The 70,600-nt window shown below is 34.5% G+C and overlaps 8 protein-coding genes and 1 pseudogene across 10 annotated transcripts in view; 4 read left to right on the top strand and 5 right to left on the bottom strand.

Annotated features, from left to right (window-relative positions):
* Window positions 1–2,052, top strand: part of LOC130796907 (G-type lectin S-receptor-like serine/threonine-protein kinase SD3-1) — a 3,151-nt gene extending 1,099 nt beyond the window's left edge. Inside the window, exon 1 of the mRNA XM_057659337.1 lies at window positions 1–2,052. This exon is cut by the window's left edge and continues 1,099 nt beyond it. Within this exon, the coding sequence (XP_057515320.1) occupies window positions 1–1,639 (1,639 nt within the window). The 3' untranslated portion in view covers window positions 1,640–2,052.
* A 1,791-nt stretch (window positions 2,053–3,843) lies between these two features.
* LOC130796744 (UMP-CMP kinase 3-like) lies at window positions 3,844–10,534 on the bottom strand. The gene is made up of 8 exons (XM_057659118.1): window positions 10,252–10,534; window positions 9,700–9,768; window positions 9,445–9,493; window positions 8,363–8,480; window positions 7,572–7,728; window positions 7,270–7,350; window positions 7,085–7,192; window positions 3,844–7,002 (listed from the first exon to the last, which is right to left on the bottom strand). Exons 1-8 carry the CDS (start codon window positions 10,279–10,281, stop codon window positions 6,892–6,894), a joined length of 723 nt encoding a protein of 240 aa, XP_057515101.1. The 5' UTR covers window positions 10,282–10,534; the 3' UTR covers window positions 3,844–6,891.
* LOC130796743 (protochlorophyllide-dependent translocon component 52, chloroplastic-like) lies at window positions 3,957–6,538 on the top strand. Its single transcript, XM_057659117.1, has 7 exons — window positions 3,957–4,484; window positions 4,560–4,747; window positions 4,998–5,087; window positions 5,178–5,364; window positions 5,449–5,649; window positions 5,727–5,917; window positions 6,017–6,538. Exons 1-7 carry the CDS (start codon window positions 3,957–3,959, stop codon window positions 6,270–6,272), a joined length of 1,641 nt encoding a protein of 546 aa, XP_057515100.1. The 3' UTR covers window positions 6,273–6,538.
* A 4,551-nt stretch (window positions 10,535–15,085) lies between the features above and the next one.
* LOC130796846 (uncharacterized) lies at window positions 15,086–19,305 on the bottom strand. The gene is made up of 7 exons (XM_057659249.1): window positions 18,870–19,305; window positions 18,399–18,485; window positions 18,001–18,264; window positions 17,638–17,802; window positions 17,160–17,213; window positions 16,868–17,014; window positions 15,086–15,990 (listed from the first exon to the last, which is right to left on the bottom strand). The coding sequence occupies exons 1-7, from the start codon at window positions 19,011–19,013 to the stop codon at window positions 15,613–15,615; spliced, it is 1,239 nt and encodes a 412-aa protein (XP_057515232.1). The 5' UTR covers window positions 19,014–19,305; the 3' UTR covers window positions 15,086–15,612.
* Window positions 19,306–37,688: 18,383 nt separating this feature from the next.
* Window positions 37,689–39,783, top strand: LOC130828443 (uncharacterized). Its single transcript, XM_057694435.1, has 2 exons — window positions 37,689–38,499; window positions 39,646–39,783. Exons 1-2 carry the CDS (start codon window positions 38,069–38,071, stop codon window positions 39,707–39,709), a joined length of 495 nt encoding a protein of 164 aa, XP_057550418.1. The 5' UTR covers window positions 37,689–38,068; the 3' UTR covers window positions 39,710–39,783.
* Window positions 39,784–39,916: 133 nt separating this feature from the next.
* LOC130828442 (protein MET1, chloroplastic) lies at window positions 39,917–44,395 on the bottom strand. Of its 2 annotated transcripts, none has more exons than XM_057694432.1 (7): window positions 44,114–44,395; window positions 43,884–43,980; window positions 41,756–42,340; window positions 40,760–40,836; window positions 40,527–40,647; window positions 40,298–40,357; window positions 39,917–40,212 (listed from the first exon to the last, which is right to left on the bottom strand). In XM_057694432.1, exons 2-7 carry the CDS (start codon window positions 43,923–43,925, stop codon window positions 40,069–40,071), a joined length of 1,029 nt encoding a protein of 342 aa, XP_057550415.1. In that variant the 5' UTR covers window positions 43,926–43,980; window positions 44,114–44,395; the 3' UTR covers window positions 39,917–40,068. The 2 variants fall into 2 exon arrangements, with proteins under 2 accessions (XP_057550415.1, XP_057550417.1); XM_057694434.1 differs by having other exon boundaries at window positions 43,884–44,024; window positions 44,114–44,281.
* A 1,396-nt stretch (window positions 44,396–45,791) lies between these two features.
* On the bottom strand, window positions 45,792–60,070 carry LOC130828441 (probable serine/threonine-protein kinase PBL16). Of its 2 annotated transcripts, none has more exons than XM_057694431.1 (6): window positions 59,634–60,070; window positions 48,526–48,818; window positions 47,432–47,567; window positions 47,093–47,229; window positions 46,898–47,021; window positions 45,792–46,616 (listed from the first exon to the last, which is right to left on the bottom strand). In XM_057694431.1, exons 1-6 carry the CDS (start codon window positions 59,698–59,700, stop codon window positions 46,246–46,248), a joined length of 1,128 nt encoding a protein of 375 aa, XP_057550414.1. In that variant the 5' UTR covers window positions 59,701–60,070; the 3' UTR covers window positions 45,792–46,245. The 2 variants fall into 2 exon arrangements, with proteins under 2 accessions (XP_057550414.1, XP_057550413.1); XM_057694430.1 differs by lacking the exon at window positions 59,634–60,070 and adding an exon at window positions 50,465–55,105.
* On the top strand, window positions 51,638–57,930 carry LOC130796695 (subtilisin-like protease SBT3.18; annotated as a pseudogene).
* A 1,017-nt stretch (window positions 60,071–61,087) lies between the features above and the next one.
* Window positions 61,088–68,420, bottom strand: LOC130828440 (probable receptor-like protein kinase At5g18500). Its single transcript, XM_057694429.1, has 8 exons — window positions 67,747–68,420; window positions 66,277–66,966; window positions 66,070–66,174; window positions 65,811–65,933; window positions 63,434–63,604; window positions 63,216–63,345; window positions 62,442–62,654; window positions 61,088–61,563 (listed from the first exon to the last, which is right to left on the bottom strand). Exons 2-8 carry the CDS (start codon window positions 66,945–66,947, stop codon window positions 61,429–61,431), a joined length of 1,548 nt encoding a protein of 515 aa, XP_057550412.1. The 5' UTR covers window positions 66,948–66,966; window positions 67,747–68,420; the 3' UTR covers window positions 61,088–61,428.
* Between the last annotated feature and the right edge of the window lie 2,180 nt (window positions 68,421–70,600).

The following is a 70,600-nucleotide window of genomic DNA, read 5'->3' as shown; positions in this document are numbered from 1 at the left end:
TTTCAATGACTCTTCAGTGGGTCTAAGGCATCTAAGGATTGATACTGATGGTAACTTGCGGATATACTCGTGGTATAATGAGCTTAAGATGTGGACGGTAGGGTGGCAAGCAGTCGAAAATCAATGCAACGTGTTTGGATCTTGTGGGTTATATAGCTTATGTGGTTTCAATTCTAGTGGACCTGTTTGTAGTTGTCTAAATGAGGGTACCATTGATGGGGGTTCTGGTTCTATTGGGAGTGATTTAGGTCTTTCTGGGTGCAAAAAGTTGGTAGATTTAGATAACTGTAAAACGCGCACGAGCATGATGGATCTGAAGCAAACTGTGCTTTATGGTCTTTATCCTCCTCATGACTTTGATCTCATGTTGAATATGGATGATTGCAAGGCTTATTGCTCTAATGATACTTCTTGCATCGCTGCGACCTCGAAAAACGATGGTTCGGGCCTCTGCACTATTAAAAGAACCGGGTTTATTAGTGGGTACAGTGATCCCTCTCTACCTGCAATCTCATACTTAAAGATCTGTTTGGTTCCTCAAGCAGTTTCAGCTCGAAAGACCGTACCTCAAGGCGGAGCGACAGAAACATCTCTTCCATCTCGAAGCTTTATTTTCGATGGAAATTCAAGTAAAGTTGTGACAGCTCTCGTCATGATCGGGTTGGTGACTGCTTTGGTGACCCTCACAGTAGAGATTCTTGTTATTTGGAGTGTGTACCGGAGACGGAAAAGTACTATGAGAGTGAGGATTCCTTTTGACAAGGATGCTCTGAAGGACCCTCATTACAGTGCTCTGGTACGGTTATCCTTCGAGGAGATAAAGGAACTGACCTCGGATTTTGCAACTCAACTAGGCCCATCTATTTTCAAAGGCATACTACCGAACCAAACTCCCATCATCGTTAAGGTTCTGAATAATGTTGTATCGGAGAAGGATTTTCGTGTAGCAGTTACCATCTTGGGTGGTACTCATCACCGGAATCTTGTTGCTGTGAAGGGTTTTTGTTGTGAACAGAAGTACAAATTTCTTATCTATGAATTTGTACCAGGCAGGTCTGCGGATAAGTGGCTATTTGATTCGGGGCGTAGATCGAATGAGCCACATTGGCAGGATAGGATCGACATTGCTCTTGGTGTGGCACGAGCTCTTGCCTATCTCCATTTGGAGTGTCAAAGTTGTGTTGCTCATGGAAATTTAAAGCTCGAGAACGTTATGCTTGACCAAAACTTGGTTCCAAAGCTGATGGACTTTGGACTCGAGGGCCTTCTTCAGGGTGATTCCGCCTCTTCTTCAGAGTCGGCTTCTGAGAGGGATATATACAACTTCGGACAAATGCTACTTCAGATTGCAAGGCTCAAAAGGGATCCTCCGCAAGACGAAGACGTTAACCATTTGATCAATGAAATACTGGAAGCACAGAGATTGGATGGTCACGAGGAGTACGAGAGAGTATCGAGAGTAGTAAGAATAGCTCTTTGGTGTGTGCAAAATCAACCGTTTCTGAGGCCTTCGATTGGTGAAGTTGTGAAGGTACTAGAAGGTACACTTTCCGTGGATAGACCTCCCTCTAGTTTTGCCTTCACTTCAGGGCGACAAGTAGATGTCGAGGAGCAAACCGAAATTCAAGAACATCCATAGTTATGTAAGAAATTGAATGTTGTTTAGGAGTTCTCAATTTAGATGGGATTTCATTCGGTCAAGGAAGTGTGGTGTCTTCGGAGTTTGACAAGGTTTTTGATTTAGCATGATTGAACTTCAATTACACCTATGTATGATCTACCAATACCATTGATTTAGCACGATTGAACATCCATTATTTTTTATCTAACACCTCCACGAGTCGCTAACAGGTCTAACATGATGTGAGCACCAAGCACGGTACAATACTGTATGGTAAAAGATTTTGAGAATCGAACTTTTGTTGCAAGGGTAAATGGAAAAATCTTTGACCACTTGATTAACCTATGATTTTCAACTTTGCTCATTTTTAAGCATTTTTGGACATAATACTTACAAGTAGTTAACAAAGGCCCAAATCATACCAGAAATGTGAAATGTGAATTTTTGAAAAAGAGCTAAAAAAAAATAAAAAATGAATTCAATAACCGAAAAACCAAACTATTTCAAAAACTGAGCGTGAAACTTCCAGACCTAAGGTTTGGGGCTGTTCGCAGTTAGTAACTGCGAACAGGTCAAAAAAGACAAAATAGCTGTTCGCAGTTAGTAACTGCGAATAGCTATTTGACCTAAAAAAAAAAATTTTTTTTTTTTTTTTTGCTGTTCGCAGTTAGTAACTGCGAACAGCCCCAAACCTTAGGTCTGGGAGTTTCACGCTCAGTTTTTGAAATAGTTTGGTTTTTCGGTTATTGAATTCATTCGTTAAATGTCAGCCCACTCTTCTGTGCATTTGATCAAATACATGAGGAAGAAACTTGAGGATTATATTCGTATACAATGATAAACATAACTGACAAATGGTGAAATATCTAATAAAAAGGTGTTAAAAATATGATGGATAAAAAGCATTATACATCATTTATTTCAATAAGATAAAAATCAAATGTTATGATAGAGCTAGAAAAACTTGATAGTAAAAGTCACTACATATATATATAAGTTACTATGTCATATATCTAAAAAATGTTTTTGGTTCGGAACATAGTATTCTTTTTGTATATATAGTGACTTTTGCAATTAATTTTTTCTAGCTATATTGTGACCTTAGATTTTCACAAATTTTTGTGAGAGACGGTCTATTTGAGAGACTATTTCTAATTGGGCCAGCTCATTATATATTTTTTAAAATATTATAAGTAGGCATTAAGAATGATGTAAGTAGACATTTAAGATATTAAAAATAGACATTAAAAATACGGTAAATAAGTATTAAGGATAATGTAAGTAGACATTAATCTTTAGTGGGTTGAACTTGAGTAGGCATTAGATTTTTTATCTTATTAAACTCAATGGTGTATAATGCTTTTTATTTTTTTTTTAAACACCCTTTTTATTTTAGCAAAATGAGGAAAGCAAATAAAGACACAAGATTTAAAGTGGTTCACCAAATAGAGGCTACATCCATATCTAGCTAAGATAGTATTAATATTGTATTTAAAGAACAAACTACAATCTTGAAGAAATTACAATGGAGGTTCGATGGGAAAGAGAAGAGCTAATGAGGGTAATAAACTTAAGCAATATGAGAGCTTTTTACAGATGAAACTTTGGCTTGCGAAAAAAAGACCTAGACTAGTGTATCTATAAAGAAACATAGGGCATAAAAATAACAAGTAGTTAAGGCATTAGCACAAGGTAAAAGATGAGGCAGTAGGCTGCTGGAGCACTGTGCTCGTTCGAGCACAGTTGTGCTGGCAGCTTCTAAACGCTTTTGCTCTTTTTGTTCAACGTGTCTCAAGATCTCCAATGTTCCTTTCATTACTTCTGCATTTGTCCTATGATATGCATGCCTTGCTCTCTAAGACTTTAAACCAACCAATACGTATAAGGGACAATTGTACTAGGTTGATTCTCCGTCAACCAATCCCAAGTTAGTACATGGTCATTTTCTTACCACACCTGCACACTTAATTAATTTTCTTAATTAATCCCTAATACTTGATGAACCAAGTCACCAGTAATCCTAACAAGAATTTTATCGATCTAATATTCAAGTTTCCAATTTAAAGAAAACAGATATTTTTATCAATTATTAGGTCTTTACTATGAGTTGTATAATGTATCTGTCAATAAAAGTCTTTATCTAAGAACAGTGTGCAGTATCTATCAACCACATATATTTCTAAGAACAGTGAAATTCTCACTCATAAACACATGTGCAATTGTCTTAAGATATTCTGTGGTGTAAATTTTCAGCCACTAACCCATGAATAAATAATGTTACAATAAGTTGCGCTTGAGAAATTAAAAGTCCATAAGCTATTCTTGAAGATTAATCATGGCTAGCATTACAGTGTTCTCAGCTAGAATACCAAATTTCAGTACACCAATCTATGAAAAACTTACATTTTCAAGTAGTAGAAGTACCTGTCAGATTTCTATGATATCGGGTGCTATTAACTTGAACATGAATGTGATCGCGGAAACTGCTTCTGCTTTTTCTACTGTATCCACTGACGAGAACACAGGTTCATTCAGTCGACATGAGTTAGAGCTCGAAAATGAAGCTGCATCAGGCGAGAAGTTTAGCTGGTACGATCAATGGTGTCCGGTGATGCCAGTGTGTGATTTGGATAACAGGAAGCCTCATGCTAAACGGGTTTTGGGTCTTGATGTTGTCGTTTGGTGGGATAGGACTGAATCTCAATGGAAAGTTTTTAACGATCAATGTCCTCATCGTTTAGCTCCTCTTTCTGAGGGTCGAATTGATCAATGGGGAAGGCTTCAATGTGTGTATCATGGATGGTGTTTCAATGGCTCCGGTCAATGTAAACTTATCCCACAAGCTCCTCTAGATGGCCCCCCGGTAACTTATACTAGTTTCATTCTTAATACGTCAATCTTTGTTGCTACGATTTCTTCATTGAAGTGATATATGCAGGTGCATACGTCTAAGAAAGCCTGCGTAACTGTATATCCAAGCACGGTGCAGAATGGTATTGTTTGGTTTTGGCCAAACCCTGATCCCGAATTCAAGGACATTCTACAGAAGAAAAAACCCCCCTTCTTCCCGGAGCTTGATGATCCCTTGTATTCCCATTTAATCTCGAATAGAGATATCAATTACGGGTATGGAACCTTGTTTACCAACTTACTCCCTCCGTTCCAATTTGATTGCTATATAACTTATAATTGATCTTTGGCTGCATCCTCCTTTATGGGTATGGTTTGCCGCCTTTCTTCCCTTTCCAGATCTGATCATAATTTTCTATAGACAGGATACACCGGGTACGAACAACGATGATGATGATAACTTATAATTAATAGAGTATGTAACATATAGCTTTGCGCAAACTCCAATCGATTTTCTTCCTTGCAGGTACGAGTTTCTCATCGAAAACCTTATGGACCCGGCTCATCTTCCTTACGCTCACTACAGTATACTAAAAGCAAAGCCTCCTGAGAACAGATAAGTATCAGAAATCTGCCTTTTACCTTAGAGTAATGTTCTTGTATATTCTTACTAAAATCGGTTTGTTATGTAAATTTTGGTGAACAATGTCGATAGAGAAGGTGGGAAACCTCTTAACATGGGTGTAAAACATTTGGATATCAATGGTTTCTTTACAAGGCTAGACTGGGGGGGTACCAGCACGTTCTATGCGCCTTACGTTTACTATGTTTATCCGAATCCCTCTCCTTTCAGCGGCAAAGGACCATTATCATCCGTAGTAGTGCCAAATGAGGTAGCATTTGTACTGTCGAAAGATTCACATGTCGGCCTTGCTTATTGTTGGACATTAAAACACATGAAAATGTTGGTTTTTCAGGACTCCTCGAAGCCATGGCCAACTTCACAGAGATATATACTTATATTTCTTTGCGTTCCTATCAGCCCTGGCAAAAGTCGACTGATATGGTCATTCCCGAGAAACTTTGATGCGTGGAAGGACCGAATCATCCCAAGATGGTTCTTCCATCTGCAGGAAAACTTGGTTCTTGATTCTGATCTCTATCTTCTTCACTTGGAGGTATGAATTGATGCACTTTCTTTACCGTTCTATAAAGATTTTCTGTTGGTTCTTTGAAATTAGCTTTTCTCATCTAGGAGCGAAAAATAAAGGAGCTTGGCCCAATCAACTGGCAAAAATTTTGTTATCTTCCAGCGAAATCAGATGCTCTTGTTGTCGCTTTCAGAAGGTGGTTTAATGACTATTCAGACGGTAAAGTCGACTGGGGTTCCACGTTCACTGAAGACGCCCTTCCCCCAACTCCTAAACGCGAAGAACTGCTGGACAGGTTTGTTCATATTTGTGCTCAACACACAAATGCTAGCCTTTTCCATCATCGAATATTGTATGTTTAGTGTACGCTAAACAAGTGAATGTAATGTTTCAGGTACTGGACTCATGTCGTCAACTGTTCCAGCTGCAACGCTGCATATAAGGGACTCAATATAGGTGTCACGGTGCTTCAGGTGATGGCTTTTGGCTTAGTCGGGGTGGTTGGACTGATCAAACAGGGAACAATGACCACAGTTCAACGGACTGCAGTCTTCTTCATGGCCATCCTTTGCTTTGCTGCCTCGAAGTGGTTGTCTCGTTTCATTCACAAAAATTTTCATTTGCACGACTATAGCCATGCATTTGAATGAAAGCCTAAAACTCGATACTGATCGAGTATTTAACCAACTCAACCAACATCTTATTCTGGTGGTTGAAGCCCTATGATATGTTATATACTCGATTAAATACCTTGTAGAGTATCCAGTTATCACTATTTTTGTGACATACTATCTTCAGCGAATGTACTAGTATCGGTCAACATAACTTATGATGCAATCGGGAAACAAGTAGGAATGTACTATACATGGTATGAATAGAAGTGTTTGAATGTCTCAAAATAGAAAGAAAACAAAAAGACTAGACCTCGGTAATTCGAGTCCTTTAGTATGAGATGAGCAGGTACCCATATGCAGTATATAAATTCAATTATTCTTGCAGAAACTGATTCTTAAATCAGGATGCTATCAGAGAGTACATATTGTCAGCTACTAAACTCAACCTTATTACCGGGAAGTATATTAAGTAGCTCAAATCCACACTAATGACAAAAGACCTACTCTTGTGAGAGGCCGTTCTCGGCGAGACGACTTCAAACAAAGACTCTATATTCTCATAACATGTATGGGAATTGGGATGGGCTATTTAATCCATGTACGAGGCGCGTCTCTCAAATGAGACTGTCTCATGCAACAATTTGTAATGACAAAATTACCCTGTTTGCACATATGAACTTCCAACCGGGATTTTCACCAATCCAAGCTCAGAAAAGATAGCGTCAACTGACTTAAACACCTCATCCGGGGATCTCTCAGCATTAACCTGTTAAACAAGACGGAGTCAGTCGAATGTCAATACAATTACATAACTACATTGCTTTCAATGTTAGCACTCAGCAGTTTACCTTTCGGACTTTCCCCTTCTTAGTGTAATAATCAATCACAGGCAATGTTGATTCTTTGTAGACTTTAAGCCGCTTCCTTACCGTGTCAATGTTATCATCAGCACGTCCCTATAGACGCAATCAAAAACAAGTAGTGTTTATACATGAAAACTCAATAACTACGAAAAAGACCGGAAATATCAGACCTCACTCCTGTGCAGAACACGCCTGATCATCTCATCTTCTGAACAATCGAACACTAATACTATAGTCGGTTGAATTCCCAACTGCATCATTTTTTAGGTTCGAAACTTAGCACAATCAATCAATCAATCAACAGTCACCACCGATATACTAAAATCGAACTTTTACAAGTCATTGTACTTAGAATTAGAAAGATTAGCATAATATTCTTCAAAGTTTAACCGAATAAGTAAATCAATAAACATATGAACACATATGTAAAAGAATTACTATCCGTGCTTAGCATGGGATTCAAATTACTTACCATTTTTTCAGCAGCTAAACGATTTTCTTCGTTGCGTGGGAAGCCATCGATAAGAAATTTTCGGTTTTGACTTCTCTGCATTGCCTGTTTTAGAAGCTCAATCACAACCTCAGATGGTACTAGTTTTCCTTCCTTTTTGAATTCCTTGATCATTTTACTGTTAGTGTTAGAGCAAATAAGCAATTATGAAGATGACAAACACAAAGTGCGTAAAGAAATTGAAATTAAAATGAGAAATTACACCACAGGGTTTTTGATTACAATTAGAAGTCAACATTGTTGATGTATAGAGGTTTGATTACAAATTTACAATACAATTGATGGTGAAACACTTAATTAGATTTCTAAGAATAAAATGGAAAACACCTCGAATCCTCTCGCTAAACCCTAACTTTATTGAGGTTCACGTAGAATATCCCTTGAAGAATAGATGATTGTCCCGTCGCGGAGCAAAATTTGACAAATTTTTTTTCGGTGCAATTTTAAAAATTATGATATTTTCTAACAAATTTGTATCTTTAAACACATAATATATACCATAAAATTTAGTAAATGATTTTCAAATTAACTTTAACACCTAAAAGATAAAGTAATAAGTTTTTCATTGTTTTCTAATTTTTTACTCAATTTTCCTCCAATTAACAATTATAACGATCAGTAAATAATTTTTATCAAACATTTTCATAAAAACAGACATATATAATTGGCTCAACAATTAGCAAATCGATTAATATTTTTATCTAGTCAAACAAATCAACTGATTTAGCCAACCATATAACCAAGATACTAACCCAGTTCTAGATCCACTATTGACTTCTGTTTCTAGAAGTTCTCCGGCGCTGAGATGGGTAAAGCCAAAATGTTCAACAATTTTTGAGCATTGAGTTCCCTTGCCACATCCAGGACCACCTACAAAGATCATTACAGAACCATGGACACAGCTACAGTATTTGATAAGCAATGATCAAGCCGTTATTAAGAACCGATAGAGTATATAACATATCTTAAGGCATCAAGCATGTTAGAATTTTTAAAAAATAGCACGGGCAATCTGAATAAAGAGGAGAAAAATTAACTTACTTATAAGCCCAAAGGAGGTTCAATATTAAAATCAATAATAGTAGTATGAGTACTCTAGTTCATAAAATGATGTATGTTTTTTTCAATGCGGGGCGACTTATATGTGAATAACAAATGAACACTTTAATACTCTCCAGTCTTATTGAAAATGAACATCCAATCAAAGGCCCTTTAACTAGTGGTTTTTGGTGAGTTGTCTAGTAAAAAGGGAGCATGGTCGTCTTAAATATTTCGGAGACCCTGTGTCAATTTTAAAATCAGACCCCCTTATAACCAAAAACTTATATTATGAGTTGTTAGAATAATTTTGGGCTCATGAAGATATCTTCAACTTTGATTTTTAATGTATTATTTGGGTTGTTGAACTAATTTTGTACTTTTTTTTTTCAAAGTGTATGGGTTGTTGGAATAATTTTGGGGCCCCATTATGTAAGGCCCTATGCTGTAGCACATAATACACAACTTGTGCATCGGGCCCGTAAAAAAGCAACAACAACTAAGCTTTGATATCATGTTAAAATTTTAAAAATGAGTCTAAACAACTCAAAGTGGAGATATGATAACCCACTTATAATCCAAATGAAGTTCACTCTAAAGTTAGAAATGGGGATAGTAGAAGTTACTCTACAAGTTATAGTAATATATACCTTTTTTTTTTCTAATGTGAATAATAAATAGATACTTTAACAAATCAAAAATTTATTAAATTGATGTTTGAAACTCTAAATTATTTTATGTGCTCTATTGAATATAGATAACAAAATGGTCTTGAGTATTGATTAAAAAAACTCACCTAGAACATATATAATTATGTCATGATCTGAAAACTTCTCAATATAATCCTGCAAATCAATGGGTGAAAAATGAATTAAATGAGACAAACAGAATGAAGTAGAGAAAACAAAAACAAAATATTATTAGGCACGGTTTAGTTTCTGTTTTGTTTTTATTAAAAAATTTGACACTAATTATGGGTCACCATCAGACACCTTACACATGTTTAAAACAACCGCTCAAAATAACTTATGATGTTGTCAACTAAAACTACCTGCTTTTTCTTCTTGTGCAAAGGGAACCAGTGAACACAACTGGGGCATTTCTTAGGACGATGAGAAACCTGCATATATGATTTTGCGATTAATTAATCATCAAGTCTTGAATGATACCGTCTCATTATAAGATGAGTCCATATGATCAAATAATTAACTAATTTCGTTATATGATCACTTTAAAATTGTAAATAATCAGTTATAACTAAATGCTCTAAACATTAAAAAATATGAAAAATTAGTATTAATAATCTAACTTTTCACCCGTCCGCTATGAATAATCTCACTTTTAAATTATTTTTTAATAATTTAACCTTGTCCCTTAGTTTGCAGCATACTAATAGGGTATGCTGATAATAAACTAAGGACAAAGGTTGAATTATTATAAAATAAAAAATTATGTTGCTAGCGGTTGGATTATTAAAAAATAATCAAAAAATGAGATTATTCATAGCGAATGGGTGAAAGGTTGAATTATTAATTAGCCTCTAAAGAGAGTAATTAGCAAAAAGAAAGAAAAGAAAACATAGTTGATGCAGAAATGTACCAACCTGATTATGATTTGTAGCAGTAGAATTCATATTAATGATAATCAATTAAACCGTAATTGAATTCGTAAAGTGAACCAAACGATCAAAGTATGAACGAACCTACTGATGGGAGAGTAGGATTTTGGCAATTGATTGGGCTGAGTGTTATTCCAGAAATACTGCCAATAAATAAAAACACAAACAAAGGAATTATTCTCTTTCTTCTATTTGTTTAACGTACCAACTTCTGGAAGCTGTACAAACTGGAATTCAGTAGAAAAATTAATCTTCTTTCCGTGTTAGGAGTTCTACTACATCTGTTTTATGTTGATATCTCGCTATATTTTTTTTTTTGTCATATTTTGCAATTTTTAAAATTTTTATTTACATATTTAATTTATTTTTTAATCTTATCTATATATTATTTTTTCTATTTAAACTAAAATATCAATTATTTCTTTTTTTTTTTGAAATACTATAAAATACTTTCTTCGTTTTAATTTGTACTATATGGCTTAAAAATCTCTTATATATTGAAATCATACTTCCTTCATTTCTTATAATAGTTACTACACTTTCTTTTTAACCAATTTAAATTACTTACTATATTAATATTTTATTAAATAAAATTAGCCCTTAATTTTTCTTTACCCTTGATTCTCTTTTGCTTATTTATCCAAATTCCAAACCTATCTTATAACTGGGGTTATCTTAGTTTTTTTTCAATAAGATGTTTTTCAAAATGTTTCTTGGCCACAGGTGAAATGTAACAAGAAATACAAAATTAAGGTAGAGATGTTCATTCCGGTTATCGGGTTGATTTCGGATTATATGTTTCGGAACAATTTGAAATCGAATTTTACATAATTTTAAATCAACTTTGAAATGGGATAAAATTAAATTTAATTATAAGGTCAAATAACTTTTGAATTATGGCGTATGTTTCAAATGAATAAAATTTTGATTGGCTACCAATGTGTTGTCTATTTTACACCTGTACTTATTCTTTTATTCTCTTCAATTTTAAGAATATTAGTGTCACCCTCTCTTTTTATTTTGTCCAATGATATTTATGGTGATTGCCTAGTGCAAATATTTGATTCATTTTTTTTTTCCTATGAATTTTCATGTACTATTAAACTATCTTGATACACGTGGCACATGTGGATCACTCAAATAAATGTATGAGTATGTATTTTTGAATTTTGTTTTTTAATCTCAAGATATTGTACCCATTTTCTCATGAAATTTTTATTTTTTTCCTTTTGAATTATTGATTTAACGCAATGGTTTTCATCAATGCAAAAGTTGATTAATTGAATCTCAAAATTATCAATTATAATCTTAAAGTAATCACCTTTTGTAGTTTTTAACCGCCTGTTTGGTATGTGGTAATAAACGGTGGTAATAGGAATGAAAAACTAGTGTAATTTTAGTTGAAAAATCTCTTTTTTAGTTTGATGGTCATACTTGTTCAACTTTAATCATCTCACTTTCTTCATGAAATTCATTCGAATGCATTACCTATGGAAACAGTGGTATTAGGTGGTAATGGAAATTTGTAAACAAAAAAAACTTTTTTGTGATCAAAGTTTCATTACCATGGGAATAGAACTTTTGATAAAATTTTACACTATAAATATTTCCCATTACCTTCATTTAATACCATTAACCAAACGGGCCATTAGTTTTAGTAATAATTACTTATACGTTTAAAGTGATTATTTACAATTTTAAAGTGATCAATTAGATTAATGAGCTAATTATATGAGCTCGTCTTATAATGAGACAATCTCATTTAAAACGAGCGGAGAAAATTAACACTATTAAGTTCAAATTTTAGGGTAAATTTGTTTCTGAAATGGTCCGTCTACTACCAATTGAAAGTGCAAACAACTAGTCTTTTGAGAGACCGTCTCTTTGAGAGACGTCTCTCAGACTCAGCCCATTAAAACTTAATGCCTACTTGCATTATTCTTAATGCCTACTTACCGTATCCTTAATACCTATTCACAATATCTTAAATTCCTACTTACGTCATTTCTAATGCCTGCTTACAATATTTCAAAATATATATATTGAAACGGCCCAATTAAAAATGGTGTATCAATGAGACCGTCTCCCACAAGAATTTGTGAAATTTAAACTTAAACAAATATAAAAGCCAAGTAAAATTAGCGTTTAATTTGTCGCCTTCGTCTACGTAGGGCTAATACTTTGGGGCCTAGAAACCCAGTTAAAATTCATTGGACTACTGCAAAGAGTAGCCCAAAATCAAATCCCCAAAATTTTAATGAAAATTTGAAATACATAAGTGAAAAAATAAAAAAAATTAACAAAATAAATTAACTTTTAAAAATATTCCAAAAGTAAGTGTGAAAATCTCAAATTTGTGCTTTGGAGCTGTTCGCAGTTACTAACTGTGAACAACTAATTAGTCCTGTTTGGCTTAACTGCGAACAGACCTGCTGCACAAATACGCAGATCAGTTTCTGTTTTTCGCAATTTTTTCCTATTTCTCAAAACCCTACCTTCACACTCGATATTTTCCCTCTAAAACCATTGATTCAATCCATCAATTCTTGCATTCCTCTTTCAATTTGCACTTCAAAATTAGTGTAGGATACTTTAGCTTGCTCAAACGTAAACTTGTTTGTGTTTTTTTGGTGTATATGTAGTTTTTTTAGGGTTATAATCAAATTTGCTTATTTTTTCAAATGTAGGTTACTAGTTGTTAAACCAAGACTATTCTTAATCATCCATAAGTATTGAAGGTAATTTTTAATTGTTTTTATAGCTTGATGTTGTTTTTTGAAGTAATGTTGTTGAATTAGTTGAATTCAATATTGATAATATTATTAGAAATGTTGATGTTGGTATTAGAAATATTATTTATGAACTCATGACTTGATTTATTATTTCGATTTTATATGTATGAACTTAGTTACATTATAGATTTTAATAATTTTTAGACCAAAAAAGATTATAATCAAATGAATATAATGTACTTGTATGGGCATGAAGTTGATGATGATGTTGATTTTCTTTGTATTAATGTAGAAAATGGCATCATTTCGCGTGACTATAGTATGTTTTTGGAATTGTTGTATTCGAAAAAGTAGTGGCAAAGTTCATTATGTTGGGGGAAAACGTAAGTTGTATGCTTGCAATTCGAACATGGATTTGAGGGTCGTGAGCGTAGGAGGCGTAGGAGACCAACTCAGTTGGATAGGGTAGATGAGGTTCGTGAGCGTTAACGTTTAACTTTTGTGTATTTGGATCGACTATGTATATATATATATATATATATATATATATATATATATATATATATATATATATATATATATATATATATATATATATATATATATATATATATATGTTTATTTAGTTGTATATTTCAAACATTTGTATATATTTTGTTGTATATATATGTTTAATTACTTTATCATAGCCTCCAAGCTTTCACTTACGAATGATCGGAGTTTTGGCGATGAATCATACCGCCTGAAACATACATTGACTTGTAATTACTTATTCTAATGTCTCTAATGCAAATACAACAAATAACAACTCAAATATTAAGAAAAAAAAATATTACATAGCTGTTCGCAGTTACTAACTTCGAACAGCCAAACAGGACAACTTAGCTGTTTGCAGTTAGTAACTGCAAACAACTATTTTGTCCTATTTGGCTGTTCGCAGTTAGTAAATGCGAACAGCTCCAAACCACAGATTTGGGATTTTCACGCTTACTTTTGGAATATTTTTAAAAGTTAGTTTATTTTGTTAATTTTTTTTTAATTTTTCACTTATACTTTTCAAATTTTCCAAAGTGTAATTTCCTATTCATACATTAGCCAAGTCCACTATAGGAAAAACCCAACTTAGCAAATTGGGCCAATTAACACCGAGTTATATTTGTGAGAGTCTGTCTCTTAGTGAGACTGTCTCATAATAAGGAGTCCAAATAACAATAATTTATATCAGTTGGACTATTTAACCTATATATAAGGTGTGTCAACCTGTGAGACATTCTCATACGATTTGCAAAATGAGAGAAGAGATCTAACTTTACTTTATGGAAGAAATTAGGATGAAGAATGAGGGGTGCTGGACAAAATAAAGATATATAGTAGATTATGAATTGTCAAAGAAATAAAAATTGTAACAAGATAAATAACATAAAAGAATAGTTCCATTTTGGAAATAATACTCCTTTGCCCCCGATTTACTACAATTTTTAAATTGTTATCGGTCATTCAACTCCATTTGCTATATTTCCTTTTACAAAAATAGTACCCATTGCGTTTTTTAATTCTCTAATTTATTGATTTTTCTTTTAATATTACTCGTACAATACAAATTTCTTCTCTTATAAACTCAAAGATTAACCCTAGCAACTTTTTGTCTTTCACATTTTATAAGAGAAAAGAGAGAAGGGAGTACAAATATAAAAAGACCTTGGAGGTTTGGATTCTTGAGTAAAAGGCGGTAGGCCCAAAGTGACGAGAAAGCGGGGTTATCCAAGCACATGCGCTCCTTTAATTTGCTTACTCATAATGTTAAACAAATAAAAATATTAAATAAGTTTGTATAAGACTGTTTTACAATTAAACAAATTCATATTTTTTCTAATTAATTATTTTAAAATTATATATAGTCAATTTAAAACAATAAGTAAGTTAGCCTAATAAATTAATCTCATTGTAAGACGGTTTCATGTAAGAGTTTGTAAAAATATTATTTAAACCATGTACAAGTAAAGCAAACTTTATAGACAAATGGGCAGCATTATCTTCAAACTCCCAAAAGTGAAATAGTGGAAAACAGAACCCCAAAAAGAATCAGATTCCATAAACAAAGACCAAATGCATTTAACACCTTAAACAAATTGTTATATGAGATGATCTCATTAATTACAAATGATATACTAGCATTGAAAGCAGACCCGTTCCTCTCTTAACCCGCTATCCGATTCTGTTTTGGAACCAAGGCTAATGCGAGAAACTCAGGCCGCATCCTTATACCTTCCCTGCATACACACACTTCGACTTGCATAGAGAAGGAGTTTCAAAACCCAATACTAGTGAGCAATAAAAATCGATATAGAACAAAGGGACATTGGAGCGAGAAATAAGGTGTTAAAACACCGAGATACAACATATTATACAAGAGCAAGTCTTTTCTTATGCGGGATACTGGGTTAATGACTCAGACTCTATACAAGAGCAAGGCGAGATTGAAGTCATTCCCATTGCCCATTGGGGTACCTCTGCTCTGCTTCTGCTCCATTTCTAAAAATTGATACTTCTATTTTAAGGGTAATAATTTAATAACATTCTACTTTTGAGTATTACTTCAAGTTACATTTGAAAACTAAGGGCAGTTGGGGTTTCTTCCAGGGCCTCCATAATAAAAGAAATGACCCCAATCACCGTTACTGCCCGTTTGAACATTGTAACAGTTAGGCTGCTCGGTGAAGGTACCAATATCTTTTGGGGCCTTGAGATTGTTCGACTCGTCAACAACCTGTATGTTTTTGAAGTAACTTGATTTGCCAAAGCCTTCCTCTGGAAAACGGCCACTCCCCATTTGAGTCGACGTATGATGTCCATCTGGTTCTGAGTTAACTACCTCTCCTCCCCATTCTATCATTGAAGCACTATCCGCCAAGTACGAGAACAAGAATGATGGCCAGTAGCCCAGTACATAGTCATTCCCAAACTGCATCCACCAGTTCCCTTCCTTTGGATCCTACATCACATCATCAAATAAGTTCCAAAACCCATTTAACCAACTTTTTTTCTTGTTGTAGATATCGTATAATGCTACAGTTTGAACTAATACCTCACAACTTAAAATCAAATCAGATTTAAGCATTTAGTACAAATCAATGCTAGTTCTCCTTAACATCCAACCCAACCACCCACCCATTAGCCCCATCAGAAATGAGACAAAATAATTCCAAATTCTTTTAGAAAATTGGATTTGTTTTTGCATTGCCCATTATTGACAGTAAAACTACATGTGAGCATTTTTTGTCTGTATTTCTAGATCAAAAGTCTAATATGAATAGCTTTCCATTGTCCTCACTCTTAATTGACAAGAAGAAGAAAGGACAATTAGGAGTGGTGTGGACAGGGATGGGCCTACAGAGTGGAAAAATGACAAATAATAATGATATCACAATCAATTTTTAATACACAAGGACATTACTATTTGGAAACCAGAACCATTATGAAAGATTCTTATTACTCTATATACTACTTCCTAGCATCTGATCCACAGGCCACAGCTTTGTCTGTCTCCCTCTCCCTCTCCCTTTCCCTTTCCTTTCCCTTTCCTTTCCCTTTTCTCTCCTTGTTTATTTACTTTTTAAACACAAGAGATTAAGATGATATACAACTATACAAGACTACAAGAGGCTCTGCTGTTCTTGATAATTCAGAAAAATAAACAATCTTTTTTCCCTTCTGTTTTTTAAATCTAAAGAGACATGCAAGGGAATATCAAAAGCATTTGAAACATGTCTTTCTGACAACAAAAGTTGTTAGTATCATTGAATTTTACACTACAACTACATGTTAAAATATTGAGGTCATGTAAAAGCAGGTAAAAAACAAAAAATTACCTTCCAGATAAGAATATTGATATCGTATTGGGAATTTCGAAACCCAGAGACAGGGGAGATACTTGCTCCCATTGCTATCTCGCTGTTGATTTGTATGAATCCTGAGCATAACAGGTTGTAGCAACCTGTGGCCTGATATGCATCACTCTGTAAATTGTTCAGATGTACTCTTATTAAGGATCAAATAACAAATTGCTGTCATAATTAGGCTGTTAGTTTCACCTAACAATTACACGAGTGGAGCTCAAGGTGTGTAACTAAAATGAAAGGAAATCAATATGGAAAAGCTTACTGTCCAGTATGTGAAGAGCCTTGTGTTGTTATCCCCATAAAGATCAGGACTGACCTGTATCCACGCCATTCACATGACCAGTAGTTAGGAAGGAAAACCGATTTCTACATAATGATTTTAACTTGAAAAGATTTAATGATACATTTATATGGAAATGGGGTCATAAACTATTGCCTATTGGGGATGGGAAGTTACTCATAACAAAACATACAATGCAAATAATGTGCTATCTATATTTTCTACATTGCAAAATAGTCCCATCACTCATAACATTACATTCCATTACCCCAATGCCGTTACTTGATCTTTGTTAGTGATAACAAAGAGATTATTTCCAATTGACCATGTAGTAAATATCATCACATGAATAAGTCATCTTAATATAATCCATTACAATTCAAACCCAAAGAAATATAAAACTCTATTGAAATAAGGGGAACTTTAGTCCCATCATCATAGACAAAGACATTACATTTACCTGCCAACCAGCTTCAATGCTATTTAGATCTTCACCAAAGGAACCTCCCAAAATCCAGATTTGTGACAAACTGAACTCATTAGGCTGCTGAATTTTTGGTTCCCAAACGTTTATGGTTGCCTTTGCTCCGAAATACTTGTCTCCTTCAACATACACAATTGCATGCTGTATATTCATCAAATTTTGGAATGGTCAAGAAAGAGAGCTAAAGTTACTCAAAAAAAAGAAAAAAAGAAAGAGAGCTAAAGCCCTTTCATAAAACTAGTGAAGTATAAACCTTTTTCTTCCCCTTCTTTTTGTCATAGACAATAAAAATAAGTACTATGAAGTGAATTATAACTGAATGAGTTTTAAGATGAAGACCTGATGGCCACTTTGGTTAACAAGGTCGGGATCTGGAGACCTGGGCTTAGCAAAGCTGCGGTGCTTCTTCCGTCCATATCTCTTAACAGAACTAGCTCTCAATACATCCTCCTCCTTAGTTCTCCTAATGGGGATAGTCCCATGTGGACATTTACCATTGGAGTGCCACAGCTGTGTAATTGGTTGGCTTCTTGGTTTCGGTTTCGAGCCTACCTTCACTTTGCTCTCATCAAATAAACCTTCAGGGTGATAATTTGGTCTCATCTATATCATTTCCAACACACATGCCACAAATCAACTATCAGATACTTGATTACTTCAAAAGGCATAAGAAAACTGCTTTTGACAAAGAGGAACAAATAAACAAACCACAATGCATTAAAAATGAATCAAGAGACCTGAATTGTATGATTCTTCAGAAAAGGATGATCAAAGGCTGGTTGATGATGAATGGGAACACAGTCAATTTTATCACCATCTGAGCTCTGCACAAGTATTACAACACACACTCTTCAAATATAGATCCATACATTGGTTTTTGGCTTTTTGGTTGGTCAAAACCAACTGAACAACCATGTTTTAAGCCGAAATAAAAACTACTATAATTAGATTTTTTAATTAGGTTTTGGTTTTCGACTCTTCACTCTTGACTCACTTTCTCTCGAATATACGACTAAGAGATATTTTTATCAAACATCTCTATTCTATACCAGCTAGCTTAAATAGCCAATAGCTCCGGCCAATAAATAACAAGACCATAAAACTCAGTTTTCCTTCTAGGAGTATCTTGCATTTTACAGTATTTGTCATAGAATGATAGAATGAACAACAAAAACCTAAGATAATCCATAAAAACATAAAAGCATTACCTGAATGGTTTTGACAGAAGGTTTATTCAAACGATTCAAATGTTTACGGACTTGCAGCTTCTGGAAAGAGGGAGACGCTGAAACAAGAGCAAAGAACAGGCAAAGGAAGAAAGGAAGTTCACACAGTAACAGTTTAACACCCATTGTTTATCTTGAAGCTGAATTGACAGTCAGAAACTCAACAGTAAGTCAGAATAGATAGAGGGGTAGAGATGGAGTCCCGAATTGAGAATTGTCCGCCATTAAAATGAAACCTCGATTAGCATTTGGTTTATGAGGTGGCTAAAGAGAGAGCGTGAAAATGGGGAATCTAAAACTTTCACAAAATTTTTCTGGATTCCGCAAAAGACCATTAAACGGATGTCTTTATGAACTCTTGTCCTTTTCTATTTTCATTTGTCATTTCCCTCTCTTTAGTGTACTTTCTCATATTTTCTAAATAAATTAAATATCAATAGCATATTAATATTGAAAAATATTACTATATGAGAGTAGTAAATAAGAAAAAAAATTAATTAATTGAAAATATGTAAATAGTCAGATTTCATAATAAAGATATAAATAAAGAAAATAGATTATAAATATGTGACATTATAAATTTACTACTCGTCAAATTTGCATATTACTCTTTCATTACCATTGCTTTTGTTTCAATGTAATTGGAGAAAAAATTAAGAAAAGTGGATAAAGTGTTCTTTCATGAAAAAGTATAAAGTCTTGTATTAACTTAGTCCACACCATTTTAATGTCGATCAACCTAAGAGATATTAAAATAGTAAATATTTTTACTTAACAAGTATAGTTATTGAAAAATACTTATTATTAGGTTGATTTACATTAAAATAGGTGGAACAGGTCTACAAAACTTTTATAATAGGAGAATTGTGTGGGTGTAATGAAAAGGTAAATTAAATGTGAAGATAAGAAATGAGAATTAAAGAAGAAACGGATATTTCATGATATACTACTGAGTTTCTTTGAAATTAACCATATACCACACAAAATGTTTTAATTCATCATATACTATTGAGTTTTCGTCTGCTAGCACAAAATATCATTAATGACAACTGCCGTTAGTGTGCCGTTTGTGGTAAATTAATAATTAATACTAATTATTGGGTACAATTGAGAATTGGTAAATTTATTAGGTACAGCTGAGAATTTTTAAAAGTACGTGGGTATAAGTGAGAATTAACACTAATTATGGGTTTTTCTCTCTTATACCCACGTACTTTTAAAAATTCTCAGCTGTACCCAATAAATTTACCAATTCTCAATTGTACCCAATAATTAGTGTTAATTCTCACTTATACCTACGTACTTTTAAAAATTCTCAGCTGTACCCAATAAATTTACCAATTCTCAATTATACCCAATAATTAGTATTAATTTAGCAACAATAACCATTTTTTAATGACAACTTAACAACAGTTAGTTAGATTTATTTAAGGCGTTAGTAATATTTTTTGAATTTTTTTTTTTTTAAAAAAAAGGAAAGTAAGGCGTTAGTAATTGTGAATAGGCTGCAAAAAAATTACTAGAGGAAATTAAGGCTAATCCAGACATTAAGGGTAGTGCTATGAATGATTATTTATGGGATACATATGGAGTGAAAATGGCTACCAGTTCATTGTACAGGATGAAGGCATATGCAATGAAGTTGATACAGGGTGGTCATGATGAGTCTTACACAAACCTACCCATGTATTGTCATTTGCTCAAAACTAATAACCCTGGTTCAATTGCATTCTGTACCTGGAGGATATTACATCAACCACAAAAATGTTTGCAATTCACAAGTATTTTCATCAGTTTTGAAGCTCAGTTTAAGGGAGTAATTGAGGGATTCAAGAACATGTCTAGCTTTTCCAAGTGGTAGGGGTTCATATGAAATTCATGATGGAAGAGCAAGACTTCCAGTGTCCTTACCGGCAAGGACTTGTGCTTGTGGAAGATGGCAAATCAGTTATCATTAAAAAATGGTTATTATTGCTAAATTAATACTAATTATTGGGTACAATTAAGAATTGGTAAATTTATTGGGTACAACTGAGAATTTTTAAAAGTACGTGGGTATAAGTGAGAATTAACACTAATTATTGGGTACAATTGAGAATTGGTAAATTTATTTGGTACAGCTGAGAATTTTTAAAAGTACGTGGGTATAAGTGAGAAAAACTCTTTTTTTTTTGCGTCAAATCTGACGATAGCTAAAAATTCAGTTGCTGAATTTTTGGAACACGAGTCTATGATGGGGTTGAACGTGATCCATTTTGGTTGATTTCTTGCCTTCCATCACGTTCTAAGTTGAAAGAAATTAAGGTGGTACATGATTTTATTTTGAAGAGTAAAATGAAAGTATATGTGTTTGTAGATAATAATTTGATTAATGGGTATTTGAGATTTAGGAAGTTAGAGATGATTTTATTTTGAAGAGTAAAATGAAAGTATATGTGTTTGTAGATAATAATTTGATTAATGGGTGTTTGAGATTTAGGAAGTTAGAGGAAGCCTGTAAGGTGTTCGATGCAATCTTTGAAAGAAGTGTTGCTTTTTGGACTGCAATGCAAAATGGATATTTGAAATTTGGTTTTTTAAGAGTTTATGAAGTCGGGTATTGAAGCAAATGGGACGATGTATGTGAGTATGTGTGTTGATTTTGTGTGGAAAGAGGCTGAATTATGAGCTAGGCAAGCAAGTTCATGCTTGTATTATCAAAGGTAGATGGAGCAATTTGATTGTAGAAAGTGGTATCTTGTATTTCTAGGCACAATCTGGTGAATTTCAAAATGCTTTACGAATCTTTGATAGGATAAACAAACGGGATATAGTTGCTTGGACTATGATGATTACTTCTTGCTCGCAACGGGGTTACAGTGAGAAAGCGCTCTCACTGCTATCACGAATGTTGGTCAACAGATATTTTCTGAATGAACATACTATATGTAGTGTTTTGAAGGCGTGTGGAGAAGAAAAGGCACTGAAATTTGGAAGACAATTGCATGGTATTGCAGTTAAGAAACTGATAAAAAACAATGTTTATATTGGTATTTTTTTGGTGAACAGTGTTTAGTGTCAAGTTGTTTTTGAACAAAATGTTAAGTACTTGGTTTGTATGACACTTCATTTGTTTATCACAATTCCAACGGCTATATTTTTTAAAAAATGGTATTTGACGCAAAAAAAAAAAAAATTCATGGTATATGGTGAATTAATAATTTACCACAAACGGCACACTAACGACAGTTGTCATTAATGGTATTCTGTGTTAACGGAAGAAAATTCAATGGTATATGGTGAATTAAAACATTTTGTGTGGTATATGGTGAATTTCGAAGAAACTCAGTGGTATATCATGAAATATCCGAAGAAGAAATGGGTTATATACCAAAATAAAAATAAAGCAAATTTATAGGACAAATAAATATAAAAGTATATTAAATATCGTGTGACAATGAAAATAATCGATTCAAACTGAAGTCTAAATTATTAACCTATAAAATAGTTCTAAACCAAAAATTACCATCTCTAAACATGTTGTTACTTTGCCTTATTTTCATTGTGTTATTAACTTTTTAAGTAATTTGTAATTTGTATATTAATTTGTCCGACTTGATTTGTTGAGAGAATTTTTTTTTTGTAATAGGTGCCCTGTGAGGCCCTTGTCTGGTCGATTGTCATTAATACATTTCATCTTATTAGATTAGACTAACGAATGCGGAAGCGTGGGCCTAAAGGTGGTACGAAAGATTAATGACCATGGCTTGAAGGTCTACTAATTAACCATGGTTATATGCAAGTATTAAGGTGATTTAAGCAATAAAAGTAATGTAAACATAACACCAAGATTTAAGGTTCACCATTAATGAGACTACATCCAACATCCTAGGCAAGTGTATCATTATGTGTTTAAAGGATACAAGAGCTTGAGAGCTCATTACAATGTTGAAGGAATTACATCAATGGAGAGTAGTGTGAGCTATACATTTGAGTAGAGAATAAAAGAGAGTGTAAGAATAATGGGAAGCTCAAACTCTTGGCTTGGCTCTACTCTCACTACAACAATAGCAATACAACTTATATAGGCAAGGTAACAATATAGGACAAGGGAACAACAACAGAATCTAGAAAAAACAACCAGTAGCCATTGCCCGACCTGGACTCGGTTGAGCCACATGCAGCAACTTTCTGAAGCCCTTTTCAGCTTCTTTGCACAGTTTTCAATGTCCCTAATGGTCTCCCCTTATGCACCTATAGTTAGTGTGTAGTATATTGCCTTATATATTACTTTCAAACCCATGTGACACACTCCATGCTTTGTTTTATGCACACTATGAGAGTGTGTACTTCTTCATGAATTGGAGTGTCCATTACTACTCAAAATATCATGCTTAAGGTTAAGTAATCTTAGCTTGTTACTCTAACCTTTAAGACTAAATTCTTCCACTCTTTAATTGTCATCTAATCATATGATTAATTAACATAAGACTCAAATCACACTTTTTTCACATCTCTTATAGGAGTAGTATTTAACAAGTCTCGTATATATAGAGATGACAATGGATCCTAGATCTGTGGATCTGGATTCATTTTTGCGGATCTGAATCTTAAAATTTTGGACCCGTCGAATCCGGATCGAGTCTAGATCCGTTTGAAATTGACGGATCCGGATCCAGGTTTCAAGAAATATTCGGATCCGAACCCGTGAATCTTTACTATCCATTTTTAGATTACTTCATAGCTATCTCGTGATGAACAAGTTTAAGCTAATCAAGAATCAAATCATTTACTTGCATCTTTATTTTGAAACAAAATTTCTTTTCATTGAAACAAAACCTGAAGATGGGTCCAAAGATGTGATTACGGAGAAAACAGAAGCTGATCAGGGGAATTAGATTTCCTCATAAAGTAAATAAGCTATGTAGATACAAAATTGCATCTTCAGTCTCCATAAACTAGGGAATAACTATTAGAAAATTAATTTTCAAATAAGAAATTTATACACCTTTGTATTATTTAAATCTGAGTTTCTTTAAACATAAGAAAATTCTATTCTACACTAGTTACTAGTTACTAGTTACGATTTAATATTCTACAAAACTTTGTTGATTTTAAGGTCTAAATATTCCACTTATGAAAACTATAATTATGAGGGAGTTCATCCCAAATTGCTAAATCGTTGGATGTTAGGTATTTTCAGAACAATTTTAATTTGTATAATGTTGTTTTATTATTTTAGGTTGTGTAGCTATATATATTATTATCATTAGTCAATGTATATAACTCTATCGCGATATCAATACAAAGCAAAAGTTAGTCAAACATGAGAAATAAATTGGACTCGGATCCGCAAGATCCATGGATCCGGATCTAGGTCCTTGAAATCTACACCCGCGGATTCGAATCTGAATCCAAATTTGGGTCTTTTCTATGGAAATGGATCTGAATTCTGGTCCATATGAAACCGATCCAGATCTGACTCGTTGCCATCCCTGGTCTTGTATGGGTTTGTTATAATTACATTGAAGGCTTGGGTATAGTTGAAGGGTATTATTATTCATCGCCACCTTTTTCATTTTATCGCCACACCCCCTTAACGAAATTACGAATTTGCCCCTGGACTTTAAAAAGTACGAATTTGCCACTGGACTTAAAACTTGTTTAACAAATGTAAATCGCACTTAATAACACTATTATCACTTAATAACATTATTATCGCGACTTTATATATATTGAATTTTCAGAGGCGTCCTTGTAGGATATACGAATTCAAACACGGTACTATCTCTCTAAAAACACTACGTTAACTTAAACAAGCTAAAACTGTACATCGAACAACATGGCATACCAAAACAAGCATGATAATGATTCGATAAGTAATTGATTGATTCGAAATTTTTCAAAAAAAAAAAAAAAATTCCAGAAAGTCCAGTCGCACAAAATGTGCGACCAGAACTAGGTAGAGTCGCACAAAAGTGCGACTGGACCTAGGCTGAGTCGCACAAAAAGTGCAACTATACCTAGGTCCAGTCGACTTTTTATGTCACTGTACCTAAGTACGGCCGGACTTTTTGTGCGACTGGTAATGAATTTGGTTTTTTTTTTATTTCGAATTATAAAATTTCGTTTGTTTAATTAATTTAATTTTTAAGTTACTGTTATTTAATAAATGTTGTAATAAAATATTTTATTTTAATATATTATTATATTATGATAATGTTATTATAATAATTAGTGTTGAATTTAAATAATTCGAAAAAAAATAATAATAATACTAGTCGCACAAAAAGTGCGACTATACCTAGGTCGAGTCGCACAAAAAGTGCGATTGGACCTAGGTACAGTCGCACTTTTTGTGCGACTGGTATTGAAATTTTTATTTATTTATTTTTTTTAATTTCGAATTATAAAATAATTTCTTTTGTTTAATTAATTTATTTTTTAAGTTATTGTTATTTAATAAATGTTGTAATAAATTATTTTATTTTAATATATTATGATAATGTTATTATAATAATTAATTTTGAATTTAAATAATTTATTTAAATGTTTAATTATTTTTTTGAAAAATTAAAGCTTTTTATTTATTATAATTATTTTTTAAGTTATTATTATTTATTAAATATTATAGTAAATTATTTTATTTACTCATATATTTATATATTTTTTTGTGTTTACTTAAATTATTTATTTATGTTATTTTAATTTTTTATATTTTATATATGTATTTTATTTACTAAAATTTTTTTATTTTATATTTTTGTATTGATGTTGTTAATATATTGAAATTTGAATTATTAAACTAATTGATATTGTTAATATATTAAATAGTTTAATCTTTTAATTATTATGAATAAACTTATATTTGTAGGAGTTTGAAAACTTAGGGGATAATGTAGATTATTCTGATAGATTTGTTACCGATAATGAATTTGATTCTGCAGATGATTTACATGCTTGGGCTGATGAGATAGCACTAAGAATTTGTTTTTAATTTACACGTGCTTCATATAAACAAAAGGAAGGACGTTTTAGAGTGAGTTTGTACTTAAGATGTCACCGCTACGGTAATATAAGGGATGATTTGCATAACTTAGACAATGCTGCCCGACCTGGTCCCAAAAGTAGGGCTTGTGGGTGTAAATTTATGATTATAGGAAGTAATCGTAAACCAGGGAAAAGACCTTGGACGGTAAGAGTGTTTCCTGGTGAAAAAGGAAGACATAACCGCCCGTTCTTGATGTACAGAGATGGTCAAATAAGAGTAAATAAGATGACTATTGATATTAGGCAGCACATACGAGATCTCAGTGCAACTGGCATGCAACCAACGTTTATAATGACTTGGATAGTGAGGGGCAGTTGAGTAGAGTATTGATTGCGAATCCAACATCTATGCAGATGATACGTTCGTGGCCCCATGTTGTGTTGATAGACACAACGTATAAAACGAATAAGCCACAGTGGCCCCTTTGCGAAATCATTGGAATGACGCCAACCAATCACAACTTCTTGGTTGCGTTCTGTTTGATGCGAGATGAGGCGGTTGTGTCTTATTCTTGGGTGTTGGAGAGGTTGAGGGATATTTACGGCAAAGTTCAGACGCCTAACGTAATCGTAACGGATCGGGATGAGGGTTTGTCTGCAGCTATTCGTGTTGTCTTTCCAGGTAAACAGGTTTTAATGATTAATTATTGTCGATCTTTATACTATATATAAATCTCAATAAATTTTAAATTTCTGTTTAATGCAGATGTATGACATTTATTATGCAAATGGCACATTGGCAACGACGTGAAGAACATGATCAACAAATTGTGCAGCGGCAGGAGAAATCAACAGGGGCAGATATTCAGGCAAACAAAATGGAACCCCTTGGTTAACAGTCTGACGATCCCTTGATTTGAAAACAGGTGGGAAGTGATTGTGTCTACTTGGTCGACTAGGAACAGGAGGGTCGTGCGATATTTGGCTGGAACATGGATTCCTCACAAAGAGAAATTTTTTTGTGCGTGGACGAATGACTATTTGCACTTGGGTAACCAGACTACCAGTAGAGTTGAAAGCCAACACTCTTCCTTCAAGTAGTACATGGGTAGCGGTAATAGCTCATCTGATACCCTCTTTAAAAGAGCGCACGCACAGATAACGAATCAACAATCGAGGATAAAACAAGCTCTGCAGGAATCTATGAATTCCATTTTAAGGACGTCACGACTTAATTTTTTGAGACCGTTGTATCGTCATGTTTCCATATTTGGTGGAGGATGCTATATACAGAATTGGTGCCCATAGCAAAGGACCTGCCCCGTACAGCCACTGGATGGAAATTACAGCATTGCAATTGCGTATTATGGCTCAGCCGATGGTAATCAAATGTATAATTGTTTAGTGCTTCCGTTAAGGAGAACAGGGGGAACGCATGGCGTTAATAAACTTGTACATATTCTTTGGGTGAACGGGAATTATTATGTTCAGCTTTTAATGAACGATGATTCATCTCCACTGCTGCCAGTTTCGCAAAATTGAAGAGCAGCAGCTAACAATTCATGTATAGATTTAGAGAGACAGTATCGCAACAGGATATCACTTTGGAATAGACTGTGCGGCGTTCAACGACGACAACAAAATAACACCGCCGAAAATGCAGTCAATTTAGATTCTCCATAGTGTTTATTGTACTGATTGTACTTAGTGTTTTTTCATTTTATTAATTGTATTCATTGTAGTAATTATATTTATTGTATTCATTCTATAATTAAGTTAGTGAATGAATGTGTTAGTGAATCAAACGCAACACGTAATAATACAAATTCCATAAATGTCTATTATGGGGTGTGCCCTCTAAACGCTTTCCATTCGGCAAACAAATAAAACAATTGTGTTATCAAAAATTAGACAGTCAATTTCGGTGATGAGACATAAAAATGAAATAGATAAACAGAAACACTAACATATTCAACTCTGTTATCCGCTGCACCAAACGCAGCAGTAGGTCCTTCACCGGGGATGCGAAATGTGTGGGAAGAGACTCTAAACCAGTCAATATACTCAGGGATAGCCTCTGATGGAACCGATGCTCGACGCAGTGCCTGATCACCTACGCAGGCACAATAGGGGAACCTACTCCACATCTCTGTCACTGAGTACGAACCCTGTGCCGGTCGCACAGCTTGTGTAGGTCTCAGCAGAGGGGGGGGGGGGGGGGGGGGGGAATAGCCTGTGCAAAGTCTGATTGTCCTCTCAGGCAAATACACCTTCACGATATCAAAACAGGTGATACCCCTCATATAGGCGTTGCGTGGGTGCTCGTTCAATAAAGCTCTAGGAGAAGTCATGTACGGAGTCCATTCCACCTGCTTACAAAGAAAATTAACATAAACAACATAATATAAAATTAAAATAATTAGTATAACGATGTGTGAGGTCATGTACAAAACCTGTGTCTCTGTCATGGAGTCCAGTATACTCCTACAGTTTCTCAATCTACTCAGCTCACGGATTGGCTTCTACGGGGACCACATATCCACCCTAGTCTTGTTAGGCATATCAGCTTGACGAGGATGGGGGCGGAAGGCTGGGAAGTACTCGTGAATCCATGTCTGCAACAGTGTCAGACAACCAACAATAGTCTTGCACCCAGTCCTTGTCGCCATACCCAGTTGGCGATACATGTTAGCCAACATCACTGCACCCCAAGCAATCTCATCCTGATCAGCAGTCACAGCAAGTATAGGGTTAGGTCGCATCCCGACTCTAGTCTTATCCACCAGCAGCGGGGAACCCACTATAGCCATGTAATACGCTGTAGCCTGAGTCTCCAGAGACTGAGAACGGTGGCATAGCTGCAAAATTTCACCAACGTTAATGCTCCCGCTGGTGAAGTACCCCTTCCTACGCAGCTCCGACATTGGCTCCCAAAACAGACCGGCCAGACCAAGCTTCCAGTCACCATCAGCAGGTTTAGCGGGAAGTGAACCGTCAATGCCAACTCCTAAAATGCGTTGCACGTCGTGCAACATTATGGTCATCTCCCCCCATGGCATGTGGAAGGTGTTGGTATCAGGCTGCCACCTCTCCACAAATGTCGTAATGAGAGCACTATCAATGTGCTGGTGCATTATATACGGTAGACGACCTAGAGGAGTGGCATGTAACACCTCGTACAGCTCATCAGACATGTCTTGAAATCTGATGATCGCATCCAATGTCCTCTTCCTAAGAAGACATTCCAAAATTGGAGGCGTGCGCTCCGATCCCTCAAATATAACCTTTGCTACGTGCCCACCGTAGCTGGGTATTAAAGTGGTGTCAACAGGGCCCCCGGGCTGGGGTGATGTGATCAACCAATCCATGTCCGCGGACTGTGAGCGCCTCCTCCCCCGTGGAGCCGCATCCTCAACCTGGCTAACTCCTGCGTGATCAGAAGTGCTAGCCGTGCTATGCCCTCTAGTCCTAAACTGACCGACATGCCCTCTGACGAGCGTCCAATCAACAGGATGACCAAGAGACTCATCCAGACCGACGGACAGACTCGTCGTAATCAGTATCATCGTCACCTGAGCCGACCGTATCACTACACAGGCTACTCTGACGCTCAATGCGACTACGCACATGGTCTATGGTAGTCGAACGTTGGGCCTGACTATGTCTGGACGCCTGTTTCTGCCTGGCTCACCTTACAGAACCTGTAACCCCCTCTCAGTAAACTCGGCCTAGAACTATTGATGCTTAATAACCCTCTAAAAAACCCTTTTCCTTTTCCTTGATTTCCAGCCACTTACTACAATTTTCATATTTTAATAAACTATTAATAAAAAATTAAAAGCATAAAAAATTAAATTAAGTTATATTCATTTTAATTACACTTACAATATTAATTTAATAAACATATAAGTAAATTTAATAAACACTTACAATCAAATAAATTATTAACAACTAAAATAATTCACACATATAAACAAATAAACAATATATTAATAAATAATTAAACAACTAAAATTTAGTTAACAACTAAAATAAAATTTTTATTAACAATTATTATATTAAAAATTAATTAACAACTAAATTTTAATTAATATATTATTATTATATTAAAAAATAATTAAACATTTAAATAAATTATTTAAATTCAAAACTAATTATTATAATAACATTATCATTATATAATAAAATATTAAAATAAAATAATTTATTACAATATTTCAATAACTTAAAAAATAAATTAATTAAACAAAAGAAATTCATTCAAATTAAAAAAAAATTAAAAAAAATAAATAAAATATAATTCCAGTCGCACAAAGTGCGACTGTACCTAGGTTAAGTCGCACAAAAGTGCAACTCGACCTAGGTACAGTCACACTTTTGTGCGATTGATATAATTTTTTTATTTGATTTTCGAATTTAAATTCAAAACTACTTCTTATAATAACATTATCATAATATAATAATATATTAAAATAAAATAATTTATTACAACATCTATTAAATAACAATAACTTAAAAAATAAATTAATTAAACAAAAGAAATTATTCGAAATTCAAAAAAAATAAATAAATAAAATAAACAAATTTTATACCAGTCGCACAAAAAGTGCGACTATACCTAGGTTTGAGTCGCACAGACTCGACCTAGGTACAGTCGCACTTTTTCGAGTCGCACTTTTTGTGCGACTGATATTATTTTTTTATTTTTTTGAATTTCGAATTACATTAAAATAGAAATTACCTCGAGTTTTTGTTAACTACTTCGATTTCAAAGTTTTAGCTCCGATTAATTTTATGTGTAGATTTTGTGTTCTTGGAAGTGATAAGAGTGTTATTGAATGAGTTTGAAGTGTTTTATAGAGTTTTAAAAATTTTAAAGTTTATGGGTAAATTCGTAATTTCATTAGGGTGGATGGCGATAAAATGAAAAAGATAGCGAAAAATAAAAATTGGATAGTTGAAAGGCATAGAAGCCTAAGACGCACTACCCGTGTTATCAAATATCAACTATGTGATGTCAAACTTTGAAGTAAAAGCATCCATCCCACCTTTCACTTACCACTATGGTATAGAACTAGGCATGGCCACGGTCCGGGTTGGTCCGGTTCCGTTCCGGTTCCATCCGGTTCCGGTTCCACCCGGTTCCGGTTCCATTTGGAACCTGTCGCGAACGGTTCCGGTTCCGGTTCCGGTTCCGGGCGGTTCCAAACGGTTCCTTAGCGGTTCATGAGGCGGTTCCGGCGGTTCCAACTCACGGGACGGGCGGGTCGGACCATCGGTTCCATTTTAATTTTTTCTTTAAATTTTTGTATAATAAAAAAATACTATAATATCGCGGACGTACCTTTGATGATTACTTGATTATTAGCGAAATTCATTGCATGTCAAGTTGTCATCGTTATTGAAATATTTACTAAAATGAATGGAAAAAAATTAATTAATAAGAAACGAATCAATGATAATGTCGATAAAGATGATTAATAAAAAAAGAGGGAGAAAATGGACTTGAACCTAGTACCCAAATGAATACTAAGCTGCCTACGTATCCCGAAGGAATCAAAGCCCACGTAGTTCTTTGTCATACCTTTTATTTATAGTTGTTGAGTGTTGATTCATCGTTGTCGCTTGTCGGATTGATCCTATTCGTCTTCGTCATCATCATGTGGTTGATATTGATTAGATGCTTCCGCTGACTCTCCTCCTGACGATGATGAAGTTGTATCCATCATCATCCATGGATCATCATCGTCGTCTTGATCATCATCGTTCCTTAGTCCTTGTGTTCGTATCTCCGCTTGGTCCCAATCTTTCTTGCAAACACATATTTGAATACTATGTGGAGCAAGACGAGATCGCTTTTCATCCAGAACTCTTCTACCTGCACTAAAAGCAGACTCCGACGCAATAGTGGACGCGGGAATTGCAAGGATATCCTTTGCAATTCTCGATAAAATGGGAAATTTAAAAGATTTTTCTTTCCACCACTCCAAAATATTATAGACACTTGGGTCTATTTCAAAGTGGTGTTTTAGATAACTATCTAGTTCTAAAAATGTGGTCGAGGAAGAAGAAGATCCTACAAAACTATCATCTTGCGTCATTATGTTAGCAATTACTGAATTATAGAAAGAGGGACGAGCCGAAACGCTAGCACGCCTAGACATATCGCGTTTCGGGTTATATACACTAGCGTAAAATTCATACAGTTCAGCTAAATATTTTTTACATGTTCCGACATAATAAGCTACATCGGAAGACGGGCGATCTAACGCTTGATAATAAAATCCTATTACTTTGGTTAGGACCTCGGTTTTAAAACGTGGGTCCAAAATGGTTGTGATTCCATAAATGTAAGGAAAATCGGTAAAATATGATTTCCATTTTTCCATCATTTCAGCAAGAATCGGCCTTAATTGTGGGTTAGTATCTTCTTGTGTATGTTTAAGCAGGTGATAAAAAATAGTAATACATTCACTTATTACTAAGTGAACGTTCGGTTCATAAACATAAGAAAAAATCTTAGTCGCGTGGTCATACGCTTCTAATATGTTATGTACACCTATTGCTAATTCCCAAGTTTCATCAGCTATGAAACTATCTGTACACTCACTATATAGTTGTGTTATTACTGGGCGATAAGCAATCGCCTTTCTTAATAAATCGTTCGTTGACCCCCAACGTGTAGGAGTATCTAATGACCAATACACTTTTTTAAGTTGGTATTGGTCACATAATTGTTTATATCTTCTTTTAATCTTTCCGATCCTAAGCCATTTTACTATATCCCTAATTGGTTCTAATAATTCACTTAATTGTTTTATACCTACTTGACAAGATAAGTTAACTATGTGCGCACAACAACGTATGTGTAATAAGCTACCCCCAAGGATTAAACTAAAGGCGGGTTCGTTAAATAAAAGTTCTATACATTTTATGTTTGCGGTTGCATTATCTGTTGAACAACAAAATATTTTATCTAATAAGTTCCATTCCCTACATATCTCTATTAATCTATATTTTATGTTTTCGCCGGTGTGTCTTTCTGGCATAGTCTCAAAAGCAATTATTCTTTTTTGAATAATCCAATTTCGATCTATCCAGTGTGCTGTTACACACATATAAGATTCTAAATGTGGGGGAGCAGACCATATGTCAGTTGTTATGCTAACCCTACCATTAAACGATTTAAACATTTCAACTAGGTCATAGCGCATTGATTCGTATAATTTAATTGTTCGTCTTTTAAGAGTGTTCCTAGGGATTGCTCTAAATTGTGGTTGCAATTGTTGTCTAGTGAGACGCTCATATGCCCTACTTTCACCGTGGTTAAAAGGCAATTCATCGCAAATTACATACCTAGAAAATTCATCAATCATGTCATTACGATTATATCTAAAAGGCATACCTGTGTTGGGAATGTCCCATTGTGTCTGTCGGCTTCCACTTGTGGTCCCGCTGCCGCTTGATGCATGAGTTTCTTTTGTGATTCCATGCTTCTTTGCCAAATGTTTGTTAAAAGATCCCGTTCCACCACCTAACACGTATTCACAAAACACAATAAATAAATGTTTATAAAATATGAATATATAATGTATGAATGTATTATGTATGTATAAAAAACTTAAAAAGTATTTACCTCTGGCGAAATTGTATGAAACTAAGGGCTTTACTCCTTGACTTTCACAAATTTGACAAGTGCATAGGAACATATCTGGATTCTCGGTTGGTTCTTTTGTGAAATACGACCACACATGTGAAACAGCTCTACCACTAGAAGGTGGCATTGCCGGAAAAGGTTGTCTTACTGGTTCATCTTCATCTAAATAAATAATTTAAAATTATAAAACTATAATTAAATAAATAAATAATTTAAAGTTTAATTAATTTGAAGAATAAAATTATAAAACTAACCGATAGTTTGGAAATTGACTCGTTTACCACGAGCTTGTCTTTGTTGTTGTTGTTCTCCTTGTTCTTCATCTGATCTTGTTGATGACTGTCGAGATATATGTACCCCAATTGGGGTCGTTGGTTCTTCTTCTTGTTCTTCTTCTTCTTCAATTTGTATATCTTTTTCCACTTCTTCTGCATATTGATGTAACTCCGGGTCGTACCCTTCCGGATAATTAGGTTCATAATTATAATTACTAATGGAGGGTGTTGTTGATACCGACGGAGTAGAAGTGGCCTTTCTTTTGGAGGAACTGGAACCTCCTAATGATTTTGCCACTTTAGTAACTTTTTTTGTGGCTTTTTTCAAAAATGAAGACATGATTGATAGTATAGAAGTAAAAATAGAAATATAGAATTAAGAAATAAATAAATGATTAATTACGTAACTAACTAAATTAAGAAATAATTAGAAGACTAATTATGTAATTAAGAGAATAATTGCGTAATTAAAGAATTAAGTAGAGAGAGTAGGAGAAGATATGAGTTGTGAATGAAAATGATTGAAAGTGATGAGTATTTATAGGATGGATTCCAACGGCTCTCTAACGGCTAGTTTGGCTCAACGGTTCCATGGAACCGGTGGGCCGGTTCAACCGGACCGGTTCCGGTTCCGGTTCCATGGAACCGTTGAGCCGGTTCAACCGGACCGGTCCCGGTTCCGGTTCCAGAACCGGTTCCATGGAACCGTTGGACCGGTTCTCCCGGACCGGTTCCGGTTCCAACCCGCGGGTTTTTTGGCCCGGTTCACGACGGTTTTTTCCGGCGGTTTCACGGTTCCGGCGACTTTTTTCCGGCGGTTTCACGGTTTCGCGGTTCGGGGCGGTTCGGAACCTGTCGCAAACGGTTCCGGTTCCGGTTCCGGTTCCAAGCGGTTCGGGACCGGTTCGGTTCCGGGTAACCCGCCCCGTGGCCATGCCTATATAGAACTAGACCATGCTTAACTTACATTACTTGATCATTAACCTTTTAATTTGTTATGTGTAGCCCTAAATCCAAGTTGTTGGTCACATATTTTTACCCGATTTTCGCAAACTGTATAATCCGGATCGGATGTACCGGCCCGGATTCGGGTCACATATTTTTAGAAATCGGGTATTTGGTATTTGGTTTTATTTATTATTTTTTAAAATTTTACTTTTTTATAAATAAAATAATGATGGTATCTATTAAGCTAACCTTGGGTTGAATCTTAATATAATTTTTCTCCCACTTATATTTTTTTATAATTGTTCTTACTTAAACCAATGTGTAATAATATTATTCTTTAAATTTCTTAATTTGTCTTTTATGACTAATTAAGCTAAATATTTTTAAAGAATTAGTATTTGAATTTTATATAAAAAATATTATAAATAAAAATATAGATAAAAGCGCATGGTTAAACAAGAAAAAGACAAAAAAAAAAAAATAAAACATTCTAATAAAATGGGTATCTGGATCCGATCCGGTTTAATCTGGGTCGGAACCGGATCACGTTTTTAGGTATCCGAAAAATTGGATATCCGGATTTTCGAATCTGGGTCAACCCGGTATCCGATTTTGAACACCCCGAAGTAAAAGAATTATAAAAATAACAATGAAAATTAATTTTCCACTTGTACAAAAAGAATTTTTTTAAAAATTGTTAGTGTTAACCCAATTGAAGTCGTCTCATTGATACCTTTGTTATATTACACATTACTTATTAGTATTAGTGCATGCGGTAAAGCTTGTTCTAGGACACTATTAAATATCGCTACTTTTTAAATTTTATTGTGTTATCACCCTTTATATATTGAAATTCCAACAATGCCCTTAATAAAATTTCATAACTTTGTCTCTCTAACTTCTCTAAAAAAACTCTCTAAACTAAAATCAATATCGAAACATTATGGCAAATGAAAATGATCACCAAAATGATTCGGTAAGCATCGGTAACAATCGTTAACTTCAAAAAATAATTGCTTGCGCTGAAATTTAATTCATGTTCACTCTTTTGGCCATAACTTTTGATAGAAAAATCATATTAATGCAATATTTGCGTCATTAGAAACTAGACTTTAAAGTCTTTTCAATGATATATTATATGTCCAAATTTGATAATCAAGTGAGAAATAATGATAGTTTAAAGTTTGCTTGTGTTGAAATTTGATACATGTTCAATCTTTTGGCCATAACTTTTTATAGGAAAATTGCATTAATGGAACTTTGCAAGGTTTGCGGCATTAGAAGCTAGACTTCAAGATCTTTCCAACGATATATTTATGTCCAATTCCGATAACTGAGCATAGTACAGATTTATCTTATACTTTGGTGTAGGAAGATATGAATGTGTCGAGTTGTTGTGAGTTGAGGTTTGGGTCACTACATGGGGTGATCAATATGGAATATAAGAGATGCATTGGACAAAGCATAGGAGGTTTTGATCAAGGCCTAAAGAGACTTCATTAAGCATGTTAGACCATGCCTTGAACGAGGCAAAACAAGGCAACAAAGAAAAAGCAAATAGAAGCCTGATGATCATGCTTCTCTTTCGAGCACATGGGTGGATCATTCGAACAATAGATTAGGATGCCCGGCTGTCAATTTTGTTACATTTTGTATGACTTGAAGGGTGCATTATTTCTTATTTATTGCTGCATTTTTGGTCAGTTATTGTGTAGGTCTAAAATGTTGTATGCCCTTTATATAAAGGGCTTATGAATTCATCAACTCACACAACAAAGTGAGCAAGGGCTAATATATAGAGATGGGGTTAAAATAGTTTCTTTTCTTTGTATTAGTATCGAGTAATCTCTATTGTTTGGGAGATATTTGCATTGCGAGTTTGTTTTCAAGAGGGAGTTATTTTATTCTTATATTATTAAATCAAATAATAAAATAAATATTTTTGAAGGAGAGATATCCAATATACCTTATACATTGTGTGTTCCTTTTTTCATTATTATTATTGTGTTTTCAATCTTGTTTCTCACTTGTGTGAAACCTTAATAGCTTTCAATTCATTGTTGATATCTTTTTTTATATATATATTTTCTATTTCTTGTTGTAATCTTCTATCTAGTTGTTTTGTTTCATTGTATGTAGGGGTAGGCAAAGTCAGATATATGATCTAAAATATGCAGTTTGATCAGATATCCGAAAACTAGCATATCCAATATATGATATTCGATTCGATTAGACTCGGATTTCTGAAATATTTGGATCGGATATCCGATGCCAATGAGGATAAATTGTAAAATTTAAATCGGATATTCGAAATATCCAATATCCAACATTTGATAATAGTCAAAATGTTTTTTTTAAATACTTTTATTCTTATTATCCGATGTCCTATTATTTAAAAAGTTATATCTGACTCCGCATCCGATATCCAAATTTTCGAATAGGATATCTGAGCTAAAGTAAAATTTCTTATTAGATATCTTAAGATTTGAATCAAATATAGAATCGAATCATCATACTTTTGGATTATCAGATGCTAAGCTCTAGTTGTATGCATGAATTCTAAACAAGAGGAATCTTTAGCCTTGGAACATTTCATCACCCACAAGTACAACCCTTGTAATTCTATTTTATTAGTTGAACGCAAGTTAATAAAAAAGCACAAAGACCTCATACCGTTTAACTTCACTCCTAAAAGTCCTAATAATTTATGATCATCGTATCCGTTGTATCCAGCTCATAGAAATTATAATTAGGTTTTGAAAAGGGATAAAAGACGGTAACTAATACTCAAAAAAGATGGAAGACGACAACCCATAATAATACTAATTGCTAATATAGTTTTTCTTTTAGTTGCCACCTGTTATTGGCAGAATAATAGTATTTCACCCACAATCCAAAAATGATTACCTTTATAATTTATGGGTTAGCTTCAGTAAGTTGCTAGTGTGGAGTGATGATGAGGTTTCTAAGGATGGAGTGGGCATTCAATTTAAACCCTACATGACATCATTTCATTTCAACAATATTCAAAACTAAGCCTTTTGTGTCTCTTAATATCTTGTCAAATGTTGTCTTTCTCCTTTCTTTTCTATACTGATCACTTCCCAAATACTGTTCCAAAAATCTCACTCTGCCCTTTGAACCAATCAAGATAACTCTTCAAAATATAGATTTTTTGCAATAGTTATCTGATATAGGGTAGACCAAGAAAAGGGAAGGAGAGGTAAAAATCAAACCCAGATACATGTTTCAACTGAGATAAGATTCGGTTCTCGCAATAGCTTCTAATGTAAAAAAGTGAGGGGCTTAGTGTATTTTGGAATAATATATTGATGAGGGTTATGTTGGGGAAAATTCAATGCTCTTTCATATGCTTCTGCAAACCCTCTTCTCAAATATACACACCAAGGCCTTTTAGATTGGAAAACACCCCACAAACAACGGAACAGATCCAGACTCAGACCCAGACTCAGACCCAGACCCAGACCCAGACCCAGACGCAAACTCAGACTGTAACAAATGAATCATGTATGTCTGAGTATGATGCAACAGAAGTCAATGAAAGTGAGGATGGCATTGGCATTACCAACCACAACCAGAATCCTGGTTGCCTTCAAAGCTGTCTGACAAAATCATCCTCACAGAAATCAGAACCTGCAACATGTGTAACTACATCTAACACTGCAAGTGCACAAAAAAAGAAAGTTCAATGGTTGGATTTCTTAGGTAAGGAGCTTGCTCAGATCAGGGAATTTGAGTCCAGGTAACTTTCCTCTTTTTAGCTACTACTAGAGATTGCACTTTTGATCTTTCAAATACACTTAATATTCATGAGCTATTCTAATGAAAGATCGTCTCACGATGAGACGATTCAAAATAAAATGTCCATATGCTAACAGTTTCTATTAGTAAGCCATTTAACTAGTAAGCCATTTAACCCATGTATGATCTGCGTCTCAAGGTAAAACCGTCTCATATAAGAATTTGTGTTCCATGTTTTGGGTGGAGCCGTGGAGCTGTTCATGGACTGGTCGCTCCAATTTCTTCCAAAACGGGCTAGAACATCCCATTAATAAAAGTCATAGGTAAAGATAGAGACTCAAATAACTCAATGTTAGTTTAGTACTTGAAGGATTTCTTTTCATCTTTATGATAAAAGATTCGATTCTCTGATCTTACTCAGAATCATTAAAGTTATGAATCCTCGACTTGACAAAATTAATGGGCGGTGAGTAAAAGATTAGGTCTACAATAGGCCAAGCTAAGCCCAATCATGATCCCTCCATGAACAACTCTAATTTCGGGACTGTCTTATGCTCCTTGCTTTGTACTTCTAGTCTCGTTCTCATTGGAAAAATATATGTATAAGTGCATTAGTATTCAAATGTTTAGCATGATGGCACGTTGCCAAGCCAATAAGAGTGGAAGATTCTTGAAAGTGTGTGCCTAACTCAAAAAAATCCAAGATATCGCAACGGAGGTAACGGTCGCGATCACGGCACCTCACAGAGTTACGACTCGTTTTGCGGACAGTGCAATGTGAATTGTTAAGTTGAAAAACAAGGGTAATTCAAGTTTTTCAAAATATATTTTCAATAAAACTTAATAGTAGATCTTCTAAAACCTAATACACTTTAAAAATAAAAATAATAACTAATGTGTTAGAATAACAACTTATAATATAATGGTTACTTTTGTATGACTTCAAATTATAGATTAGGTAACAGAGTGCCGGTCGATAAACTCGAAATCCGTTATAAAGCAGATGTTATGCAACGTAACCGCCTCATTTTTATTCCATGACATGAATGACTGAAGACATTGCTTAGTTTACTTAGTTTACTTGATACAAAATTGATTTGTTGACATTATATCTTATGTACCACTTAACTTTTGGCCATTGATACAGTGAACCGGAAGAAACAGAATATGAAAATGTAAAGAGCAGAGGATGTGTGTGTAGTATACTATGATTGAGACGGTTGATCCATCTCTTCTACCAAAGGCGAATTCAAATTATATGGCAAACCGAACACTTATCACTACAATAGGGTTTTAATCAAATGAATCGGGCCTATGCCTAGGCAGACCCGAGCCTAGATTCCCCCAGTTGCCTACCACAATATTCTTGAGAACGATACCGACAAAGAAGCAGCAAGAAGCAAATTCGATAGACTATCTTTTTGTTGGATAAATGTAGGCCGGAAAACTATATTCATTAATAGGAGGCATGAGAATGGAGGTTTCTTTGAATAATGAACATGTACTCTTGATCAAACAGTGTAAGCATAAGCAACATAGTGAGAAAATCGTTGCTATAAAACCGCGCCTTTTACTTCTTGTTGAATATACCAAAAAGAGATTTGATCGCATTCACTGCATTCTCGTTGATGAATGATTCATCGAATCGTTTCAGCAGGGTCTCAAATTCGTCTGCTGTTCTGAGGTTCGCGAGGTCTGGATCAGTTCGAATTCTCTGTACAGTTTTAGAAAAAGGGAAAATTTTAGTAAAGTTTATAAGCATTTTGTAAACAAGAACACATATTACAATAGTATGTTACATTGAAATCTTCATATCCTTCTTCCAAAGCATCTTCGAGTGCAGAAAGACCAGCTTGTATCTGTCGTGAAACCATTGACAGGCATTAAGTTATTAGTTATGTTATGTGGCTCGGAAACTGAGATTGAACACTGAGTTTGCAGGCGTCAGACACGACTACTTTGTGAATCAAAATCCATATCTAAATGTCCTGCGATTCATCAGTCGTTATCATCATTATATCGAATTACCTGATTAAGCTTAGAATAACAGCAGGCAACGTTGTAATTAGCTACTGAAGCTTCAGTTGCGGTAGGACTAGATCCTAGTACAGACTCGAACTTTTCACGTGCTTCATCATATTTTTCCATCCTTTAGAATGAAAGAAAATACAGAAGACATAGAATTAGGGGAACCAGCAAGCATATGCATAGCAACAGCAGTGAGGCGAAAAAATGAAAATGGAAGAGATCGAGTTGATTACTTGTAAAGTTGAAGGCCTTCTCGGAGTTCCTGTTCCCTACGTTCTTTCTGTGCCATCTTTCGTTGGTAATTTTGCAGCTGAGATAATGTTTTAAACAAACTTAAATCAATTCAATCATTCTCTTAAGACTATACTCTAACAATGGTAACAATTCTGCATTTCGGGTCTGTTTGGAAAATGGCTTTAACTTAAACAACTAGCTCAACATCAAGCAAATCCGTCAATAACTTCAGATGGTCAAACCACCCAATAGCTCCCGCCCATAGCTAGTCTATGTTACTCGGACTATTCATTTTGCTTTACATACCCGTGTGCGATCCTTAATGCTCGGACATTGGTATGACACTTAAATACTTAATTTTAGGCGTAAAATTGAATATTTAGACATATCGACACTTGGACACATACTAGTATCCGACATCAGTATCGAGTCCAATTAACATAGGCTACAACCAACATCTCCTACCAATGGTTATAGCCAACAGTTCTTTACGATAACTACAACCCTGCCAATAGCTACAGCCTTTCGCTCACAACTAATAGCTACAGCCTTCAGCTGACGCCACTAGCTACGACTAACAGCCCTCGCCAATAGCTACGACTAGAGGTGTTCCAAATAGACCTGATGACCCGATTTTCAACCGATCTTATAATTGAACCCGATTTGCCCCGACTTAAAAATGGATTTACTAGTATGTAAAAACCAATGTGGACACAAAATCCGATTTAAACAACTTGAAAAATCTGACTCAAAATCAACCCGATGACCCGAATGAACACCTCTAGCTAAAGCTAACAACTCCTACCAATAACTACAGTGTACCACCAACAACTATGAAGCCTATTTTTAACAAAGACAATCAACATTTTTTCTAGCAATTTGCGGACCATATTGTCAACAATACAAAGCAAATCAACATAATCTACAAGTATGAGACAATCAGGTAATAAAACTATGACAATCAAAGATTTTGATGTAGAGAGTAAGGTAATTACTTGAATCTCCCTAATCCGGTTACTGATAAAACCAGCATTTCGTTCAGCACGAATAATTTCCTTCTCAGTCATCTCCCCAGAAGCATAATCAAGATTCCCATAACGTTTCAGCATTTTCATGTAGAGAGGGCCAATTCTTTGACGGATAGTATACATAGTCCTTCCGTACTCAGCAGCAGGCCAGATTTCAGTGCCAAACATGGCACTGGTGGCGATAACTTTGTCGCCCACAGTAAACTTGCCTGTTTTATCGGCTGATAATCCAGGTGCTATCGCATCAATATACACAGCACCATCTCTTCCTTTGGCAAATTTCAACCCGAAAGGTCGCTCTATTTCCACTTCATACTCTTCATACTTTTCTTCTTCTTCTTGGTTCGAGGAGGATGAATCTGTTTCTGTTGCTTTTATCACGAATCTACTCAGAGATTTATTGCTCCTGCAGCTGCAGCGGTAGCCTACAAGAAACCTTGTAGGGCTAGCTGCAGCAACAGATGACAACCCGAATTGCCTGGTTTTGAAAAGTTGCAAATGGGAGCGATTGGTTTGATCAAGAGCTTGGTAGGAGCAATGGTATAGCTGCGCCTGCAGCAAGGGCCAAGCCAGAAAGTCAAAATTACGCACCACAAAGTTGCGAAGAAAACTCAAACTTCTAACCCATGCAATATTAAAGCTTCCTTTACCATAAATTTGTTCACAAGGAACATCCCACATTATTCAAATAGTGGGTTATGAACTTGCATATGCTACCATATGGGTTTGGGAAAAAGTGAGCCTCATCAAGTGTATATACAAGTCAACGCTCATTATCCGTGAGTTTGTGGGCTTGGGCCCACAGGTGCCTGTGCCGTGCGTATGTCCATACAAGTGAGCTAACAATGTGGTTCTTGGATATGATTTGGTTCACATGTTTACACGTGAAGATCCTACATCACTAAAATAGTGAATCATTATCATAGACTTGCATATAATGCTTGGTGGTAATCCTCCTACTACTTTATGATTTAGGGAAAGTTTGTAGGTTTGGGCCCATGGGATAATTATGATAAATTGTCACGTCTAAACAAAAACCACATGTTCTTTGCTAGTATATATATATATATATATATATATATATATATATATATATATATATATATATATATATATATATATATATATATATATATAAAACAAAAAATACAAATTTTCAAATGAAATAGTCTCATGGTGAAATCATATTTATTAGGTTCGCTCTATGTACACTTTTATATTAAAGTGATCACTTTTACATCATTTAAAGTGATTAATTTTTATAGTTTTGAAGTGATAACTTTTTCTAAAGTGATCAATTGCAATTTTAAAGTGAACAAATAAAAAAAAAGGTTAATTATGAATCCATCTCATAATAAAATGGTTTCATGCAAAACTTGCTGAACCAAAAAATTACGTAGAACCGAAAAATAATCAGTCGAGCCCTTTGCAGCCCCATGTGGTTTCGCCATTGGTCTCACTGAACATAATAGTGAAAATTGATCAAGAAATTGAGCAGGGCAAAATCATTAGACCTTAAATTTATGCAAAACATTGGGAAGGAGAATTCTTTTGAACTCTTTCCCTTAGTTAAACGAAAGTTAATTTTGCCACTAAACCAACTATTAATATATAAATGTTGAAGGTATTATAATGTAAAGAGAAAATTACTTAGAATAATCTAACATATTCATATTTTTTAACAATAATCTTAATTATTAATTAAATATTAATAATCCCAACTTTGAGGGGTATTTTCCCAGAGAAAACTCGGTGATCGAATGACTTGCTATAGCAAGTTTTTTTTATAAAAAAAAATAAAATAAAATAAAACTGATTATTTATGATTTTTTTTATTATTTAGAATTTTTTAATGTAAATTTTCAATTTTTTTTTCCAATTTTAAATTAATTTTCAGTTTATTTTCTGGTGAATTACTACTTTATATAGCAAGTGATTAGGTTATCGAAGTTCACTCTAATCAAATATCTATAAAGTTGGGATTATTCGTGATTAATCAATAGATAGATTATTGTAAGAAAATCCTAAAAAAGTGATTATTCTAGATAATTTTTTCAAAATTATATTAGATAAAATAGTTGGGAGCGACATTTACCTGAGAATAGCCGTACCCACAACTGTTGGTTGTGGACATCATTTTTGTTTTGCCGTGCTGTTGTTTACTCCTTGCTGCTGCAGCGTTGATCCAGCCTCTGTAAGAAAATGTAGTAGCCGGAATTTGAATAATGTACAACCTCTAATACATAATCAAAGGTTGATCAATTATGATTTCTTAAATTTTTTAACAAAAAAAAAAAGAAAAAAGAAAGAGGAAGAAAATATGACCTGGAATTGGGATTTGGGATTAAGAGGACCCAATTGGGTAGTGGCTATTGTAATCTGTTACTGAATACTGATTATCTTTAGAGCTTGTTGTTGTGCATTTACGTGTCCTTCATCTTTTTCAGTCGATTACATGGCCAAATAAGAAACTAGCCTTTCATTTGGTACACTTATTCAGGACCATCAGTTCTATATCTCTCCATTTTTTTTTTTTTGTTTTCTTTTTATTTTTATGAGTTTCTTTGTGAGAGTGCAAATATAAGAGGAATAATAACTTACCATTTACCAATAACCGAATCAAGGCAAAGTATGACAAACTCGAGGTGAAAACTGAAAAGTCTTGGGTGTGGGTGTAATTTTGGTAGGTAGTGGGTGGATACGAGGTGAAAATGAAAAGTCCTATTCGGTCATGAGAGGCAGATAAGTATTGGGTATGAAGTCTTACATGCCTCATAGTCGTCTACCCTATATCTAAACATTATATCAATTTTGTATATTTTTATTAAAAGTTATTGACAAAAAATTAAGAATATTAATTATTTTATTACATTGTATAATTTAAAAAAAAAATTAAATGTATGAAAAAAATTGTAAGGGTTTATAAAGTATTTCCTTTGTTTTAAAATACTTATAATATTTGTCTTTTCACGCAGTCCATTGCACTAATTCAATCCTTAATATCTCTAACTATATATAATAAAAATTATAAAAAATTGATATTAATAATCTTTGCATTGACACGAATCAAACATGATCTCACTTGACTATGTTTTAACTTATAGATTAAAAATTAATCAGAAGTCAAGAGTGGTGAATGAATAATTCATAATTTCCAATGTTGCTTAATTTGGAACGGAAGAAGTATATAACACGAACTTGGAATGTAAGGTGGGTATAAGCCAGGTACATCATGGGTATACCCCGTTGGCCATAGTGAGTAGGGATGGGTTTGAATGCATACCCAAGTAAGCAGTCATGACAGTGGGTATAAAATTCTACCCGCCATGGGTGGTAATTAGGTGGTGAGTATGAAAATTTTAAGTGTGTATAAAATCAAGAAAGATTGCAAGTAGGAGAGTGGGTCGATATCTACATTTAGTGCAAGTAGGATAGTACTGATAAAAAAAGATATTGTCTTGCTCTACATACTATATAAATGTGTATTTACTAAAATGATTAGGATCAAGTTAATATAAGAACACATGGACTAAAAAACGATAATAATCAAGGCGAAGATGATTCATGGATGCTAATGGATTCATTTGCATCATCAGGAGCATCAAGAGTGAACACGACCAACGAACAATATAATGAAAAGATGTAGAATAGGATTAAGGATAAGTGGACAATAACCAACGATTACAATAAAATATGACAAGAACGTTTTAATTTCTTTGGGAATCAACTTTATTGTTAAATTAATTTAATACTAGACATGGAATTAATATACTCCCTAAGTATGTAGCAATGTCCTTCGTTATGAAATACTTGTTACATTGTGTTTATTTTCATCATTTATCATTTAAACTTGTTATATTTATTATGACTAATAAGTGAGAAAAGATATAATCAAGTGAGATCTTGTTTAAATTTTCTAATCGCGTATTTTTATAATGTAAACTTTTTATAATCTTTAATTATACATAATTCGAAATATAAAAGATCAAAATAACATATTAGATTGCATAAAAGTCAAACATAACTATTATAATAAAACGAATTAAGTATAAGATTAGCTACAATAGCCTAGCTATTGCATAAAGTGCACATGTGAGACAAACGGTGTTGATATTTTTACACAAAAAAAAAATACAAGAAACTTTACAACTACATACATAAGTAAAATAATACATTATACATCATCGTAGGCAAATGTATAAGAGATGACAAACATAAACCTCCACAGAAGTAGAAGCCTCAAAAAGTGATTTTTTATGGAAGTATTTGAAAGGAACTAGCTAGTTATTGCCGCAAGGTCGGCCCTATAAGGGGGTAAGAGGAGCCTGTGCGCCTCACTCATCCAAAATTTTGAAAAACAACGCTTTAATATTTAATAGTTAGAGGCCTATAACAGCATATTTAGTAATTAGGGGTCTATAATTAATGTTTCGCCTCGATACTCTCAAATTTCAGGGTTAGTTCTGGGCATATTGGAATGTGAAAGTTGTTTTACCATCCAAAACTAGGGGATCTTGGTTATCAGTTATTTGCAGAGGCTCTAAAGTTTCTACTATATCACGCATCAATGGCCGGGCTTTCGGGTTTCGATTTAAGCAATGATAAGCCAACATGGCTGCCTTTTGAAATCCTTTTATAGGATAATCCCCACCAAGTCTGGGATCTACAATATTTAGTAGTTTTTTCTTCTCTTTAAGCAATGGAACAGCCCAATCTGTTAGGTTTTGCTCTCTTGTTGATCTCGTCTTGTCTAATGATTTCCTTCCCGTAAGAAGTTCAAGTAAGACTACTCCGAAGCTGTAAACATCGCTCCTTGGAGTTAAATGCCCTGCATACGCATTCATTTAATCAAAACTCTAGACTCAACACTCAAAACTCGAGACAGTCTAGTAAGACAAAGTAAGACTCGAGACTCAAGACTCGAGTCGAGACAGTCTAGTAAGATTCGAGACTCGAGACTCATGACTCAAGGCTCAAGAATCGAGACAGTCTAGTACGACAAGGTAAGACTCGAGACTCAAGACTCGAGACAGTCTAGTGAGACTCAAGACTCAAGACTCGAGACTCGAGACAGTCTAGCTAGTACTCGAGCCAAGAATGAGAATAAACCTGTCATGATATATTCAGGAGCTGCATAACCATACGTTCCCATTATACGAGTAGAAACATGGGACTTGTCGCCAACAGGTCCATCTTTAGCAAGACCGAAATCAGAGAGTTTTGCATTGTAGTCCTGTAATCAGAGTGCATAATTCGTCAACAAAATCTTTCATGAATATGATCTATAAAAGTACACTTTCGCACCATGTCTAACAAGATGTTTGATGTCTTAAAGTCTCGATAAATCACAGGCTTCTCCGCTTCATGTAAATAAGCGAGTCCTTTTGCAGCGCCAAATGCAATCTTCATTCGGATACCCCAAGACAGGGGAAGCAATACTCCTATAATAATTGTAGTAACAAAAGGAAAACAAGAATCGGTAAATTTGCTTTCTTATAAGGTTTTAAAACCCGAGATCTCTTACAATACAAGTGATGCTATAACCCAGTTGATCACGACAAATTGGGGGAAGTCAAAAACAAGTCTTAATCCCAAAAGATTGGAGCCGACAGTATATGATATGAGTAATTCAACTAAACTTACTTGAAAACAAATTATTCTCAACACTGCCTCGGGCCAAGTACTCATAAATCAGCACACGGTGGTCATCTTCACAACAATATCCAATTAGCTTCACCAAGTTAGGATGTGAAAGCTGCCCAAGGAATATTACTTCGGCCTAGAAAGAGGAAACCCAAAGATTTGATAAAAGAAAAAAATGCATCTAACTAAAACTAAACAAAAACAAGAATCTACATCAGGCATGAAATTATACGACTAACAACATTTCATAATCTCAATGTCATTAAATGTCTCCCACATGTTGGAAATATAATCTCAATGTCATTAAATGTCTCCCACATGTTGGAAATACTTCACGTGTGAGGAACATCACTAACACAGTGGGTTGTGACTTTAAAACTTACATATAATGCTTCGTGTGTCAATAAACAAACTCAACCAAAAACTTAAGTTAATTGTTGAGACCCCATGATATGTTATATACTATAACACGCCCCCTCATACAAGAGCTCATTGGCTAGAAGTGTGGATGCGCATAGGCGCTGAATATTTCCACTTTAAATGAGGGGTGGTTGAGATTCGAATCCGCGACCTCTTGTCACATTAACTCTGATACCATGTTAAGAAACCAACTCAACCAAACGCTTAAGCTGATGGTTGAGGCCCTATAATATGTTATATACTATAACATAGTGGGTAATCCTCATAATACCTATTTGTCTGTGCAAGTTAATGCTCACCCGTGGCTTTGTGGGTCTAAGTTCACAGATTCCCCGTGGGTATATCACACGAGTAGGCCCATTAGGTGATTATTTGACGAATTTTCACCGCCTAACACTAACTAGAGTGGGGTTTTAGGGTGTTGAATATACTAACTTTACCCTTATTAATAATAACAAAAAGGTTGTTTTTGATTGTTCCTTAGTAACAAATATCGTTTGCAACTTTTCATAAATAATATCATACCATCTATTAGTCATTTTAATATAGTCCATTATAATCTGAAAACAAAGAACTATAACTCTTTGACCCAATCGAGATAAGGCCATAAGGGACACAAGCAAGAAATTATAGACAAGTAATAAGGTATTAATAGGTAATGTTGAAGAATTTACCAGCCATTCTCTATGACCTTGATAACTATTGTCGCCATCATGAACTTTAACAGCCACCTGAAGTGGTTGTAATAATCCATCTCTTAAATCTGCTGAAATGAAGCCTTTATAAACACTTCCAAATCCTCCTCCACCTAACAATTGGTCTGGCCTAAAATTGTTGGTAATTACTTTAAGTTCTTCGAAGGTGAAAACAAGGAGTGGATTTGCAGCTGAATTACGGCGTAAATCTTCCACTTCCTTAGCATTTGAAGGCAATTTGCACACTTCCTTACTCACCTCTTGTAAAGATTCTTAAATTGCATATAGTTGTTAGAGAAAATGATAGAAAATTGGTTAGTAAAAAAGTAACCTGACATATTTAGAGGTATTCAAACAAGAAAATATAAGATTTCAGGAGGTGGGAAATTGTTTCAATAATATATTCATCGACAATAAATCCACCCAATAACAATAAAAGAAGGTGTATAATGTTGCTATGTATTTAACTAATAATTTAAGATTATAATGTTGGCATTTAGAGCCGGTTAGGACATATCTTATGTACTATAAATATATTGGGACATACATAGATTTATATTTAATAGTCTAAAGTGCTTTAAAAAACAAAACACAATATTGAAGTAAAGTGAACAGAACGCATGACCAAATGCCGTGCAACATGACGCTGATTTTTCAAGAGGCATTAGCCTGTTCGTGTAGCGTGATTAAATATCGCGGGGCATGACCTCGGTTTTGTGGCTATAGTTTTGTTGAATTAAAACTTTTTTTTTTTTTTTTGAAAATTGTTAAATCAAAACTTTGTTTCATAAAACTTTGTGTTTTTATGTTAATGGAAGTTTTCTTCATTATATAACTGATTAATTATTAATTATTGGTTATTACATGAGTTATAAGATGAATAACTTGTAATATTATTCTGTAAATAAATATTCATAAAAATTCAAATAACGTAATAAAGATTAGAGCAAAAACTCATTTTCTGAAAATAAGATTTTCTTATTCTCTTTCTATCTTGTTTGAACTTATGAAGAACTTATATAGTTTATGATTTTATTATCTTTGAGCAAATGATGGCTCATTTGAGTGCTTGTCACGCTGATGGTTAAGGCTTCAAAATATATAATAGTTTAACACGCTTTCACTCAAGAACCTTTTACGCTAGAATTGTGGATGCAACACTTTAGATGAAGGGTGGTTAAAAATCGAATCTCTTGTCACGTTGCCGTCTGATATCATATTAAGGAACCAACTCAACCAAAAACTTAAGTTGATAATTGAGGATTTAAAATATGTTATATAGTCTACCATTTAAACGAAATGATTTCTACTATGAATAAAATATGGTTGATCTGCTCTGGATCTTCCCCTGCTTTGCTTGTAATGCAAGTCTACTGAGCACATGTAGGTTTTTGGCCCTGGCCAATGGATGGGTCTTTCTTAAAAAGTTTTGTTTTATTTGATCTTAAGGCTTTAAAATGTAAATCAATAGTTTTGTAGCTTCATTTACTTAAACCAAAAATGAAAATTGAAATAATTTAGTAATAAAATTTCTTATTAACATAATTTAAAGTAATAAGGTAATTAATACTGATAATTAAGAATTGTATATAATCCTTAGATATTTCACATGTTAGTATAAACTATGTATAGAACTAATTGTCTTAGACTCTTAGTAGGTATCATTAAATTCTAGTATGCTAACACCAGTCTAATATAATTCACCAGTTAATATGTTTTTTAATTCATAATTCCATATATCCCTAAAATAGCCCAAACACCAACTATAGTTCGCTTTTTCGATTTGCAATTTGCAAGGCGATTAGTGAATTACGTGATATTGACTCACACAACCGACAATAAATATAATTAATTTATTTTTATCATACTATAAACAACATTAACAGCAAAGAGAGGGATCGAGAGGAAGGAAAAGAACCTGGTTTAGGATTTGGGGAGAGCTTGTAGATTGAGTCAAATTCACGACCCCGTTGACACAAGCAATTACCCATTGTTTACTTTCACCATTACAGATTTGGCTTTGATGATCAAGTAAGAAATTTGGTGAATCTAAGAGATGTAGATTTGAAGGAGATGGGAGAGATATCAAAATAAAAATTGATAAGTTCACCAACTTTGAATTGATAGGACTTAGGAGTGTGTTATGAATATGATGAGTATTTGGTTGAGTATTACTCTTCTCTCTTTGTCATTATGAGAATGCCACTAAAATTTTTTAAGTGAAATTTAGTTGAAAAAGAAATTGAATTTGAAAATAAGATAAAACATAAGTGAATGATAGAAATGAATGGTCAAGATGGAGAGAGATAATAAATTTGTTAATGAGATTAAAAGAAAAAAAGTAGGACCATTACCAAAAAAGGAAAAGGTGTAAAATAAGTGGGACAAAATAATATAAAAGGTGATGCAAATTTAGAGGGACAGGGGTAGAAGTGTTCGAAACAGAACCGATGACTCGAAATTTATATGACTTGTAATCGAATCCAATTTAACCCGACTTTAAAAATGATTTACAATTATGTAAAATAAAATATAGACACAAACCCAATTTCAAACCAACCCGAAAAATCTAACGAAATTAATCTGATGATCCGAATGAACAATGTAGAGGGGTATTGTTAGGTGCTTTGGCAGTGTCAACTGTGTCATTGTGTGTGCTTTGTTGTGTCAACAGGCATTAGTGGGTTTCAGTGCATTTCATTCTTGAGTCCCCCACTAATCATTTCTATTCCTTTTCTTTTTATGTATAAAAATGACTCCTTTTCATGCCTCCCTGCCTACAATCTAGTGCCTTCCCCCTTAAGTCTCTATTCTTAAGACTGCATTCATACTACTAGTGTTTACTTTCAAAGCATAATATGATGCGGTGGACTTTCAAAATTAAATCTTATCTTTGGACTTGGATTTGACTTTTTCTAATAGCATGCTTCACATAGATTTTTTTCTTGTGTAGTCTAGTGCAAAAACAAGGCTACATCTTATCTTATCGGCCGCGTCGTAAAATTTTTCAAATTTACTGGACTAGTAATATCCGCATTATAAATGTGCAAAGAGACCTCATTTTAGGTGGTTTAAGGGATACTTCATAGTTATGAAAGGTATTTAGCGGTGTTAACATTTAACTGCATCACTCGTGTTACATCATTACTATATCGCAATTGTGACTACTAGCGCATATTTGCACTATGTTCTGCATATATGGATAAAAGTCAACAATCCATTTAGGGCAGTATTACATTGATCCGGAGTACTATTTAAGACTGTAACACCGTTCTTGTCATTATGTTTTTCTTGACTTTGGATTTTTGCTGCTTATTTAAGCTAAGGATGGTGTAGCTGGTCATTTTCATGGTTACTTATTTAACTTTACACTTTGCCACGCCCAACAGGATTTGGATCACTCATTGCTACATACTCTGTTTGTTAAGGAATTGATTTTCTCATTTCCAAGACTCTCGGGAGACAACAAGGAAACCCAAAATTAACTTGGAGGACAAGAGTGTAGCTAGAAAATCGGAATAAATTGAAAAGAAGAATTCAAGTGGAGGATAATTGTAACTGATATATTGGTTCATGTAGTCGATCCTAATCTTTTGGGATTAAGGTTTGACATTGTTGTTGTTGATGTCATTGGAGATTTTGTCTCTATTTATTGATATGTGTTCTCTCCCTACTATTCACGAGTTGATCATATTTAGACAAGAGTGAGAGACGCGGTGGAAGTAGGAAGTTAGAGAGTATATTTGTACATAAAGAATAAATACTCCTATGTACTAATGTACGTGGTATTGTAAGTGTAATCCACATCTGGCACTATTAGTTGTGGAATTCTTTGCAAATCAACTTCCTTAAAAAATGCACTTTATTGGTATGATTAGTACGATAAGACCTTTAAAAGAATATTCTAATCACATTTCAACTCAGGGTATCACACGCTCTTAGGCAACTAAAATCTCATAAACGAGCACCCAAAAGCAACTTAGAATGAACACTTGGTTTCTTTGTCTACTAAAGCCATAAAAAGATACTGGCAGCTATACTTGAAACTTAAGAAGCATGCATTCCTTGCGAGCAAAAGGAATAATGATTTGAGCTTGAGAAGCTAATATCAAAGGTCTTAGGCCTTTGATTGAAATTTTGCAGTAGCGTAACGCAATGTATGTTGTCAAGTGTGCTTATTCTGCAAAAGCCTGAATAACCATTTTATCCCTATACTCTAGTGTGTTGCCTACTAACTCAGCTTAAAACATACTCCCATTTCTCTCGTTTGCCCATGTTTCATTTTAGTTCGTTCTTTTTACTTTATAACAATTTTATTTTGAGTAATAATCCCACCATTTTCTTTAATTCTTTTTCACACATTTTCTCTCACTTTTAATCTTATCCGCGCAATATATTTGTCCCCACCATTTTTTTAATATCTATGCAATACTCTCTAGCTCATTGGAGTACTTGTTTCACTAGCTAGCTAGGTTGTCTTTGTGGTGATTAAAACCTGCCCAAGGACTAGGATATTCTTTCATATTTTAGAGGTTGGTCAACTAATCTAGGTTCTATAAATATTTTAGTAGAACATTATACAATGCATACATGAACATAAACTTAACAACTCCGATCGTCTTACAGGGTTTGCAGCAAGTACATTTATTATGCAAACTAAGGAAAGCGAGAAACAGAGGTTAGAGGTATATTTAATGGGAAATAAGAGATATATGAGATGAAAAGATAAATTGAATAACTATATGAAAACTATAGAGAAAGAGTAGATCACGGCCAAAAAAAAAAATGTAGCGAAACTTATGGAACCAACAAACTTCTTGACAAGAGAGCCTTGAATTCCATAAGGATCATGAAAAATATGTTCAGAGCAATGATGAATGATGACACCACATGGATTTTCTTTAAACTATTCAAGCAAATGGTGATAATGAAATCTAGTTCAATCCTCAAATGTGTAGACATAGGGCGGAGCTAGGGTTTATACTTTATATAGGAAGATCATTAAATGACACAGCACGTAGATAAATCAGAGCCTATCCATGCATGCTTCTTTAACGTCAGTATATAAGTCCAAACGGATGTCTACTTTTTTCTTGTAGAAGATGATAATGGCTTATAATTGGAAATTAATGCTTTCTGTTTCAATCTGTTTATTACAAGCAGCGTACTCTTCTGATGTAAGTAATTCTTCTCCTGGAAGGACACAAGCATTGTACTCCTTCTGTTGAATTGCTACATGTACTGAGTTTGGTATTTTTAGGAGTGGGGCAAGAATTGTGTAGACGAAATGGAAAGATAACTCAAATGTCTAGATTAGAATTAAAGAAAAAATGTGAGTCGTGACCATCGATGTGACGTATTTAAAAGGAAATTAGAGCAATTCCTATGGGCTATGGCCCATGAGATAGTTTTCGTCCAATTTTTGCTGTCTTGTCTGTGCAGGTATATATTGTGTATCTTGGGGGAGTTAAAAATCAGGATGCAGTGCTCGCCAAAAGGTCCCATCTGCGTTTGTTGTCTGCAGTCTTTTCTAGGTGAACACTGAGCACCATCATCCATTTTGAACTATTTGTTGTAAATACTTTACTTGTGAGGGAAATCTCATATCGCTAAAATAGTCAGTTGTGGACTTGTATTTAATGCTTGATGGCCATATGGTTTGAAAAAGAGTACACATTATCAAGGATATATACAAGTCAACGCTCATTACCCAAGAGTTTGTGGGTCAGAGCTCATGGAAGCCCCGTGGGTGTGTACACACGTGTAGGACCACTGGGTTATTATGTGACGATTTGTCACGGCTTTATACTATCCACAGTGCAGGCTCTATAATTGGGCAAGAATGGCCTATACCCCGAGTCCATCAAAAAAATTAACATAATTACGTTTTAATATTCAATAGTTAGGGGTCTAAAATACCATACTTAGTAATTAGGAGTCTATAATTAATATTTCACCGCGGGCCTCTCAAGTCTCAGGGCTGCTCTGACTATCCATGCTTAATGATGTCGAGAGAGTCCTAAACAAAGTTGATTTTTAGTTGATACAACCTCATACATTGTTCTCATGAATTAACGCAGAGAGGAAGATGCAAAACAATCGCTGTTGTACAGCTACAGGCTTCATATTTCTGGGTTTTCTGCAAAGCTCAATTCAAGTCAAGCTAACACTTTGTCCAGTACTAAACCAGCCTCCTTTTGATCCTTAATTTTGACCTTTTTGACAGATTTACTGCCTCATCTCTTGTAATTTGTAATGCTTTTAGCCGTTAACTTAGATGATCCTTATGTGTAGGGATGAAGGGTGTTGTAACAGTATTTCGAAGTACGACATTGCAGTTGCACACTACAAGGAGCTGGGATTTCATGGATCTTACCTTGGTCAAGTCCCAAACGATAATACAATTGGCTTATGGAAAAGATGTAGTTGTGGGGATATTTGATACAGGTAGAACTTTCTTCCGTTGTCTTCTTTAATTATTTGTCTCCACGAGCTAATCGTGTCGTTTGCTGAAAATGATAATGCTAAGGAATTTGGCCTGAACTGGAATCTTTTCAAGATCTTGGTATGGGGCTTCCCCCATCATCATGGAAGGGAAGATGCGTTGAAGGTGAAAAGTTCGAGCCAACTTTTGTATGCAACCGCAAATTGATTGGTGCACGTTACTATGTCAAAGGGTTTGAGCAAGAATACGGCCGGCTGAACACAAGCTGCGGCGCAAACGGGGAGTATCTCTCGGCTCGTGATTGCCTAGGTCATGGGACTCACACTGCATCAACTGCAGTAGGATCCATCGTTGATGATGCAAGCTTTATCGGAGGACTGGGAGCAGGGACAGCAAGGGGTGGAGCTCCAAGGGCTCGATTAGCAATATACAAGGTGTGTTGGAGCAAGGATCTTGAGGGCAAGTGCACAGAGGCAGACATTTTGGCAGCCTTTGATGATGCACTGCATGACGGAGTTCATATCATCTCAGCATCGTTTGGATCAGCACCACCTTTGCCTCCTTTCTTTGCCTCGAGTGCAGGTATCGGTTCTTTTCATGCCATGCAGCTGGGGATCACTGTGGTCTTCTCCGCAGGAAATGATGGTCCAGATCCTTCTCTTGTTCAAAATGTTGCACCCTGGGCTATTTGTGTTGCTGCTTCTTCGATTGATCGTGCCTTTCCTACAGAAATACTACTTGATCAGAACATCTCTTTCACAGTAATATTACTCTTCCAGTCTTCCTCAATCCCACCCGTTACAATGAATCAATTTACTGAAGGTTTATTTGTTAATTCTTCTAGGGTGAAAGCTTGCTTACCGAGCAGATAAAGGGACGATTGGTCGATGCGAGAGCTTATTTTACTGATGGGTGAGGTCTCAGTATACTTGGATATTAGTGTATTGATACATAGAGTCGCTCAAAAAGGCTCCCTTACTATTTTGTTGGCTATAAATCAGGATATGCAGACCAGAAAATTGGAACAAGAGAGTAGCAGTTGGGAGAATAATTCTATGTTTTTCTACCATAGGGATGGTGTCAAGTGACTTGGCAGAAGCTGGAGTGGTATTAGCTAGTGGTTTAGGTTTAATATTTGTGGAGCCAATGAGCAGGCACCTTGCAGATGTCAGCATTATTCCTACCATTTGGGTGGACTATACTCAAGGCAGTCAAATTCTGAATCATCTATCACAGTCACCCAAGTAAATCCTATTTATAATTTCAATGGAGTATTACTTCTTGTGCTGTTGTGCATCTCTCATAATTCATTATTGTTAAGAATTACGTGTACATGATTTCAATTTTCACCTTAACACTCTAACATAGAAAGTTAACCGGAGGAATAATGGTTTACCTGGTGGTTGAAGGCTTCTCACATAAAAAGTTAACTAGGAGAATCATGGGTTTGCCTAGTGGTTGAAGGCTTCTATTTCACCCTTATGACAATTGTTCAATTCTCTTTCCCCTTGACCGAGGATTCTCCAGCCTTATCCCCGATAAAAAAAGTTAAATGGAGTAATTCGACCTCGAGGCATCATTTTCTATGATGAATAACAAACTCGGTCTATTTTTGATAAGCATCATGTATGTCGATAAACAACCGTTTTACTCCAAGTATATGTGCATACATTCCATCCCTGCCTTGCACCTCTATACATGATTCGGCGTGGGATGACTAACATATTATGTGGAACTTGAAGGCTTCCCAAGATACAAGTAGCACCAAGCAGAACTACTATTGGAAAGACTCCTGCACCAACAATTGCATACTTCTCTTCAAAGGGGCCTAGCTCGATCTCACCTGAAATTTTAAAGGTAATGTGTATGCCTTTATGTTTGTCTGTTGAATATTCTCTCCTGAGAACTGCATCATTTCTGTCCGTAATGGAGCATGAATATACATGTGGATGCAGCCAGACATAAGTGCACCAGGAGTGAGTATTTTAGCCGCATGGCCTCCCGAAACTCCTCCAACATTGTATGCAAAAGATGGACGTTCTGTTAGTTGGAACTTTCAATCTGGAACGTCCATGTCGTGCCCTCATGTTGCAGGAGCTGCTGCGCTTGTTAAATCAGCACACCCTCATTGGTCTCCTTCTGCCATTAGATCTGCTCTGATGACTACAGGTGGACTTCGTGCTTCCTTAACTAACTAAAGATTGGTTTATAGTAATAAATCTAGACCGATAGACTACTAGTTTTCTGATATTAGGTTTCAATCATCTTATGAATCTCTCATCGGATAGTTCTTTTTTCCAGCTTACGCAAAGGACAAAAACTCGGACAACATATTAGTTGGAGGGTCAATGGAAGAATCAAATCCCTTTGATTTCGGAGCTGGCCACATGAATCCCTTGAAGGCAATGGACCCTGGGCTAGTTTATGACATGAAACCGACAGACTACGTCAGGTTTCTGTGCAATATTGGTTACAATGATGAACAGATCAGAAGTATAGCGTCATTTTGTCCAAGTCTGTCTACACCATCAGATCCAGATCATCCTCCTAGTTCAGGAAGCTGCAGTTGCCCAAAGGCATTCATAGCTTCTAGCTACAGCAATGCAAATCTGAATTACCCCTCAATCACAGTGTTGAATCTGCAATCCACAACTACAATTAAGAGGACTCTACGTAATGTTGGCCAGATGAAGACAGCCTTTTATTTTGCAAGTGTTAAGTGTCCTAATGGAGTCGGTATACATGTTTGGCCAAGGCTTCTATTTTTCTCTAGTTGCAGAAATGAAATCTCATTTTATGTTACCCTGACTCCAGAAAAGACGTCGCAAGGAAGATATGATTTCGGGGAGATATTGTGGACAGATGGCTTTCATTTTGTTAGGACACTGTTAATTGTTCTTGTCAATGCCAGTGTCTTTACCACCATGGATACTCTATAAACACTCCCCATTGGCATATATTCACACTAATCTTGTCTATTACCAGGGTGATTATTAAATAAAATTTAGAAAATCTAGCACTGATGGTGGACTATTGAAAGTAAAAGATCATTTTTGTTCGTGCAAAATGGAGAGAATTCTCTTTTATAATCCTCATCCTGTACTTTCTGTACTTCTTCAAATGTTCTAGTTGTTCTTACTGGTTTACCAATCACTCTCTTATTTTCCTTTTGTGCTATACATTATTGTATTGTGAGATTCATTGAGAAAGTGAAGAAAATATAAGGGAGAGAGGACTAGCCATAAAAAAAGGAAAGGCTCGAATAGAGCATGGAATTGGCAAAGATTACTATGAAATTATTTTTATAGTTGCATCTTCTCTCATCTCAAGCACTCCCTCATTTTGTCTCTCCTCTCATTTTTTTAAAAATATATATATATATATATATATATATATATATATATATATAAAAACATGTTTTCACGATTTATTCTCTTTAGATGGTAACTCAAAAGTATATCAAAATTTTCTAGTTTCTCCAAAAACTTTGCAATGGATTACAATTTTCATTAAGATTATGATTCATTTATTTGGGGCTTCAATTGATTGAATAATTTGGTTTGTTCTCCAATTTGTTGCATTGATCTTTCAATGCCGCCTTCAAAATTGATATGGAACAGTAACTTAAGAGAAGATTGAATCTGAAAATCTTGACTATAATTAGAAGAAAATACATGATCTCCAAGAACATCGACATACCACAGTGGACAAGGTGGTATATGATGGCGGTGGATATGCGTTATATGACGGTGGTGGAGATTGCCAGTGAGTTAAATGATGAAAACTTGTGTTTTGTTGGTGTATGAGTAGTGATCTCAACTTTTATCAGCTATGGACTTACGGAAATTGATGGGTTTTTGTTTCCACTAGTTTAGGAGCTGTAACAAAGTAACGGATTCTAGTACCATATGTTAACAAATTCCATTACTTTTCCTATTTAACAAACAACCAAAAACGATATTTATTATCTGTTTTCGTCACCTCAATCACATAATATTATCGTCACATCATTTCAGTGGAGCCATCCACATCAAAACCTATGCTTAACATCTTGATCAATATCTTCATTTCATATATTAAGGGAAATCTGTATCAAAATTCAAAAATTACTTTTTTAAGGAAGTCGCCACCATTGCTACATATTCCAAAATAGTATACAAAGGCCAAAGCCTTAATTATGATGAAAGGCATACTAATACAGTAATATACTATACAAGTTCATGTTAGAGTATATCACGTATCTTGGGCCTTAACCATTAGCTTAAGCTTTTGGTTGAGTTGGTTCAGAGGTAGAGGAACAAGAGATTACGGGTTCGAATCTCAATCACCCTCATTTAAAGCGGAATTTTTAGCATCTGGTATGAGGAGGGACCGTGTTGTGTTGCATTTACAGTTCTAGTCCAAAAAACTCTCGTGTGAGGGACGTGTTAAAGTATGTAACATATTTTGGCCTGAGTTGGTTCTTTAACAACTCAAACCTATTCAGACTTAAATTATATACCTATAATATCAACTTCAAATGCAATGAATGAGATAAGTATCAAATAAGTGCATGAGATCATTCAGAAAAAGCATTAACATTGAGTTGCACAATTTGGTTTACGATGTTTAAGGAATTGAGGAAAACCCAATAAGCGTATACCTGTCAAAAGAGAATAAATCCCAGAAATTTTGATAGGCAGATCCGATCTTGATGTTGCGATATACATAAAGAAGAATTGTAGTACAATTGTTCATACCCAACAACACTGAACCAAATACTGCGGAAATTCTCTGCTGATCTTATCACCATTTCCAATAACAAAAGGGTATCAAACCTAACATTGTCACCTATAAATCCCTGTATAACCAACCCTTAACTGGGGGAATTATGGGTGAAAACATTAGGTCAAATGCCCTTGAGTCTTCGCTATAGAAGTATAGAGCACATAAATTGTTGTCTGTCCTACGAAACCCATTAGGGATAGAATTATAGATGAAGGTTTTAGGTTGGCAATGTTATCCAACAATTGAACAGGTCAAAATGACTACCAATTGAATGAATACCACACAATCAATGTCGGTAAAGACAAGACTGAAATCGATAATAAACGGAAGAGGTCAAGTGAGGAAATAGAAAAAAGAAATACCACATTCGCTCACCTCTAAATTAGTTGTTGCATAAATTATTTTATATTGTGAGAAATGTCTCTAGATCAAATTCATTAAAGATTAATTAAATTAAAAATTAATAATGAATTGATTAAATTAGGGAAAATCTCTTAAATAGATCGTCTCTCACAAAAAATTGTGTTTATATATTACGATTAATATATGAAAAAATATGATCAGGTAAGATCTTGTTTAAATCGTCTAATTATGTATATTCATAATATCAAATTTTTATAATTTATTGTTATGCATAATTCTAAATATAATAGTCAAAATACTACATTGAATTGTGTATTAAAGTGAAATATAACAACTATAATAAAGCGGAGCAAATATAAGAATTATGGGTAGTGGAGATTTCAGACCATGTCACACAGTCGAGATTTCAGACCATGTCACAATGATTCCTATGGCTAATCCAATGTATACTTATAGCTTAAAGTGATCACTTAACTTAAACTTAAGTGTTCACTAGCAATCTTAATATAATTGGTTACAACATTTAAGTGATCATTTTATGATCTCAAAACCTTTGTAATCAATTTCAATCTCAAGTCACCATATATAACTTCAAAAAAATCACTAATAACCTTAAGACTAATTACCTACAATTCTAAAATATGAATTATAACAATAAAATATTCACAAATTAGTACTACCGAATAATCTAAAACCGACCAGATAAATCAAATGAAGACCTCTAGCTACCACTAGTGTTTAACTATATTTTAGTGCTACCACTTACTCGATTTGTATTTCAAAAACTATGTCGACAAAAAAAAGCATCCAAGCTTCAGTTGTAACGTATGAAGTCAATTCCACTCATCGACTGCATAAACCAAAATAAATTAATGCGAGAAAATATGGAATACATGAACCATTTGGTTAGAGGTGGAACAAAATAGAAGTTGAATTAAGGCTTAAAAAACAATGATGCACAACAAAGACACAATAACATGGCCTTGATAACATTAAATCATGAAACAAATTTGAATTGCTTAGAATGACTATACCTCTGTACAAACCCCCCCTTCCCCAAATGGAAATAAAATTCATAGCTCACGGACTAACCACTTTCATACACAAAAATATATGCCTACCTATTACTAAAAGTTAAAAGGATTTTAGAGACCAAGGGAAAAATCGATACAAACCGAAAAAAAACATATTTCTTCCTATTTGAACATTCATCCGAAAAAGGAAAAGGCGGTAGTTAAGAAGAAAGTTGGCTATCAGGAATGTGGAATCAAATCACATTATGATCCTCTCGCATGAATCGGAAGAGATCATCCCGACATTTGTGGAAGCCTTCTCACATCTGACCTTGAGTCTGGATTGTCGCTTTTGTCTGTGTCCGAGAAATCCCTTTGTGAGGATTCAATCTCTGTGCTATTTGCTCGAGCCCTTCGGTGCCTGCGATCCTGGAGATAAAGTGGAAATTTTAACTTAGAAAACAGTAATCAACGATAGAATTAAGGTAGGCACTTCATAATGGTATCACATATGTTGAGTTAAAATACTCTATCCGAAAATAATAGCAAATCTTCCTTTAATGTAATGAACCATCCGAATCGACTGAACTAAATGGAAAATTCGAAGAAAATAAGCTTATATGGGGAAAAAAATCCCAAAATAAGCTTCAAAAAAACTTATTTCCCAAAATACGCTCCTCTTAGTCCAATGCTAAGGTTCGGTTGTGTGCTATTAGTAACAACGGGCTATTACTTAAGCTGAAAATCAACAAAAGTCAGCCAAAGAATCGCAACGGCGGGCCATATACGAACAAAAACTTAGATTAAGGTATATGGGAAAACAATTGCTCACTGTTAGTAACAGCGGGCCATTAACCTACAAAGCCAACGACAGTCAAAAAAGACAAAAACGTCAACTCATTCACCCCCTGTTAGTAAGTAATCACCCGCTGTTAAAAGCAGCGTACACAACCAAACCTTAGCATTGGACTAGAAGGTGATTATTTTGGGAACTAAGTTTTCCCAAAACTTATTTTGGGAATTTTTTTTCCCACATAAGCTTATTTCCTTCAAATTTTCAACTAAATGTAAGCCACAAACAATCTAAATGAACTTAACTTTTAGGCCCACTTGACTAAACAAAAACAATCAGCCTTGATTTAAACTGAAATTACTTGCACAGGAACCGAACTATAGCAAGGTGCAACAAGCACCAAAAAGCAGAAATCCTAATTTGCAATTACGTGCAATCGTGCCCTTTCACTTTACAAGTCATTGTTTTAAGAAAAAGATGAAGTATCATAAAAGGAAAAAAATTATGTACTTACCTCTCGAGGTATGGGATACTCCTCAGATTCAAGCATTCGAACAACCTGGCCCATTTTGGGTCTCTTTTCAGAGTCTGGATCGACACACCTCAGCGCAGTCAAAAGAGCACGCTTCAAGGCCCTTGTTGATGGCTTTGCTTCAATATTTGGATCCACGACTTCCTCAGACCGTCGACTTCCCACCATCATTTTAAGCCAATCAACCAAATTCACCTAAAACCATCACCGCAAACCGTGTCAGTTAAACTTACAATAAGTATCACCTAATATGCCTTAAACTAAAATCACACTTATCAAATAACGAGAGTTTTTCCAACAAATTCACTAATCACTAGTAGGCTAGCATCATAATGGCTTCTAAGCTTCTAAACAAAAGGGCAACACAGCATGTACAACATTTCATTACCAAATACTATTAAGTGACTCCTGCTCTCAACAAGCCAGGATTTGGGGGTTAGATTTACGCAAATACACTACATTATCCTTGTAAAAACAAATTAGTAGTTTCCAATTGAACGGCACAAGCCATTGTTAAAAAAGCCGATGGATCAAGCAACATCTAACAATTTAAGATTCATCAAGGCAATGAGGGCCCAAGCCATTGTCAAATAATCATAAAAAGGAAGCGTAAAAATTGCACGAGATTTGGCTTGGCAAAATGAACAAGAAAAGCACTAGGGAAATAAGTAAGATTGCAAGTCGAGTAATAACTAGCTCAGCCAACAGCAATTGAAGCAGCAACTGCAAAAGAAACAAATTTTACAAATAACACACCTCCTGTGGTGCACGGCCATAGTCCACAGGATCTCTTCCAGTGATTGCCTCTAAAAGCAAGACCCCAAAACTATAGACGTCACTCTTCTCGTTCAAAAGACCAGTATTTGCATACTCAGGTGCGACATATCTGAAAATTTAGAGGGTTGGATATTAGCTTGATTTCCAAGCATTTTTCTAACAAAGGAGGCAGTAGAAGAAAAAATGCAACTTCATACCCAAAAGTTCCCATAACTCGGGTCGTTATATGAGTTTTCCCGGCACCAAGAAGTTTAGCAAGACCAAAATCAGAGACCTTTGCATTGAAATCTTCATCAATCAAAATATTGCTAGACTTAATATCTCGGTGAACAACTTTTGGCTCAATTGCCTCGTGCAAATACGCAAGACTGCAAAAATCAAATCATAAATTAGCAAATCTGAAGTTCACAGCAAAAAAATACTTAACAGAATCCTACGTAATAGAAACATTAATATTATTCATCTTAATCATCACAGCTCTTACATAAATAGATACACCAATTAGTTAATACTTCTATAAGGATAAAACAAAAATACACTAAGAATTAATGCTTTAACCACCCAACACGTTTCCTCCCTTTGAGTTTCCCGTACACTCGTTCCTTTGACCCTCTACCACCTTGTAATGGGTTTAACTGTGAATGCAAGTTCAGCCCAAGCACTAATATATACAAGCATTTCATCTCCATTCTCGCCTTTCTCTTTTTTATCTCTATTATGTCCATTCTTTTTCTTCTTGAATCTTTTCTTGCATTATACGAAAATTGAATTGCAAACATAACTGTGGCATCAGCGCCGACTCGGAGTGGTGGCTTGAGACTTTGGAACTTATGGGGGTTCGAATGTAATGGAATGGATTTGAGGTCATTACAAGGTTATGGGACTTTGTCTCACATCGGTTGTATGGGCAACTAATGTAAGGTTTATAGAGTAAATGGACTCTCTTACCTACTAAGCTAGTCTTTTTGGTGAGTTATCTTGTTTGTTCTATAACACACCACCAGCTCATTCTAAAATCAAATTCATTTCCCAGTCCCCAAAATCTCCCCACTCCAAATTATATTTTTCTCTTCAATACAATGAAGCCCTTTAACAACATAAGGAAAATGTAATGTTAAACTTTCATACTCGGGGGAAAATAGCATTGTTATCCAATATCATATGCAACCAGGTTGACCATAGTTGGAAGTGATCCTAGAAGTGGTAGGCTAATGTATTCGTGCCTACTTAGAGCAAGATACCAAATTATGGTCAACAAAGGAAACTAGAAGAGGCACAAGCAATCAAAAAGATTATGGTGGGGGAAGCCCACATGACCACAAGTAAATCTGAAGTTAACTTTAACCCTATATGCAATAATTTTATCCATGGCATAGTGGACAAAATAATAAATAGCTTGGCAAGAGGTTATGGGGTAATAGGGGTGAGAAATACTCATCAATATACATTTTTTTCATAACTTTGTAAATTTTATCTTTCCCATACAGTATCAGTTCTGCTAACTAGAACATCTTTTTAGACAACCCCACCTTTAAAGTGAAACTGGTACTGCATAGTATACGTCAATGTGTTAGCTTTTCTGGGGCTTAGTAAGTAAACAGTGCCTAGACCAAGTGATGTCTGAAGTTCTTTAACTACAGATAATTGTAATAAGTGCCTCATGGTCGATTTTATGTGTGGGCAAGACTTTAAGTTTTTGGTATGATAGGCTATGTGTAAGGCTAAGATGAGTCAAATGGAGCAGTTGAAGGAAGGAAGCAAAAGTAAGTGTTTGGAGGCAGAGATAAAAGCCGAATCGGCTTACAGTTTGGACTCTATAAGCCAGCTCGGTTTTATCTACTTGACAGTTTGCACATATGCTCTATTGGCGGCTATGCTATTGTACATGAGTCTTTGGGGTATGTCTAATAAATACTCCCAATACCCATATAGCCTAATAAGACTATTTTGTTAGATTGTATTCTCCTTCCATTAGTGGTTGTAAACTCCAGCCGAAACACAAAGAAAATTCCAACTCTTGTGAAAACCTCCATTGTAATGCCTCATTGAGTTATTGGAAAAAACACCATGATATCTAGAGGATGTAGCTCACATCGGGTTGATTGTTTGCATTGATTTGCATGTTCTTGCTTTCAAATCCCTATTTTTCCGCTTTCAAGTTTTGTTCCCAATTAAGGAAATAAATATTGATCTTGGGTAAGTCAAGATTGATTTTACATCCTTGAATGTGTAATCATAGCTCGCCCATTAAAGAATACAAATAGTATAGAAACACACCAAGCAGCATCTATGTGCCTGTTAAGCTACTCTATAAAACCAAAGATAGACAGTAGAAAACGACATCATGCCAATCATTAGAAAAAGAAATCATGCCAACCATTAGCCCACAACGACTAGACCAGCTAAACATATCAGCACAACTCTGTGGATAAAGGATATAAAGCAATTTAGTATTTCTGAAATCAATCACCAACCAAGTGTACTACAATAATAATAAAGCATGAAACGACATGTGAGGCTGACATAATTAGTAAATCTATATACCGTAAAATTTTCAAATTATGGTCAACTTACGCTTTTCCTGTCCCCAGCAGCACTTTCATCCGGGCCTCCCAAGTAAGATATCCATGTTGACGCATGGCACCATGAAGCCATTGCTCCAGGTTGCCATTATTAACATACTCATAAACCAACATCCTGAAATTCATTAATAAGTTGGATAAAACATCTCTGACCATTAAAATAAGAATTTCTTCAAAACGTACAAGTCGGCTATGATATGGCTAGAAACCATCAAAACTATTTTATACATCCGAAAAATGTATAGAAATACCTGTGAGTTCCTTCAACACAATAACCCAAAAGTCTGACCAAATTCTTATGACGGACATGGCCAATGGCTTCCACTTCGACTCTAAATTCTTTTTCAGCTTGGCCTCTGCAAAAATGTGATTATCAGAAAATTCATCAATTGCCAAACACATAACGGGTACACCGTACATAATATGAAGGAAATGTAATAAAAATCGATTAGACTCACAAGTTATTAAGAATCCTCTTTATAGCAACTAATGTACCATTGACCAAGGTTCCTTTGTATACTATTCCGTATCCACCTTCACCGATGACATTCTCCTTCGAAAATCTGTTAGTTGCAACTTCAAGATCCCTTAAGGTAAACCAATGACCCCAGCCCAAATGTGAAAATTCAGGCAAACCACATAGTGGAGAAGGAGCGGTTATTGGATGAGAGGAAGATGGTTTAAAAATAGCATATGTCCCAGAACCAGAACCCACTTCATCTCCGGAAATAGAACCACCACCCCCTTCAAAACGATGAAAAGAACCCGACTGGCTACTAGCATCACCATTTCTCATTTTCCCTGAATCTTCATTGACAACCACTTTATCAGAATCCCTATCACTAAATTTTTCCTTGAGTGTCATATAGTTCCCTTGACCAGGAGTATATGCATTTGTAGATATATGCTCCACTCGAATTTCTTTTATTTCTTTCGAAATCGAGGGAATTTGACTAACGGGTATGTTGCCTTTAGCTCTCCTAGTCTTAGCTTTCTTGCGTGCCATAAGGCATAGAGGTACAAGAGCAATAATAACAATGAGGAACAGACCAACAAATATTGCGATTAGTTCCCAAACATTTAAGCCAAATATTGCATTTCTGGATAACTCAGCTTTAAGATCACCCATTTTCCAAAAGCTAAATAACCTAACAAAAAGTACATAGAATATAGAAACAAAGATTTAGCCTCCATCTCCATAAAAGTGTCAATAGCTAACTTCTATATAATGATGTTTGCTACTAAGAAACAACCTTTGTTATCACTAATCACTAATAAGAATAAAATTGCTTAGATTGCGTACATCCGACTCCCCAAACCCCACCTGAATTGGAGCCACTTAATGGCATTGGAGTAATGGACAGGTATGTATCAATTTCACATACGCTGATTGTCACGGAATCATCTCAAGATATGTTATATACTCTAACACCCTCATGTCACTCTCCGTCACACGAGAGCTTATTAGGCTAGAATTGTGAATGGGCATAGGCGTTCAATATTCCGAGGGTGGTTGAGATTCTAACCCGTAGCGTCATGTCACGTTGGCTACTGATATCATGTCAAGCAACCATCTCAACTAAACCATCTCAAAGAAACGCTTAATCTGATGGTTGAGGCCCAAGATATGGTATATACTCTAACACTGATATGCACAAATTAGAATTTCCGGTTTTACATCCAGAAGCAAAACCAACCATAGTAGAGTAAAAAAAATAAAAATCATTTGGCATGCTAGTCATTGACAAATGACAACTTGAAATAAAAAACATTTGTCACATTTAAACAAACCCAATTGCATATAAAAAAACCAGAATAAAAACTTTTGTCCAACAATCATAAATGTGAAATATCAACACAAACAAGAAAGAACCAAAACAAAAATACTAAATTTGCAACAATAATAAAGAGTTCAAATACTAAATTACCTGAATGTAAATTTCAGATCCCAAAACCCAATTAATCACACCAAAAATCCAGTCCAAATTGAATCTCCAACAAGAAATTCAGCAAAGCCCATGAAATGGGCTACCATTAAACTACAGTACAGCCAAAAACAAAACAAAAGAACTAATCTTTCAGCAAAATCCAGGCTAAATAAGAATTAAATACAAGAAACTATTGGGTTTCCTTTGTGGGTTTTAGAGAAAAATGTAGAAACTTTAAATCTAAGCTGAAATGGAGCTTTCTCCCACCACACTTGTTGGGCAAAAAATCCCTGAATAGAAACCCTAATATCCCAAAAATGGTAGAAAAGACAGTAGCTTTTTTGAGCTGGGAAGAACAGGGACATGGAAATTATTTGCAAACTTATAAATTTTGTATTTGTATTTTTGATTTATTAAAATGAGAGTATATCTTGGTATTGAGTGTGGGTGAGGGAAGAGAGAGAAAGAAGAAGAATAAGAAGAGGAGAGAGAATAAGGTGAAGTGGTGGGTGTGGAGTTATCAATGGTAGGTGATGAGACAAAATTTAGGCTCACAAACAAAACAGTAAAATTGAAGTGAAGTGAAGTTATGTTGTGTAGAGAGATTGGATTTGAAGGCATTCATCCTATTTTTTTAGATTTTGCTTTTGTTTCATTTTTGAATGTGACGGATTATCGGCTCATTGGATTAATTTAGATAATAAGCAAAATTTATACTTAATAATGTTCATTTGTTCTAAATAAATAATTTGATCTTTGTATATTTTTTTCCTGATAACACTTTTTGTCACAATTTGACCCATTACGATAGATTATATTCGCTTTTTTCTCTTCCTATGTTTCTTCGTTGGTCTACCCCTAATCATCTTTGGTGTACGTTACTTGTAGTAGCCAGTTAAAATATAGCAAAGGTGTTGTTAGCAAAAAGTATACAAATATTGCATTATTTAGAAATAATTAATTGTTGAGATTATTCACAGCAAATTGAAAATAGGTAGGATTATTCAGTACAATTTTTTCTAATAATTAATAACTAATAACTAAGTATTTTGAATCTTGATTAATTTAGCATATTAGTATGACTATCTTTCAAAAAATAGTCTATGTAATTTCAATGTCTCAAATTTTTATAGTTTTAGAGTTTTTGTTGTTTTTATATTTAGAGTAGGCTAGAGAATTTTTAGAAAAAAAGGAATTGTTCGAAATTAACAACAACACATAAATATCAATACTCTTTAAAGAAGAAGAGAGTTTTCCACCCATTTTTAAGTGGTCCTCCACCCCTCCTTGGTTTAGGTGTAAAACTCAAATGTCCCTTTATTTATGAATAGGAGGGAGTATTAACTATTAGCTATTTGACATTCCTCAAGCAACTTTTTAGTTTTACAAAGGTATAGTCTCTATTGATTAATTAAAATATAAAATTTATACACTAAAGCTCGGAATTTAAGGTTAAGTTTGAGACAAATTGAACTGGAGACTAATTTTATGAATGCGGGATCATACTTAGTCATATATTTTGATTTATTTTTTTGTTTATAAATACAAAAATATCATCAAACAACACCTTAATTTTTTAAATTTATTATTAAGTTAATCGCGTGTTTTAAAATTATTGAAGATATTAGTTTGCAAAAGCTACAAAAACAAGCTTCAACTTTGGTGGATAATTTATTTATAGCCTTTCCTTTCATAAATCCATGTTTGGTGTAACATTTTCTTTTTTTCTCTTTTTGTTGATTTACTATTTGATTCTTTTCTTTTCTTTTCTTTTATACTACTTTGCTTATTTGCAAATTCTTTTCCTTCTTTTCATATCTACGTATAATGTATATATAAATAGTTGTGTGTTTTTCTTTTTATTTGTGTGAGAAGGATTTGATTCTCATTTTCTATACAAGAGCTTATTCAATCTCCCTCTTTATCAAAAATATAATAGGAGTAGCATAAAGTACCATGCTTTATTAAGTTAGGTTTTTTTTTTTTCATACAAATTAAATCTCTATATCTATAAACACTTTTAAGTTAAAATTATTAAAAATATATTAAAGTGATTTATATTAAGACGAGTCTAATAAGATTTCACATACATATATTTTAACTCATATAACCAAAATAAATTTAACTTTTTACGACATTAAATTTAGTGACATTAAACAATGTCATTAATTTTTTTTTTAGTGTGATAATTGTTGGTTTTATTTTAAGTTTCACTTTAAAGTGATTTAGTTATTTAGTGACACTTCATTTGGCCTTTAGTGACATATGTAATTATTACTATAGTCTATAGTGACATCTATGAGAAAGATACTATGTCGGAAAAAGCTTTCGTATGATTTTTTTTTTATGCTGCTAAAGAGTCTAATAAATGTCACTAAATCCACTATATATACTATTAGAAATCTAAAGTAGTGACATTTAAATTAAATGTCTCAAAATATATCTCCATTAAAAAAGCATATTATGGTGTAGTGTATATATCCCTTAAAATTAATGTTTAAATTTCTATATCCTTAAAAAGAATATTCTAAATGCAAGTAACTTACAAAACAAAGGGAGTAATAATATATTTGTGTTATTTAATTTAGTTGAAACTCGATAAATTTAATTTGTAGATTGTGGCTTTAATAGTGGTAATTATTATAGGTGGGAACTTATGCTGTTGTCGGTCAAACGTCATGTAAATCAAGCTTTAATTATGATAATAATGATGGTTTAGTGCTCCATTATTAGTCTTAATTTAATGATTTTAATTAATTATGTTAAGACACTCATAAAAGCGGCGAAACAAAAGCCATTTAACAAAAGTGAAAAACATTGTCTAGAAAATAAAGTGAACAAAACTTGAGTATTT

This window comes from Amaranthus tricolor, chromosome 12, assembly GCF_026212465.1.
Source record: "Amaranthus tricolor cultivar Red isolate AtriRed21 chromosome 12, ASM2621246v1, whole genome shotgun sequence".
In the NCBI taxonomy this organism is placed as follows: domain Eukaryota; kingdom Viridiplantae; phylum Streptophyta; class Magnoliopsida; order Caryophyllales; family Amaranthaceae; genus Amaranthus; species Amaranthus tricolor.
The sequence above is the reverse complement of the archived record's forward strand: the minus strand, read 5'-3'. Positions and strand labels throughout refer to the sequence as shown.

Bases quoted from the DNA above. Each gene is read 5' to 3' on its own strand.
- LOC130828442 (XM_057694432.1), bottom strand. From the start codon at position 43,925: ATGATGTCCACAACCAACAGTTGTGGGTACGGCTATTCTCAG. The intron at 42,341-43,883 runs GTAAATGTCGCT...CCCTTGCTGCAG, and splicing joins GTGGGTACGGCTATTCTCAG to GCGCAGCTATACCATTGCTC. The intron at 40,358-40,526 runs GTAATTCGATAT...GTTTCACGACAG, and splicing joins GTTATTCTAAGCTTAATCAG to ATACAAGCTGGTCTTTCTGC.
- LOC130796743 (XM_057659117.1), top strand. From the start codon at position 3,957: ATGGCTAGCATTACAGTGTTCTCAGCTAGAATACCAAATTTCAGTACA. The intron at 4,485-4,559 runs GTAACTTATACT...TGATATATGCAG, and splicing joins CTCCTCTAGATGGCCCCCCG to GTGCATACGTCTAAGAAAGC. The intron at 5,365-5,448 runs GTAGCATTTGTA...TTGGTTTTTCAG, and splicing joins CCGTAGTAGTGCCAAATGAG to GACTCCTCGAAGCCATGGCC.
- LOC130828441 (XM_057694430.1), bottom strand. From the start codon at position 50,537: ATGGGTAATTGCTTGTGTCAACGGGGTCGTGAATTTGACTCAATCTAC. The intron at 47,568-48,525 runs GTAAATTCTTCA...TCCTCTTTCTAG, and splicing joins AAGGTCATAGAGAATGGCTG to GCCGAAGTAATATTCCTTGG. The intron at 47,022-47,092 runs GTGCGAAAGTGT...CTCTGATTACAG, and splicing joins CAAACATCTTGTTAGACATG to GACTACAATGCAAAACTCTC.
- LOC130828443 (XM_057694435.1), top strand. From the start codon at position 38,069: ATGAGGGTTATGTTGGGGAAAATTCAATGCTCTTTCATATGCTTCTGC. The intron at 38,500-39,645 runs GTAACTTTCCTC...CCATTGATACAG, and splicing joins ATCAGGGAATTTGAGTCCAG to TGAACCGGAAGAAACAGAAT.
- LOC130828440 (XM_057694429.1), bottom strand. From the start codon at position 66,947: ATGGGTGATCTTAAAGCTGAGTTATCCAGAAATGCAATATTTGGCTTA. The intron at 66,175-66,276 runs GTGAGTCTAATC...ACATTTTTGCAG, and splicing joins AAGAGGATTCTTAATAACTT to AGGCCAAGCTGAAAAAGAAT. The intron at 65,934-66,069 runs GTATTTCTATAC...AATGAATTTCAG, and splicing joins TGTGTTGAAGGAACTCACAG to GATGTTGGTTTATGAGTATG.
- LOC130796846 (XM_057659249.1), bottom strand. From the start codon at position 19,013: ATGGGTGTTAAACTGTTACTGTGTGAACTTCCTTTCTTCCTTTGCCTG. The intron at 18,486-18,869 runs GTAATGCTTTTA...ATACTTGTGCAG, and splicing joins CTTCTGTCAAAACCATTCAG to AGCTCAGATGGTGATAAAAT. The intron at 17,015-17,159 runs GTAAGCTTTTCC...AACAATTTACAG, and splicing joins GGCTCTTCACATACTGGACA to AGTGATGCATATCAGGCCAC.
- LOC130796744 (XM_057659118.1), bottom strand. From the start codon at position 10,281: ATGAATTCTACTGCTACAAATCATAATCAG. The intron at 9,769-10,251 runs GTTGGTACATTT...TCATATATGCAG, and splicing joins CTGCTACAAATCATAATCAG to GTTTCTCATCGTCCTAAGAA. The intron at 8,481-9,444 runs GTGAGTTTTTTT...TGATCTTTGTAG, and splicing joins CATAATTATATATGTTCTAG to GTGGTCCTGGATGTGGCAAG.